Source organism: Muntiacus reevesi, chromosome 3, assembly GCF_963930625.1.
Source record: "Muntiacus reevesi chromosome 3, mMunRee1.1, whole genome shotgun sequence".
Lineage (NCBI taxonomy): Eukaryota > Metazoa > Chordata > Mammalia > Artiodactyla > Cervidae > Muntiacus > Muntiacus reevesi.
The window spans coordinates 7,559,409-7,627,585 of record NC_089251.1 but is presented as its reverse complement, the minus strand read 5'-3'; the positions used below and the strand labels follow the sequence as shown (position 1 = coordinate 7,627,585).

Here is a 68,177-nt window from a genome sequence, read left to right as displayed (position 1 = left end):
GGCATATTGAGTGCAGCACTTTCCCAGCATCATCTTTTAGGATTTGAAATAGCTCAGCTGGAATTCCATCACCTCCACTAGCTTTGTTCATAGTGATGCTTCTTAAGGCCCACTTGACTTTGCATTCTAGGATGCCTGGCTCTAGGTGAGTGATCATACCATGGTAGTTATCTGGGTCATTAAGATTTTTTTGTGTAGTTCTTCTGTGTATTCTTGCCACCTCTTCTTGATATCATCTACTTCTTTTAGTTCCATATGGTTTCTGTCCTGTATTATGCCCATCTTTGCATGAAATGTTCCCTTGGTATCTCTGATTTTCTTGACGAGATCTCTAGTTTTTCTCATTGTATTATTTTCCTCTATTCCTTTGCATTGTTCACTTAGGAAGGATTTCTTATCTCCTTGCTGTTCTCTGGAACTCTGCATTCAGATGGGTATATCTTTCCTTTTCCCGTTTGCCTTTCGAGTCTCTTTTTTTCTCAGCTGTTTGTAAGCCCTCCTCAGATAACTATTTTGCCTTTTTGCATTTCTTTTCCTTAGGGATGGTTTTGATCACTGCCCCCTGTACTATGTCACGAACCTGCGTCCATAGTTCTTCAGGCACTCTATCAGATCTTGAGCAGAGAATTCAGCATAGAATTGGAGCAAAGGTCGACAGGGTCCAAGTCTTAGTTGATTGATGTCAGGAGAGTCAGGTCAACATCATCATTTCTTAACTAGTCTGGGATCTTAGCATATAGATACCACTCTCCACCTGGATGGGGGCCTTAGTTCCTATAGAAAAGTGTAAAGATACATATCAGATTGTTAATGTATATTCTTTGAGGAGGAGCTAGGACTCTTATATTTGAACTATTATTTCTTGATGGCTCAGACGGTAAGGAGTCTTCCTGCAGTGCTGAAGACCTAGATTCGATCCCTGGGTTGGGAAGATCCCCTGGAGAAGGAAATGGCAACCCACTCCAGTGTTCTTGCCTGGAGAATCCCATGGACAGAGGAGCCTGGCGGGCTGCAGTCCACGGGGTCACAAAGGGTCAGACATGACTGAGCAACTAACACTTTCACCTCTCTTTCATTGTTTCTTAACTGCTTTTCCTCAGTTCCTGCATCCCTTTATTCCTTTAAGATCATTAATTACTGAGACATGTTGGAGGGCAAGCACTGTGTCCAGGCTTAGATCACAAGTTGACTTAGGCTTTATAATGGCTTCTCTAATCTCAAGAATGTCATGCCTGGTTCTCTTTCTCCATGGGCCCCTCCCCTATCTGCTTAGAGACAAAGTCTGTGTTTTGTAATAGAAGCAATAGGAAGCCATTGAGGTTTCGAACCAGATAGTAACATGTTCTGCTTTATAAAAGGACCTTAGGCTATAGCGGAGCAGTCTCTGCTCCTACCCTTCCCTGCCCCCCCAGCACACACACATCCCGTTAGAGCACCTCTGTCAAGTTGCCATCCTGCCATCCTGCTATCCTGCCATCCTGCCAGCTGCAGGAGCCAACCAGCCTGGAGGAGGTGAAAGAGTGAGCCAAGGCTGCTCTTGAGCAGGGTTTCTCAGCCTTGCCACTGTTGACTTTTGGGGCTGGAGAGTTCTCTGTTGTAGGGCAGCGCTGTGCATTGTAGGAAACATCCCTGGCTTCTACATACTAGATTCCAGTAGCACTTGCCCCAGTAAGTTGTGACAACCTTAAATGTCTCCAGACACTGCAGCTATCCTCAGGTAGACGGTTGAGAACATCTGCTTTAGATTATTGTCCTTGAGAAAATAATCATCTTCCTATCCTCTCCTGTACTGCTCCCTATTGCCCGTGCCCCATCTTATACCATCACCCAGAAATTTCACCAAGATGCAAGTTTATTTCATCAATGGGAAGTTGGCTCCAGGTACCACCCAGAAAAGGATATTCTCCTTCTGAAGTCCCCCAGAGCCTTTTGTCCTATTGTTGTAGACAGGACGGGACTGCCAAGGCCTCCCTGGGCACCTTGCTTAGCCACAGCCTTAAATAACAGCCCTGGAGATTGTGACACTTCTAGAGTATAGAAACCCGGCAGCCCACAAAACATAAGGGAACACCTTTGTCCCATTGGAGGTTTAGCTCAAAGGTCAAGGTGAGGCCACCTCCCCTGAGACTGACTGCTAGCCTTTCTTTCCATCTTTAAAGCCCTGGGCAAATCACTTGACCTCTGAGCCTCAGACTCTTTATCTGAGGTTAGGAAACCTCATGTTTATCTTCCAAGGCACTTATATGGCTGATTAATAATGGATGTTAAGGCTTTGGAATCCAGCAGGCTGTGTTCGGAATCCTGACTCAGCCACTTGATTAGCTGTGTGATCTCTGACAAAGTTACTTTATCTCTCCTTTTTTTCTTATCTGTATCTGAGGCTGATAGCAATATCTACCCCCAGGTGTTCTCAGGACATGGCATGACAATATGTATGGAGGACTTCATACAGTGCTGGCACATAGTAGGTGTCGGCCTTCACTGACCACCTTCAGCTTCACTCGGCAGATAGAACTCTATAGAAGAAATTAGAACCAGGGACCCAATGAAGTCACAAACACAGACCATGGCACTGGGCTAGCAGCCCCCAAAATAAAGGCACCAAATCCCTTGACCTCTGGACAGGCTGAGCTCATGCTCTGAAACTAGGAAGACCTACTCCGCATGGTGCCGCTGAGAACTCAGAGAGGCAGTGGGCGGGTGTAGAAGGACAGTTGCCATCTCTGCTGGTGGGCAGGTAAGGAAGGACAGTTGCTATCCCTGCCTGGGTTCAGAAAGTGCCTGGGGCTGGCCTTTTACTCCTGCATTTACAAGAAGTTGATTCCCAGGCCTTGGAGACAGAACAGAGAGCCCGGTCTTGGGCTGATGACAGGCTACTGCAGCACTGTTCACGGCGATAGCAGGCTTACCATGAAGGGAATTTAGAATCTGCTGCTATCAGATAAACAAAAACAAAACAGAAACAGGTAGTATTACTTTTAATAACATATCTTGTTTTCATGTGCTAAAATACCATTTCAGTATGTAATCGATACTATAAAATTATTGAGATTTCACATTATTCTTGTCATGCCAAGTCTTGGAACTCCAGTGTGTATTTCGCACATACAGCACAATCTCAGTTGGCACTTGTTTCATTTCAAGGCTTGGTGGCTGCCACAATTGGCTTCTGTACCCAACAGTGCTGGTGTGAACAAGAGACATTGACGATCACGTGCACCAGACATCACGATACAGTCATGTCAGATGCCACAAAAAAGTACCGGGTGCTATAAAAGACCATAACGTGGACCTGATCTGTCCGAAGGTCAGGGGTAACCTCCTGCAGAAGGAACACTTAAGCCAGCATGTAAGGGACAGGTAGGAATTGTCAAAGGGAAAGAGCACCCTAGGCTGGGAGCAGCTCCTCTGAAGAAGGGGGGGCCTTGGGTGCATCTTTTCTTCCCCCCCTCATTTTATTTCCAATGGTGGTTCAAAAAAAAGAAAACCATAAGATTTATATCTTAGTCATCTCTAAATGGGCAGTTCAGTAGTGTGTTAAATATAGTCACATTGTTGTGGAACCAATCACCGGAGCTCTTTCATCTTGTAAAAACTGAAACTCAGTATTAGTAAACACCTCTGTTTCCCCCTCCCCGCCAGGGGTTTCCGAGATTCCAGCAGGGGGTGTACATCCTGTGTGAGTTGGGTAGGCCACGGGGGCGCCCCCTATATTCCCTGCCTGCAGACTCCCCTGTCAGCAGCAGGTGCGGACAGACCTAAAGTCCTGAGACAGTTCTGGTGCGGTGTGAATTTGGTGGCATGGTTGAGAGTCGAGGGGAGGCTGGGAAATTGGACCCCGGGAACCACGAGGAAGGGTTCTAGGGAGGGCTTGTGGTTGTCAGGGGGCTTCCCCAGTGGCTCAGACAGTAAAGAATCTGCCTGCAATGCAGGTGACCCAGGTTCAATTCCTAGGTCTGAAAAATTCCCCTGGAGAAGGAAATGGCAAGTACTCTTGGCCTGGAAAATCCCATGGATGGAGAATCCTGGCAGGCTACAGGCCATGGGGTCGCAGAGTCGGACACGACTGATTTCACTTTCATGATCCTCAGAGGGTCTCCCCAGACACCCGCGCACCCACCCGCTTCGTGGACGACGAGGAGCTGGCATACGTGATCCAGCGGTACCGGGAGATCCACGACATGCTCCACACCCTGCTGGGCATGCCCACCAACATCCTGGGTGAGTGCTGGCCAGCCAGCAGCCCCTGGATGCTTCCAGAGTGGGGGTGGGGTGGAGCATACCCCGTGAGGGGCCTGGCCGGGGCCGGGCCCTCCATTCAGCCTGTCTCCCGATCTATCTGCAGGGCCAGGTCAGGGCACACCTGTTTCAGCCACTCACCAGTTAGCTGACCCAGTGCCTCATTTTTCGCTTTCCCCGAACATCGTGGTGTATCTGGGCCACACATCCCCATCCTCCACCCCCAGTGCCACTGACGTGGCAGCGTCCGGACACCTGGGCTCCCCACGCTCTGAAATGCTCAGTGGTTCCCGGGGGCCTGGACTTCTCAGCCCAGCTTTTGGAGTCCCCCACCCTGACCCCAAGCTTCCTTTCCAGCCCTTACCTCCTTCTGCTCTTTCTTGGACCCTCTTCCCCCACCCCAAGCCAAGTGCCCCAAGGCCCAGCACAGGCCAGGACTGGGCATTGCCGACCCCTGGTAGAGATCGGAGTGGAGCAGACGCCTCGCCGTGTCCTGCCCTGAGCATCACTGGCCTCTCCTCCCCCGGCCCGTCCTCACTTCTCACCCACTTCCTCACCCTACCTGCCAGGAGAGATCGTGGTGAAATGGTTTGAGGCTGTCCAGACCGGCCTGCCCATGTGCATCCTGAGTGCACTCTTCGGACCGATCCAACTCAGCGCCCAGTAAGTTCTCAAGGGCTGAGGGGTCAGGGAAAGGTTCAGGGCTCCAGGAAATGGGAAGAGCCCACAGCCTTTCTGAGCAGCCCCAGTGGATCTCAGGAAGCCAGGATGGGAAGGCTGGGGCAGAGCGTGAACCTGGCCTAGCTCAGGGGCTCCGGGATGAGGTGTGAAGCTTGGACGCTTCATAAGACTTGAGGGTTTCATGGGCCAGGCCCCAGTATTGAGTGAGAACAGTTGGGTCAGGAAACCTGGGGCTGGTGGAGTGGGGGTGCGGGTCCCTGGGGATGCAGTCTGGCATTAGTTTCTGGAGGTGGGGCGAGCCCTCGATTAAAACTGGGCTTTGGTGTGTCCAAAATGTGTGGCTTTGAGCATAGGGCTTTTACCTCACTGAGCTTTTGTTTCCTCATCTGAAGTGGGGCTGGGAACTGCCTCCTCTTGGGTCTGTGTGTGGATTAACTGAGGACACACACCTTGGCTCCAGGCAGGTGGCGTGCCCGGCGCTTAGGACCCCGGGTCCTCTGTCTTCTCTCTCCTCTGCGGCCCCACAGGAGCCTGCGATTGCTGATCTCGGAGCTGATCCCATGGGCAGTTGAGAATGGCCGCAGAGCCCCATGTGTCCTCAACGTGTACTACGAGCGGCGCTGGGAACAGCCCCTGCAGGCCCTGCGGCAGGAGCTGGGCATCACGGAGCCACCCCTGCGTGTGGAGGGCCTGGTGTAGACCCTGAGCGCCTGAGGCCCCACCCCACCCCGCCCCACCCCGCCTCTTCTGCCGGGAGTGGAGCCCGCCTCTGCCAGCACCTGGGTTCCTCCTGTGTGAACTCTGACCCTTGGACGTCACTCATTATAATTTATCATAACTGCCGCAGAGGCTTCGAAGGCCACCCTGGGAGGGAGCAGCCAGTGGAGCTCCTAGGGGAGCCAGGAGCGAACCCCGTGTGCTCAGGGATTGCTCAGGTCCACAACGCATATGCCCGAGCCCTCCCTGCCTGCCAGTGTTCTCTGGGTGCCAGGCTGGGGGGTCTTCACAGGGGGAAGGGCTGCCCTTGATTCCCAAGGCCTGACGAAGGGGGAGGCAGAGGGGCAGGCGGGTCTCTGCTGTCTGAATAAAGACTCCCATCAGGTCCCGAGTCTGCTTCTCCTGTCTCTGCCCAGTGCTGCCCATGACCCTGGCAGGCTTGGACCATCAAGCACTGAGGTCAGACACTCCCCGCAGCCAGAGCTTCTGCTGCTTTTCCCTGCTGCTCTGGGATTCAAATTCCCCACTCCTCCTCCGCCTTCTAGCAGAGGGACTTAGGGCAAATCTCTTCCACTCTGTGGACCTGTTGCATCATCAGTAGAAGGGATTAAAGTGGCCCCCACCTCCCAGGGTTGCTCTGGGGGTTCGTGAGGCGATGCCCAGAGAAGGGGCCCAAGTAGGAGCTGTTCTATTCTTGCTGTGTTCTCAGTGGGAGGAGGCGACTGTGAGGCTGCAGGCTCCCTTTGGAGTAGCAGCCAGGCATTTTCCTCGAGTCAGAGCCAAGAATTGTGGACAGGCAGGGTGAAGAGCGTTGTCAGAAGGGTGGGCGGCCTTGTCTTGGGATTTACAGCTAGAAAGACTCCCAAGGTGGCAGAGCCTTTAGAAGTTTTGGAGGCTAGCTCCTCATTGTGTGGGCAGGGTGATGGAAGGCCCAGACGTAAGCAAGGAGGTGTCTGGAGAAAGAACACAGGCCAAACAGCCTGGCTGGTTGTGCCGCAGCCTCCCTGTGGATAATAAGGGCTGCAGTTTATGGCTGTACCCCAGGTGCATTACCACATCAACACCTCCAACAGTGCAAGGACAGAGGTGGTACCATCACCTGTATTTCATCGAGGCAGTAGGAGTGGAGATAGGGCTGGAATCAGGGACTGTCCGAAGACCTGGCTGGCACAGCCACCCCGGCGCCTCAGCCTTCCTCACACCCACCATGTACCCAGTCCAGCACTCCCAGTGGCAGAGGGAGAGTGGGAGGCTGGAGGCCTATGTTGAAACCATGGCCTTTTCAAGAGGGAAGCCTCGTCCTAAGCACTTTGAATTTCTGCAGGACGAGGAGCAGGTCGGGGTGAGCTCCCTGTACTTCATTCATCCTCGCAGTACAGGCCACCTTTCCAGACCTGCCAGCTGCTTCCCCGGACCCCGAGCACCTCCACCCTGAGGTCTGGAAAAGTTGACAGTTGTGGGGGAAGGTCAGACCCTCAGGTGGTCTTCTCTGCCCAGCTGGCAAGCTCACCTGCTCCAGCCGCTCTGTGCCTGATGACCCTGGGCCTTTATGACCCTCAAGAGATGGGCCCCGGGCGTCAGGATGAGCTGGCGAGGGGGCCTGGTCTCCAGCTCATGGTGGGAAAAATATGACAGTGGCAATAGCTACCACTTACTGAGCACTTAGCGCAGCCTCGGAGGCCCAGAATCTTCCCTCCGTGTGAATAAACCATGGTGGCCTTCTTCCTACCTTTGAGAACACCACGTCCTAGGTCCTAACGTGGTCAGCTCCTTGTCATTCACACTTGTACTCAAACATCACCTCCAAGGGTACTTCCCAGACCACCCTGTCTGAAGCCGTCTCATCAGGGGTTTTCTTTATAGTGCTCACCACACCCTGGGATGACCGAGTTTGTTAGGAGCTGGGTGCTCCCGGAGGGCAGTGACCTTTCCCTTCACTGTTGGGAACCACTGCCTGGCTGGCAGTCGGGGCTTGCTGCTTCGTGGTTGAAGTAATGGTGCTGAGCACCCCGCCAGCAAGATCTCATTCAGTCCCCACAACAACTGCATTTTGCAGTGAGGGTCTCAGGTCTGGAGAGCACCCTAGGGTCACACACAACAGACTTTCCATGATTATGGGTGTTTTATTTTTCTGGGAGATTTGAAGATTTTCTGGTGAGTGGTTTATTTGTATGTTTCTATTAGTAACCAATGTGAAAAATGTTCTCAGTTGCCTATAATGTAAATAATGGAATATTTACAGTTGCCTATAATGTAAAATAATGGAAACTTCTTAGAAATATAATCAGTGTTATCTTTTTGAGCAGCAGTTTGGCAGTAACTATCAAAATTTTGAGTGTGTAAAGCTTTTGAAATGATATAGCTTGCCAATGGGATTTTACCTCTTCTTGTTGTTCAGTCGCTAAGTTGTGTCCAACACTTTGGGACTCCATGGACTGCAGCACGCCAGGCTTCCCTGTCCTTCACTGTCTCCCGGAGTTTGCTCAAATTCATGTCTATTGAGTCAGTGATGCTATCTAACCATTTCATCCTCTGCTTCCCTCTTCTTTTGCCATTAGTCTTTCCCAGCATCAGGGTCTTTTTCTAATGAGTTGGCTCTTCGCATCAGGCAGCCAAAGTATTGGAGCTTCAGCTTTAGCACCAGTCCTTCCAATGAGTATTCAGGGTTGATTTCCCTTAGGATTGACTGGTTTGATCTCCTTGCTGTCTAAGGGACTCTCAACAGTCTTTGCCAGCACCATAATTCAAAAGCATCTGCTCTTTGGTGCTCAGCCTTCTTTATGGTCCAACTCTCACATCCATACATGACTACTGGAAAAACCATAGTTTTGACTATAAGGACTTCGATCGGCAAAGTGATATCTTTGCTTTTTAATATGATGTCTAGGTTTGTCACAGACAAACCTTCCAAGGAGCAAGTGTCTTTTAATTTCATGGCTGCAGTCACTGTCCACAGTGGTTTTTGAGCTCCAGAAAGTAAAATCTCATTGCTTCCACTTTTCCCCCATCTGTTTGCTAAGAAGTGATGGAACCAGATGCCATGATCTTAGTTTTTAGAATGTTGAGTTTTAAGCCAGCTTTTTCACTTTCCTCTTTGACCCTCATCAAGAGGCTCTAGTTCCTCTTCGCTTTCTGCCATAAGGGTGGTGTCATCTGCATATCTGAGGTTCTTTATATTTCTCCCAGCAATCTTGATTCCAGCTTGTGATTCATCCAGCCCAGAATTTTTTTTTTTAACTTTCAAGATGTTAGTTTTTTTTTTTTCTTTCATTTATTTTTATTAGTCGGAGGCTAATTACTTTACAATATTGTAGTGGTTTTCGCATACACTGACATGAATCAGCTATGGATTTACATGTGTTCCCCATCCTGAACCCCCCTCCCACCTCTCTCCCCATCCCATCCCTCTGGGTCATCCCAGTGCACCAGCCCTGAGCACTTATCTCATGTATCCAACCTGACTGGTGATCTGTTTCACACTTGATAATATACATGTTTCAATGTTATTCTCTCAGATCATCCCACCCTCAACTTCTCCCATAGAGTCGAAAAGTCTGTTCTTTACATGTGTCTCTTTTTCTGTCTTGCATATAGGTTTATTATTACCATCTTTCTAAATTCCATATATATGTGTTAGTATACTGTATTGGTGTTTGTCTTTCTGGCTTACTTCACTCTGTATAATGGGTTTCAGGTTCATCCATCTCATTAGAACTGATTCAAATGTATTTTTACTTTTTTCAGATGTATTCTTTTTAATGGCTGAGTAATATTCCATTATGTATATGTACCATAGCTTCCTTATCCATTCATCTGCTGATGGGCATCTAGATTGCTTCCATGTCCTGGCTATTATAAACAGTGCTGCAATGAACATTGGGGTGCACGTGTCTCTTTCAGATCTGGTTTCCTCGGTGTATATGCCCAGGAGTGGGATTGCTGGGTCATATGGCAGTTCTAGTTCCAGTTTTTTAAGGAATCTCCACACTGTTCTCCATAGTGGCTGTACTAGTTTGCATTCCCACCAACAGTGTAAGAGGGTTCCCTTTTCTTCACACCCTCTCCAACATTTATTGCTTGTAGACTTTTGGATAGCAGCCATCCTGACTGGTGTGTAATGGTACCTCATTGTGGTTGTGATTTGCATTTCTCTGATGATAAGTGATGTTGAGCATCTTTTCATGTGTTTGTTAGCCATCTGTATGTCTTCTTTGGAGAAATGTCTGTTTAGTTCTTTGGCACATTTTTTGATTGGGTCATTTATTTTTCTGGAATTGAGCTGCAGGAGTTGCTTGTATATTTTTGAGATTAATCCTTTGTTGCTTCGTTTGCTATTATTTTCTCCCATTCTGAAGGCTGTCTTTTCACCTTGCTTATAGTTTCCTTTGTTGTGCAAAAGCTTTTAAGTTTCATTAGGTCCCATTTGTTTATTTTTGCTTTTATTTCCAATATTCTGGGAGGTGGGTCATACAGGATCTTGCTGTGATTTATGTCGGAGAGTGTTTTGCCTATATTCTCCTCTAGGAGTTTTATAGTTTCTGGTCTTACCTTTAGATCTTTAGTCCATTTTGAGTTTATTTTTGTGTATGGTGTTAGAAAGTATTCTAGTTTCATTCTTTTACAAGTGGTTGACCAGTTTTCCCAGCACCACTTGTTAAAGAGGTTGTCTTTTTTCCATTGTATATTCTTGCCTCCTTTGTCGAAGATAAGGTGTCCATAGGTACGTGGATTTATCTCTGGGCTTTCTATTCTGTTCCATTGATCTATATTTCTGTCTTTGTGCCAGTACCATACTGTCTTGATGACTGTGGCTTTGTAGTAGAGTCTGAAGTCAGGCAGGTTGATTCCTCCAGTTCCATTCTTCTTTCTCAAGATTACTTTGGCTATTTGAGGTTTTTTTGTATTTCCATACAAATTGTGAAATTATTTATTCTAGTTCTGTGAAAAATACCGTTGGTAGCTTGATAGGGATTGCATTGAATCTATAGATTGCTTTGGGTAGTATAGTCATTTTCACAATATTGATTCTTCCAATTCATAAACATGGTATATTTATCCATCTATTTGTGTCCTCTTTGATTTCTTTCATCAGTGTTTTATAGTTTTCTATATATAGGTCTTTTGTTTCTTTAGGTAGATATACTCCTAAGTATTTTATTCTTTTTGTTGCAATGGTGGATGGTATTGTTTCCTTAATTTCTCTTTCTGTTTTCTCATTGTTAGTGTATAGGAATGCAAGGGATTTCTGTGTGTTTATTTTATATCCTGCAACTTTACTATATTCATTGATTAGCTCTAGTAATTTTCTGGTAGAATCTTTAGGGTTTTCTATGTAGAGGATCATGTCATCTGCAAACAGTGAAAGTTTTACTTCTTTTCCTATCTGGATTTCTTTTATTTCTCTTTCTGCTCTGATTGTTGTGGTCAAAACTTCCAAAACTATGTTGAATAGTAGTGGTGAGAGTGCAGCCCAGCATTTTGAATGATGTACTCTGCATATAAGTTAAATAAACAGGAGGACAATATACAGCCTTGTTGTACTCCTTTCCCAATTTTGAACCAGTGTATTGTTCCATGTAAGGTTCTAACTGTTGCTTCTTGACCAGCATACAGGTTTCTCAAGAGATAGGTAAGGTAGTCTGGTATTCTCATCTCTTTAAGAATTTTCCATAATTTGTTGTGATCCACACAAAGGCTTTTTACATAGTAAATGAAGCAGAAGTATATGTTTTACTGTTCTCAAATTCGAGGCTTCCTAGATGGCACAGTGGTAAAGAATCCATTTGCCAATGCAGGAGACTTAAGAAACACGGGTTTGCTCCGTGGGTTGGGAAGATCTCCTGGAGGAAGAAATGGCAACCCACTCCACTATTCTTGCCTGGAAAAATCCCATGGACATAGGAGCCTGGCAGGCTACAGAGTTGCACTAGGGTCACATGGCTGGGGTGTGATGGAGCCTGTCCTGGGATGTGCAGGCCCTGTGTCTTCTCCCAATAGCCAAGGGGAAGCTCCCTTTCCCTCCATCTGTGTTTGGGGGGCATGGGCTCTTAAGACAGATCTGGCCCTGGCACCAACCAGCCCTGCATCCTTGTAGTAATCACAAGGCCTCTGTTTTTCTCATCTGTAAAATGGGGAGAATACAGACCTATCCCACAACAGGACCATCGTGCAAGTGTAATATTTTAGCACAGAGTAAGAATTTAACATGTGGAAGCTGTTATTTCCCATGAAGGCCCTTCAAGGCCTCCTCTGAAGTCACTGTGTCCACAGTCCAGCCACAGTTATTTTGCACACACTCCAAGTAGGAGGACTTAACACAGCTCCGAGGTCCTAATGCCAATACAGCTGAACATCTATGGGGTAAGCACCTATGCTGTGCAGAGGCCAAACCACTCCAGCCCCCAGGGGAGGTTTCATTCCTTCACATGAGTTCTTATGTCCATCTCTGTTAAGTCTGGAGATTTAAGTGCTGATGTTAGTTCCCCAACGCAGGGCAGATAGGGGGTCACGTCAGTGAAAAGGAGCCCGCTGTGAGATCAGCCTCAGTTCAGCAGGTCTTGCAAACCACAGCATCCAGCTTGCCCTTCTTAAGAAACCCCCAGAACTTCCCTGGTGGTCCATTGGTTAAAACTTTGAGCTCCCAATGCAGGGGACCTGGGTTCGATCCCCAGTCAGGGAACGAGATCCCACATGCTACAACTAAGCGATCGCATGCCACAACTAAAGATTCTGTGTGTTGCCACTAAGTCCTGGCACAGCCTAAATAGATAAATATTTTAAAAAATATATAAAAACCTTCAGTGGCTCTTCACTGCCCCAGTATAACCACCTCAGCCTAGCACACCAGGTTTTTTCCAGTTACTTTTCCCACTACATGGTCCTCTTCTCCTCATGTAGCCTGGTGTACAATCCCCACTAGTCTTCAATCATGTCATCAAGGCCTTCTATGTGTTTGCTGAATGCCAGTGTTAGGTAGTTAGAATAGGAAAAAGGAGTCCAGAATGGTGGTGGCTAAAAGACAAGGAAGGGAAAAGCCTGCGAAAATGGAACAAAGGAAGGTCTGAGGACCAGGGTGAGGACCTCAGTACTTCTGGCTAGCCCAATTTACATAGGGCAGGCCCAGAGAGAGGAAAAAACATATAAAAAGAGGAGCCAAAGGGCCTGGGGTCTCTCGCCCGCTCGTGCTCTCTCTCTCTCTCTTCGGGTCTTTTGGGTCAGCAGGCCCTCACACCTCGAAGATGTATTTTCATTTTCTAAATAAAACTGAGCTGTAACACTGTCTGAGAGCTGTGATGCACCGAGGGCTTTCACGTCCGTTGCTTCCAATTTTTGTTGTGATGAGACAGAACCGAGGAAATTACACTCCCCTAACACCAGGGCTCCCTAGTCACTGAGAAAGCCACACTCCAGCCTCGTGGAGTTGAGCAGTGGTGGCAGCTGAGGGCCTTGGACGTGCCAGACCTATGCTGAGAGTTTGGCCTGCATCATCTCACTGGATCCACACTCAGCCCGAGGCAGGAAGCAGGCAGAGACTGTGACGACTCTAATGCCATCCTACTGACGAGGACACATGGGAGGCTCCAGGGGGAGAAAAGACTTATCCACAACCTTATCCACACCCAGATCCACAGGTGTAAACATGATCATTGCCACATCAACCCCTGGGGCCCTATGCAAAGTGGGCAAGTGAGAATTTGGAGGAAGAGGTGGTGGTGGTGACCAACACCCTTGCTCTCCTCCACTCTGGACACATTGGTGAAGCCAGAGCTGTACCTGGCCTGAGGGGGGCAATGCCAGGGGACCTAGAAGAACAAGACAGTCTGCCCTAAAGTGGCATATAGCCTAGCTGGACACACCGAGGTGGGTAGGCAGAGATTATTTCTTCTCTGAATAGGTTGTCCCTCACCACGTGCAGAACAGCTGGTCCGGAGGGCAACTCAGGTGTGTCTGACCAGAAAGCAAAGAAGCTAAATCACAGTAACGTGTGTGTGGTGGGTGTTGACTGAAGTACAGTGAGCACATGTGAGGGACAACCTTGTCCCTTACATCTACCTGCACTGGAAGACTTCTTCTTTACTACCAGTGCCCCTGGGTCAAGGCCTCCAATTCACTCTCTGTGTCATTCATTCAACAAGCATTTATTTGAGCTTCTGTTATTCGCTAAGACCTGTGAATACAATTAAAGGTAATCTTCAGGTCCAGGTTTTGTATGTGCTTTGTGGTCAACAAGCCTGTAAGTTACAATAATAAAAATGTCAACTGCTAATTCAGACGCTCCCTGTGACTCTCCAAACCAACCCTCTGAGGTGAACACTATTAACATGTCTTTATTTTTACATATAAGAAAAGGAAACTTTGAACTTTCAACTGAGAGGTTGACCCAGGTCTGTTGGATGCCAAAGCCTAGGCCCCTAACCATTGCACCACACTGCCTCCCGAATGTCATACCCAAGGGAGACGTGGTGCTTTTATATACCTTGGTCCCCCAAAAGGATGCATCCTGTTCTCTGAAAGAAATAGATCCAAGTACTTCTCACACCAAAATTTCATTTACAAACAAACAAACAAACAAACTTGGCTACGTTAGGTCTTAGTTTCAGCATGCAGGATCTTCTTTGCAACACGCGAGATCTTTTCAGAATGCAGGTTTTAGTTCCCTGACAAGTAATCGAAGTCAGGCCCTCTGCATCAGGAGCTTGGAGTCTTAGCCATTAACCCACCAGGGAAGTCCCCCAAATTTTCACTTTTGTTTCTATAAACAGGCTCTGAAAATTGTCCCTCCTCACTTTTAAGGACTTGGACTGAACTAAGGGATTAAGGAGGAATCTATCTTTTTTAAATTAAAAAAGAAAAACTTTTTAGTTATTTTTAATTGAAGGATAATTGTTTTACAGTATTGTGTTGGTTTCTGCCAAACATCAACATGAGTCAGCCATAGGTGTACATGTGTCCCCTTCCTCTGGAACCTCTCTCCGGATTAAGGGGTCTATTTAAGGACAAGCGGCAGCTGTGGATGCCGAACAGGTTTCATTATCAAGGAGCCCAGTTTTGAGAGGTCCAGAGTGACACAGGGTGGGGAAGTTGACAGGGGGCCCAGGGCTGGGCAGGTGCCACGACAAATGTGGTCATACTCTTCAGGGGCCAAAGATTTATAGCGGTCTCCAGGTCCATGCCCTTTGTACTTACTGCCAGGTTGCTTTCAAGGTAGCAAGGATAGCAAAGGGTTCCTAAGCAGCACTCCGGATGTCAAGTTTATTGCCGTCCCAGAACCACTGGTGCTAGCCTGACGGCTACAGGAGCGTGGGGGTCTTCTGAACCTTACGGCACTCAGTTCAGTCCAGTTCAGTCCCTCAGTCGTGTCCGACTCTTTGCGACCCCAAGGACGGCAGCACGCCAGGCCTCCCTGTCCATCACCACCTCCCGGAGTTTACTCAGACTCACGTCCATCGAGTCGGTGATGCCATCCAACCATCTCATCCTCTGTCGTCCCCTTCTCCTCCCGCCTTCAACCTTTCCCAGCATCAGGGTCTTTTCAAATGAGTCATTTCTTCGCATCAGGTGGCCAAAGTATTGGAGTTATCTAGCTTCAGCATCAGTCCTTCCTGCTTTTATGGCACTGGAGGCCATAAAATATCCGAATGGAAGTGAAGAAGGAGCCGTCAAAATTCGACTCTGGTGGGACTCGAACCCACAACCTTTGAATAACCACACCCAGGCCGGCTAGAAGTCCAATGCGCTATCCATTGCGCCACAGAGCCGGTTGCTCACCCTCCCCCGCGCCGGCATACCTCTGCCTGAAAACTCGCCCTTCTAGCGCCCTTCTAGGTGTGGCGCGGGGCCTTTGCCGAACTCTTTGCCAGTGTCTAGCGCGGATTCCCGGAATCCTCGCCAGTGGTGCAGTGGAGGGGGGGTGCCCTCCCCCACGTCCGGGCGCCCACGGGTTGGGGGCAGTGGGGGTCCAGGAAGAGCCCGCCTGCCTCCTCCCGGCCTGGCGGGGGCGCACGGCGCGCGGACTACAATCCCCAGCGTGCGGCGCGGCGCCCCTCCCGAGGCCGTGGCGCGCGTAGGGGGCGGGCTGAATCCGGCGGCGCCCGGCGCTCAGAGGCTGCGCTGCACCGGGCGGCTCTGCGGCTCGCTCGCCCGTGGGCAAGGCGCCGGAGGAGGTGTTGCCGGCCGGCGCAGCCGGTTTGGATGGCGGGAGGCGGGCGGGGGGAGGAGCGCCGCGGGCGGGCGGGGCCGGCCGAGTGGCCTGGGCCAGGCGAGGCGCAAAGCCGGCAAAGCGCTGCTGAGAACCTGACCCGCGCGCCCGGGAGCGGCTGATTCGCGCCGCGTTCCCTACTCTGCTACAGCCGGCGGGCCGCATCTGGACAGGGTGCCCCGCGGCGGGGGCGGACGCCAGGTGAGCACAGGCCAGAACAGTGGGTCTCCGGGCGAGAGAATGTGCCCGGTCGAGTCCGGGGGAGGTGGCAGTACCGGCTTGGGCTGGGGGCGGAGGGGAAGGGGAAACGGGGCGCGCCCTGCTGCTCTGTCTCCTTGCCGGGCGCCTGTTACCCCGGCTTTTTAGGGGCCGGTGCGATTCATAGTGACCCGGGATCCGGCCCCCGGGAGATCTGGGCATCCCATTCCTTCCTCGTCCACAACCCTCAGGCTTTCGGGACGGGTTTTTGCCTTCTGCCCTGACGGACTCTGGGAGACCACAGTTCTGGGGACCTTGGAGTCCTTTGGCATTGAAGTTGCAGGCGCTGGTGCAGTCCTCCTCCTGGCTTTTGCGTTTCGTGTGGAGGAGGGGGAGATGGTTTAAGGGTCCGGACCATGTCTTCATCCTGGCTTGGAGAATCTAAGGCTACCTCATAGCCGTGACCTTCAGCCCCTCCCCAGGATTAGGAGAGCCTGAAGGCAAACAGCCCCTTCTGCTGTCCCTTGAGCAAGTCTGTAAAGTGCTAGGAATAGAGTCCGAGAGCCCTAATCTCAGCCCTGCCAGCTGTTCCTCCTCCCTTAAGCCCCAGTCCCCGAAGAGTCATCAGAGTGGCTTGCTGAGTGTGTTTGTGGGGTGCCGTCAATGCCTTCTTCCTCTCAATACCTTTCTCCTCTAGGAGATCACCTCTCTGGCACCTCCAGGCTTTTGCCTGTTTTCTCCATCGCCCCCTGTGGGCCAGCAGAGGCATGGTGCTCCCAGGCCTAAGGGCAGGGACTGACCAAGGCCCCTTCCCTAGAAGCTGCGCCTCTGGGTGCTGTGACTTTACCTTATCATCCACAGAAACTCCCTAGGTCTCCGAGTGGGGAGTCGAGCCAGAGGCATTTAAGTCAATACCAAGCCATTTTGGTTGGGATCCTAGATGTCAGGCGAGTAGACAGTCCTCAGAGACCATGCTCATTATACCCATTGCACAGAGGAGAAGACTAAGGACTAAAGTGGGAAAGGGACTTGTCCAAGATCATTCAGAGAGTCCTAGGCATAAATGGGACTGGGAGGCTAGAACCAGCCTCTGACCCGCAACCCAGCTCCTCACCTCAAGTCCAGGCCTCTAGCCTGACCCTTCCAGACTGTCCTGGGGTGGGACCCAGTCCTCAGCTACCCTGCTCCATCTGACCCCACTGCACATTGACCATCTGAGATGATAGTGGCCTGGCTTCCCGGGCCAGGAGGTAGGGGACCTAGGCACTCGGGTCCACTGACCGCCCTGTGCCCACAGGCCACAATGCTGCTTGGGGCATCTCTGTTGGGGGTGCTGCTGTTCTCCTGGCTGGTGCTGAAACTGCCCTGGACACAAGTGGGGTGCTCCCTGTTCTTCCTCTACCTGGGGTCTGGCGGCTGGCGCTTCATCCGAATCTTTATCAAGACTGTCAGGCGTGATATCTTGTGAGTACCTGGTACAACCCTTCCTGGGTCTCCTACACTCTTCTGGGTTTAATCTCCCCAAACCAGACTACATGACCTCTCCCAGCACAGAGCACCTGGGCCCCAAAAGAGCAGTCTTTGCTCTGCATCCTTCCCCTTGCAATAGTACGTGATACCTCCATTGCCACGGTCAAAGTCTCTTCCCAGGGAATCTCCCTAACCTGGTGCCCCTTAGCCTGGAGCAGACTTGGGGGTCTGGTCCATACACTGAACACCAGGCATGTTGAGGAGACCTCAGTAAGGGGTCCCAAGAAAATGGTGTAGCTTGTGAGAGGGTGAAGAGGAACCCTGTGGGGAGGTCCCTGTCCTCCGGCTGGCGTGGGTTCTCAAGCAGACCCTGAATCATGCCCACAAAGAAGCTGCTCCACAAAGAAGGGCAGGTATGGCCCACAAGGAGGATATCCTGTACCAGGAACCCTGGCTGCCACCTGCTCTGCGCCAGACGCTGGGCTGACTCTGGGTGTGGGGTTGAGTGGACAGTGCAGTCCTGGGCCTGGAACAGGCTCAGACTGGTCAGGGAGACTGGCAGAGGACACAGAAAACCCGCAGGCTGGCAGGGCCCTGCAAGCAGAGACGCTGGCAGTCTTGTCTTGCTCATGGTAGTGTCCCAGCAGTGTGACCCGCACCCGGAACAGGCAGCTCAGCATTTGTCAATCTGAGCTGATTGCAAAAGGAGGTGTTGAATGGCTACCGCGGGAAGGATGGTAGCAGCCCAGAGCTGTGGGGGCGTGAAGCAGAGAGAGACAGCTTCCGGCCTGGGCCCTGGGAAATCAGAGGAGGCCTCCCAGAGGAGAAGCAGGTGTGCTTGAGAGTCACCTCCAGGAGGTGGAAGCAGGGGGCGCCAGTCAGAGGGCAGGGGGCGCCAGTCAGAGGGCATGGCAGCAGCAAAGGCAGAGAGGCTGGGGAGCCAGGAGAGTTCAGGGGTCCGAGGTGGCAGGGCAAGGCATGGGGATGTTGCCAAAGGCTTGTTGCACAAACATCTGTTGAATGTCAGTGCCCTGCCTGGCACCGAGCAGGGTCTGGGAGCAAGATGGTGAGGCAGAACAGAGCCCCACCCTTGTCGGGCCCACAGCGAGGGAAACCGGACAAATTGCAAACTTGTCCTTTTTTACTGGAGTGGTGAGGGGGAGATGGATGATCCGGGGTGTGCCAGGTTCAGGATGAGGAGTTTGGACTTTGGCTTGGTCCCTGGAGTCGTGGAAGGCCCTGACAGAGCTGCAGACTCGGAGCAGAGCTTAGAGGGCAAAAGGGGTTGAACTCTGGAGTCGGAGGGGACTGAAGTTCAAATGTCAGCACTGCCACGTCGTCCCACCTTGAAGCCCGGGGCAAGTGCCGAGCACCAGTGTCTTCCTCTGTACCGGGCAGGGAGGGAGTCATCACCTGGGTGCCTGGTGTTAGCATGCAGCTTCAGTGAGCCGCTACAGGTAATGCTGCCCCGCACACGGGTGCTAGGAAGGGGGTGTCGCAAGCAATCAGACCATGGTCTCTGGACCCCCTACTCCTAAGCCCGGCAGTCACAGCTTCCTTGCTCCTCCTCCCCTCCCCCAGCGGCGGCATCGTGCTCCTGAGGGTGAAAGCCAAGGTCCGACGGTACCTACGGGAGCGGCGCACGGTCCCCATGCTGTTCGCCGCCACAGTCCAGCGCTACCCGGACAAGACAGCCCTGATCTTCGAGGGCACAGACACGCACTGGACCTTCCGGCAGCTGGATGACTATTCGAACAGCGTGGCCAACTTCCTGCAGGCGCAGGGCCTGGCCTCGGGCAACGTGGTCGCCCTCTTCATGGAGAACCGCAATGAGTTTGTGGGCCTGTGGCTGGGCATGGCCAAACTGGGCGTGGAGGCGGCGCTCATCAACACCAACCTCCGGCGGGATGCGCTGCTCCACTGCCTGACCTCCTCCCAGGCCCGGGCCCTCGTCTTTGGCAGCGAGATGGCCCCAGGTGAGCCCTAAAGTGTCAAAGGACAGGCAGGGAGTCCCACGGGACTGCCGCAACCCATCTCCAGCCCCCAGGGGAGGCTGTGTGTGGCTCAGAGGTTAAGGGCATGAGCTCTGGAGTCAGACGATGTGGGCTCTTCCTTCCCTACTCCCTTGGGAGCCGGGAGATCCGGGGAGATGGCAGTCCTCTGCCGCAGTCTCCTCACCACAGCACCGTTTTCAGAGAGGTGCTTAACAGAGTGAAGCATTAACAAAGCGGCTGACGCTAGGTGAGCACTCAGACATGATGGTAACCATTCTTGTGACTCACTTGGCCTCACCTCAGTCAGTTCAGTCACTCAGCCAGTCGCATTCGACTCTTTGCGACCCCATGGACTGCAGCCCGCCAGGCCTCCCTGTCCATCACCAACTCCCAGAACTTACTCAAACTTACATCCATCGAGTCAGTGATGCCATCCAACCATCTCATCCTCTGTCGTCCCCTTCTCCTCCCGCCTTCCATCTTTCCCAGCATCAGGGTCTTTTCCAGTGAGTCAGTTCTTTGCATCAGGTGGCCAAAGTATTGGAGCTTCAGCTTCAGCATCAGTCTTTCCAATGAATATTCAGGATTGATATCCTTTAGGATGGACTGGTTGGATCTCCTTGCAGTCCAAGGGACTCTCAAGAGTCTTCTCGAACACTACAGTTCAAAAGCATCAGTTATTTGGTGCTCAGCTTTCTTTATAGTCCAGCTCTCACATCCATACATGGCCTCACCTACCTGATCTGTAAAACGGGAACAAGAAGCCACTCCCTGCTGTGCCTCGGAGCTTATGTTTATTGGCTGCCGCATCGGCACTGATCACGTGTTGAGCTTGGTGCTTCACAGAAGTGGCTCTAATCTTCACAAAGCCTGGTGAAAGCAAAGTGTCATCTTGGCTTTACAGAGGACGAGACCGAGGTGCAGAGTGGCGCGAGGCACTCACCCAGAGCCACGCAGCTGTTAAGTGGGTGACGGAACCGAGATTTGACCTTGAGCTTGACCCCAGTGTCCCTGTCCTCTCTCCCCACGCTGTTGCAACTAATGGGCTAATGTCGTGGGCTAATGACCAGAAGAGGTTACAGAGATGCTGAAACGAGAGGAAGGAGGCAGCAGGGAGAGAGTGAGAGGGTTGGAAGAAGTTAAGAGGAAGTATGGCTGAGTCGGCCAGGACCGGCCTGTGCTCCAGGCGCTGAGTGTCTGGACATCTGTAGTGCACAGGAGAGCCTGAGAGAAGGCCACCACCCTGTGAAGAGGCTGGAAGGCTGCCAGCCTCTGACCACCCCTCAACTCCTCCCTCCTAACCAGTCCCCCACAGACTAGCATCATACAGTGGATAGAAGCGTAAACCTTGGGGAGAGGTAGAGCTGGCTTTGAGCCCCAAATCTGGCACATTCTAGCTGTAAGTCCCTCCTGTGCTTGGGGCCTCAGTGTTCCCATCTGTAAGATGGGCTGTTACTGGTACCTGTTTCCTGAGGTGTGTGAGCAGGAGCACGCGTGTAAAGAGCCCGCCACGTGATCAGCCAGCCGCTCACGGGAGCCCTTGCTTCTCTCAGCATCTTCCTTATAACAAGTCCCAGGTGCTTCACCCACCTCTCTGCCACACCCAGCCAGCGTCCCCTGACACCATGCTCAGCCCCACACGAGTAGAGGTCCCCAGAACACGGGTTGTGGGGGAGAGCCTGGCCTGCCTGCAGATCTATCTTGTTTCCTCCACAGCTGTCCTTGAGATCCATGCCAACCTGGACCCCTCAATCAACCTCTTCTGCTCCGGTCCCTGGGAGCCCAGCGTGGTGCCCACCGGCACAAATCACCTGGACCCGCTACTGGAAGATGCCCCCAAGCACCAGCCTAGCCGTCCCAACAAGGGCTTCGTAGGTGAGCCCCTCACCCCCACAGAAGGGTTCAAAGATGGCCAAGAGACAGAGCGTGGGCCTCGGGGCCTGGGTTCCTCTGTAAACTTGCTGCGTGACCTGGAATGAGTCACGTCACCTCCCTTTTCCAGTGGGGAAAATGAGCACAGTCCCCAGCTTTTACTGCAAAGACTGCATGAGCTGGCATGTGTGAAAGTGCCAGGCGCTTCTTGAACATGCAGTTCTTGAACAGCCTTCGTTGATGCCCAATGCATGCAGGAGCCCAGGAGCCCAGGAGCCTGCCTCGTCCAAGTGTGGGCTGGGCTCAGGCCCACGGCAAGCCCTTTCATAGTCACCCAGCGCCCGTTCAGGGCAGGCCCCTGTTGTGATCTTCTTCCTGCTCTGGGCTCCCTGCCCCCTACCCCCCTCCTCCAGGCAGCCTTCCAGACCCTCTCACCTCTGTTCCTCTCCGCTCCGCAAGCCTGCCATGTGGAGCCCACTGCTTGCCACATGGCCTGGGGGGGGCGTTCGGATCTTGGGCCAAGTTCATGTCCCAGCTCTACTGCTTCCCTCGTGTGACCCTGAGCACCTGAGCTGCTCTCTGAGCCTTGGTTCCCAGAGCCAGGAAATTGGGGATGACAACCGAACCTATGCTTGATGGCTGGAAAAGGTCCCATGGAGAGCTGAGGTCATTATCATTTGAACTCTGCCATCTGTGGCTCTTGTGTGCTGGGTGCTTTTGTAAGCTCCTTGAGGGCAGGGCCTCTGGCTGGTTGAGTCTGGTGCCCAGCCTTGGGCTGACATGCCGTGTGCACCCTGTAACATGAGAGTTACTGCATAACATTTGGCGTCACCCCGTGGCACGCCTGACCTCCCGGAACCTCAGCCCGGTGGGACTGAGCCTCACACAGAAACCGTGACGTGCCGTCCCTGGTGCTCAGATCTGGGGGGATAAAGACAGGGTTGCTGGTGCAAAAGCTACCTCTGAGCCCCGCTGTCTGCAGCTGGTACCTCCCACGCAGTAGGCATCACCTCCTCTGAGAAAACCCTCCCTGGAGCCCGGGTCCAGTGCTGCCGCCGGGCTTTTGCAGGCCCTGTGCTTGCCAACACGCAGTGCTCACTATTGGAGATGCCCACCTACTCATCCTCCTGTCCCACTGGGCAGGCACCTCCCTCCTAGGCACGGCCTGTGCTCATACTAGTCACTGATGTCATCCTGGCCCTGGTACAGAGGGAGGGCTCAGCAGAGTGTGTTGAAGGGACCAGTGCAGGTCATGGTGGCTGGGGTCATCAGGGTAGGCTTCCTGGAGGAGGTGTGCTGGGAATGGGTGTTAAGTGATACACATCTACCAGTGTCTGACTCTGTGCCCAGCCTTGTGCTGGCCCCTCTCATAGCCGCTCCTACCTGTTTTCCTCAGATAAGCTTTTCTACATCTACACATCCGGCACCACCGGGCTGCCCAAAGCCGCCATCGTGGTGCACAGCCGGTAAGGGGGCGGCGCCCTGGGAGGGGAGACCTGGGGAGGGGGGGCCTGGGCGCCCCTCCTCCTGCCTTTCCAGGGGCCCACGGAGCCCTCGACCCTCTGCCTTCCCAGGTATTACCGGATGGCCGCCCTGGTGTACTACGGCTTCCGCATGCGGCCCGACGACATCATCTATGACTGCCTCCCCCTCTACCACTCTGCAGGTAGCCTGGGCCCGCCCCCTCGGCGCCCCGCCGCCCCTGCGCCTTCAGGGCCCTACCCGTCCTGGCAGGCTCCATGTTGCAGTAGAAACATAACAAGCCTTGGAGTCAAATCTGGGTTCAAATCCAGATTTGGGCATTGACCTAGATGAGAGTGGCCACACCAGCATAATTGGTGGGTGTGGCGGTGCCCCAGAGAGCACCTGGGCTGGTCTGACCATTCAGCCCATTTCCACAGGTGTGGACAGCCTGGCTGCTTGGTCTGGGGGCCCTATAGAAAGACGGAGATGGACTAAATAGAGTTTCTGCCCTTAAAGGTGCTTAGAGTTGGAGTGTGTGTGTTGGGGGCAGGATGAATGATGGGAACCCTGCCCTGCACTCTCAGGCAAGAAAGGGCATTGAGTGTGGGGAGGGGCAGGGAGCAAGGAGTTCAACTCAAAAGAGCCCAGCTCCTCCAGGAGGTGCCCCTACAGGCAGATGTGAAGCCAGGCAGGCTAGCTCAGTTCCGGCTGGCTGAATGGCAGTGTTACAGCTTTGGGAGAAGGAGCTTGGGGCCAGCTCCAGAGGCTTCAGGGGACTGTCTAAGTAGTGTGCACTTGATCCCGTAGGCACTGGGGAGCCATGGAAGGTGTCTGACTGGGGAGAGATGTGACCAGTTAGAGTTGGAGGGGCAGGACAGGGGAAAGGGAGAGTCTTTGAGGGGGTTGGACTGTACAAGAGGAGGCTCTGGAGTATACGATGTTTCTCCTTTGTCTGACTTACTTCACTCAGTACTGTATAGCCCCAGGGAACTCTGCTAGGTGTTATGTGGCAGTCTGGATGGGAGGGGAGTTTGGGGGAGAATGGTTACATGTATATGTATGGCTGAGTCCCTTCGCTCTTCACCTGAAACCGTTAACCATTGTTGGTTAATCAGTTATACCCCAGTGCAAAATAAACAGTTAAAAAAATAAAGTGACATCTTTGGTGGCCAAAATAAACAAAAAGACGAGGCTCTGGAGGGAAAGAGCTCCTGTCTGTCTCCCTGACCCCCGGGTTCCCCCTCTGCCTTCAGGAAACATCGTGGGGATGGGGCAGTGCCTGATCCACGGCATGACCGTGGTGATCCGGAAGAAGTTCTCCGCTTCCCGCTTCTGGGATGACTGTATCAAGTACAACTGCACAGTGAGTGAGAACGGAAGGGATGGAGCGCCCCTGCGCCCCTCCCACCAGCTCTGCGCAGGGACACCCATCTTCGAGCTGAAGGCAACCAGCTGTTTACTCGGGGCAGCATTCCCATTGTTCACATGGGGAGACTGAGGCCCGGAGAAGGAAGGGATCGCACAGCTGGCCCCGGGGATAGTAGGGGTAGGGGCTTGGGAAGGCAGTGAAGTAGAGGCAGCCTCCAGGGCCCAGACTCATGCCAGGTTCACTCACAGATCGTGCAGTACATCGGCGAACTGTGCCGCTACCTCCTGAACCAGCCACCCCGGGAGGCGGAAAACCGGCACCACGTGCGCATGGCGCTCGGCAACGGCCTCCGGCAGTCCATCTGGACCGACTTTTGTAGCCGCTTCCACATCCCCCAGGTGGCTGAGTTCTACGGGGCCACGGAGTGCAACTGCAGCCTGGGCAACTTCGACGGCCAGGTGCGGCCCAGGTTGGGGACACAGAGGGCCCACGGGAGACACGGACGGCGCAGGGGAGGGCGGGCTTCCGGCATGGAGTGTGGTTGCGGGAGCCCCGGCTCTCAGCCCCGCGCAGACTGTCCGGTTTCCGGCCCATGGTGGGAGAGCCCGGGCCCAAGCCTTGGCCTTCGCAGGTGGGGGCCTGTGGCTTCAACAGCCGCATCCTGTCCTTCGTGTACCCCATCCGGCTGGTTCGTGTCAACGAGGACACCATGGAGCTGATCCGGGGCCCTGACGGCCTTTGCATTCCCTGCAAGCCAGGTCTGCCCGAGGGTTGCAACTCGGGGTCAGGGTGGGAGGTCTGGCCTAGGAAGGGGACGGGGCAGGGATGGGTGTGTGGGTGGGTGGGGAGCCCCATTCTGATCAGCGGCCAGAAGTCAGCCCTTCTCTTAGGGCTGCATGGCATTTATTTCTTGATGCGTTCATCCACTCAGTCACCGTCCCTTCCACCCATCAGCCCATTCATGCACATTCGTGCTGTGGACCCTGAGCCCCAGCCGCCAAAGCCCCCCAGCTCTGTGCCTGAGTCCCTCTCCTGCACGTGGTTGTGCTGGGGAGGCCGCGTGGTACAGGATCCAAACCTCTGAGCTGCGTGGGGCCTGGGGAGTGCTGACTGTAGTTAGGCCGTCCACACTGAGCTTGACCACCCTTTCATTTGTTCAGTGACCAAGTGTTACTGAGACGCTCCCAGCCCTTGGGGCTCCTGGGCTGATGGAGGAAGGGGGCATTTCTGGGGGCTGCTGCTGGGGGCATTTTAGTATGAAGGAGACCCCAGGGGGACCTGACCCCGCCTCCTCTGGCCACAGGTGAACCAGGCCAGCTGGTGGGCATCATCATCCAGCGAGACCCCCTGCGGCGCTTTGACGGCTACCTGAACCAGGGCGCCAACAACAAGAAGATCGCCCAGGATGTCTTCAAGAAGGGGGACCAGGCCTACCTCAGCGGTGGGTGGGCACCTCTCCGGAGGCCTTTGCCGCCCCTTGGGGAGGAGGGAGGGGATTGAGGGGCCCCACCCTCAGAGAACACTTCCCCCCAACCAAGCCCCTGGGCCCCCCCTAACCACACGACTCTTCTCTCTAGGTGACGTGCTGGTGATGGACGAGCTGGGCTACCTGTATTTCCGTGACCGCACGGGGGACACGTTCCGCTGGAAAGGCGAGAACGTGTCCACTACTGAGGTGGAGGGCACGCTCAGCCGCCTGCTGGACATGGCCGACGTGGCCGTGTACGGCGTCGAGGTGCCAGGTATCCCGAGAGGCGGGAGGGGCCAGACGTGTGTGTGGAGCAGCCCGCGGCTGCTAGCGGGCTGCTAGCGGGGCCGTGGCTAGCCAGCCGCTCACTGTCCACTCTGCCGCCCCCCCAGGGACTGAGGGCCGGGCCGGCATGGCTGCCGTGGCCAGCTCCTGTGGCAGCTGTGACCTGGAGCACTTAGCCCAGCTCCTGCAGAAGGAGCTGCCGCTGTACGCCCGCCCCATCTTCCTGCGCTTCCTGCCCGAGCTGCACAAAACAGGTCTGTCCCCCTGACCCCCAGCTCCAAATCATGGGTGGGTGCCAGCTGAGGCTCCTTCCCGGGTCGTTCTAGGGAGACCAGCTGGTTGTCATTTGCCCTTCCCCACAGCCTCTCTGGGTGGTCGGCAACATGACCCAACTGTGAGCTGACGCCACCTCCAGAGATGATGTGTCCATTGTCAGTGGAACCAATACTGAGTGGGGTGGTCTGCTCCAGGCACTGTGTTGGGCCCTGGGGAGGGAGGGGACAAATTGCAGCAGGACCTGTGTGCCTTTCTGGAGCTTCCAGAGCAGGAGGCAGCCACAGGGTAAGGAATTGCTAAGATAAAAGAGTGGAATGCTGATAGGAAGCTGATAGGAAAGGGGACGTGACTTGGGGATGACTAAAGGCTCCTCTGAGGATGCTCCGGTTCAGCAGGAGACGTGAGTGAGAGAGAGAGAGAACTCTGTGGGGACAGGAGGCCCTCTGGAACAGCCAGTGCGGAGTCCCTGAGGCAGGGAGGTGCTTGGTTGCTAGGGGACTGAAAGGAGGCCCCCGAAGCTGGGGCCAGTGAGGGGTGGGCAGCGGCATGTGGTGGGATGGGAGGGCCCAGGGGAGCCACAGGAGGGTCTGAGCAGGGTAGTGACCTAGTCAGACTCATATCCTGCAAAGCCCACCAGTGTCTGAGGGGCTGCAGATGGCCCCGGGGAACGGGGAGATGAGAGAAGGGCAGGGTAAGCAGTGAGTCCAGACAGACAGCGAGCACCCCGAGGACTGGATGGCCACTGTGACTTCTGTATCCCTGAGGGATAGGGAGGCTGTCGGACCTTAGGCCTCAGACAGGCTTTGCTGTAGGACAAACAGCCCCCAAGCTTACTTAGGGCTCCGAACAGGTGTCTTATTTGCTCACAATTTGTGGGTCAGTAATTTGGGGTGACATTCAACTGAGCGTTCTTCTGTTGGCCACACCTAGGGTCAAATAGTGCCATCAACAGCTTCCCTGGCTGTCCAGTGGTTAAGACTTCATCTTGCAATGCAGGGGGTGTGTGGGTTTGATCCCTGATCAGGGAACTAGGGCCCCACATGCCTTGGGGTGTGGCCCCCAAATTTTTTTTTAAGTTTTTAAAGAAATAGTGCCATTGGGTGTGAGGTAGCCTCTCTCACGTGGGGCTCCCAGCTGGTCTGCCCCGCAGCAGTGTCCACAGACCTGTCTGCGGTGATGGAGGCGTTCTCTGACCGCGCTCTGCAGCACAGCAACTGTCAGCTCCCAGCAGCTGTTGAGCACTTGAAGTGCGACTAGTGTGAAGGGGAAACTGAATTTTAAATTTTGTTTAATTAAATTTACATAGCCACACATGGCCAGTGACTACCCACTTCGGTTCGGTTCAGTCGGTCAGTCGTGTCTGACTCTGCGACCCCATGAATCGCAGCACACCAGGCCTTCCTGTCCATCCCCAACTCCTGGAGTTTACTCAGACTCATGTCCGTTGAGTCAGTGATGCCATCCAACCATCTCATCCTCTGTCATCCCCTTCTCCTCCTGCCCTCAATCTTTCCCAGTATCAGGGTCTTTTCTAATGAGTCGGCTCTTTACATCAGGTGGACAAAGTATTGGAGTTTCAGCTTCAACATCAGCCGTTCCAATGAACACCCAGGACTGATCTCCTTTAGGATGAACTGGTTGGATCTCCTTGCAGTCCAAGGGATTCTCAAGAGTCTTCTCCAAAACCACAGTTCAAAAGCATCAGTTCTTCGGTGCTCAGCTTTCTTTATAGCCCAACTCTCACATCCATACATGACTACTAGAAAAACCATAGCTTTGACTAGATGGACCTTGTCTAAGTGGCCTTTGCTGGGACGGTTCCCCTTTGTTCCACATGGCTTTCCATCCTTCAGAGGTCAGTCTGGTCTCAGGGCACCCCCAAGCGGGTGAGGATGGAAGCTTCAACACCCCTTGAGGCCTAGACTCACCCAGACCGCCCACAGTGTGGCTTCTGCCACATTCTCTTGAGTCAAAGTAAGTTGTAAAACCAGTCTAAATTCAAGTAGGCGTTGAGAAAGACTCCAGCTCTTGCTGGGAGAATTGGCTGATGCACATGACAGAGAAGCCAGGGCAGGAAGCTGTAGGCATTTCTGGTATCCACTGTACCTGAGTTCAAATTCTTACTAGCTGTGTAACGTTGGCCCAGAGCTGTGCTTCTCTGAGCCTCAGTCTTCTCATCTGTCTAGTGGGGCCAATACCATTGAGTGAAAGATATGGAATTTATTAAGGGGGAAAATGGTAACTGAACTATTTCAGCGATGCTGAAATCTGAAATCTTGTGCATCTCAGAATCCATAGGATGCGGTTATGTCCCCGCCCCCGGGTTAGAGGTACAGATTACCTGAGGTCACTTCTGTACCTCGGAGGAGCTCAGGTTAAGCGAGCCCTCAGGGAAGGCCCGTGTCCTGCCCTCAGTCTGATGTCACTGAGCACGTGGCCCTGGACAAATAGCTTCCCTTCTGTGGGCCTCAGTTTCCTTGTCTACAAAGAGGGGTAGGTAACTCCGCCCCCTCCCCTTTGCCAGGGCTGCTGAGGAGCGGTGCATTCCGTAATGGATGAAGCCTTTGCAAACTGTAAAGGGCTGTGTCCCTCCTCCCACGATTCCCCTCGCCTATGTTCCCTCCAGCCCTCCTCCCTGCCCCTCCTCAGCCCAGGTGGGCGCGTTCCTGCAGCTCGGACCCCTGCCCCGCACCCTCTGACCCTTCTCCCACTTGTCTTCTCTCTCCCTCAGGGACCTTCAAGCTACAGAAGACAGAACTGCGGAAGGAGGGCTTTGACCCAACAGTTGTAAAAGACCAGCTGTTCTATCTGGATGCCCGGAAGGGCCGCTACGTCCCACTGGACCAAGAGGCCTACACTCGCATCCAGGCAGGCCAGGAGAAGCTGTGATTGGCCCCGAGTCCCTCTTGAGGGCCAGCGGATACTGCATCTAGAGCCCCAGCTCCCACCCCAGAGGGGTCCTGGGCGAAGCCAGACCAAAGCAAGCAGGGCCTGGCACCACCCCCTGAGATACCAACCCGCACCCCTCAAAACTGCCAAGGGACTCACTGCCACCTCTCCGCTCCGCCCTGAGGCTTTCTGTGAAAGCTTCAGATCCACTTTATGTCTTCGAGGCCATGTGGGGGTCTCTGGGCCTCAAGCTGAGAGTGAGACTAGGCCCCGCGGGGTGATGTCTTGGGTCAGGACAATGGGAAATAGAGGGTCTCCAAGCACTTGGCAAAGAACAGGCAGCTTGTAAATGGGACCAGGGCAGAAGCCCCCAGACTCAGGAAGCCAGCACAGTGGGCAGGGAGGGCCGGCGATCAGGCATCCAAAGAGGATCCAGGCCCTGGGGCCACGCAAGTGTCCCTCAGCCCTGCCGGGCAGGAGAGGATCACCCTGCAGCAGGCAGCCTGGACGGGGCACCCCTCTCATCCTCTGGGCGGCTGCCTGGTTGTCCCTCAGGTGGAGCCTTTCTGTCTTTGCTGGTCTGTCCACATCTCCTCCTGGCCCGGCTGTGAGGGGAGAAGGGGCATGGGGCACTCAGGGGCCAATAAACTCCGCCTTGCCTCCCCGAGCCTGTGTGCACACTCACCCCAGCCTGCTGGGACCCCAGCCCATGCCCCATTCATCCCTCCCCCACTGCTTCGTTCATTTAGACAGAGGGATGTGGCAGGTAAGATGCTGCGGTCCCTGCATCTCAGGTGAGGGGCGGTTCTCACCTGAGCCCGGCCAGGTGTCACTTAGGAGCCTGTGGCCTTGGGCAAGTAACTGTCTCCTCTGAATCGGGAGGATTCAGAGAGCCGAAGGGAGCCAGGCTGACAGGAACGGGCCGGGCCGTTCAGAGCCACGGAGGGAGGAAGCCCTAGGCCAGCACAGGGTCACAGCTCTACACTCTTGCTCATGCTGTTCCTTCTGCCAGGGCTGCACTTTCCCAAGGGGTTGGGGGCTCTCGGGGCACAGAGCAGGCCGGCCTAGCCAGCCGGGTGGAGTCTGAGGCTTCCTGGAGCCATCTTCCCAGAGCTGGTGAGTCTGCAATGCCAGTGGAGGGCCAGCTGTCCCCTGGAGCCCATCCCTGGTGTCACACCCAGGCCAGCGGGAAGTGGGGGTGAGGGGTGGGGAGGGGGGAGACCATTCGGCCCAAGCCAGGGCCACAGGCAGGGCACGTACCCCAGGGCTTCATCTTCACTATTTAATCCTCACCACCGTCCATCATTTGCTGGAGTCAGAGAGTGAGTACTGGGACTGCAATGCCAGCCCCATGCCCTTCCCGCCACTCCACCGCCACCTCCTTGGTGGCAGAAGGCAGCTTCCATGCCATGCATGCTTGTAGAGCCAGCTGTGAGCCACACCCCAGGCCAGCAGCTGACTGGGTGATAGGTGGCCAGGATAAGTCTGGGGTACCTCCTGGGGTGGGGGGTGACCTTTGAAAGATAGTGGATTTCCGATGCCCCTCTTGGGGGAAGCGAGGGGGTGGCAGAGCTGGAGTTGGCCCTTGGAGGGCGATGATACCTGGTGGGATTTGGGAGTGGCAGGCAAGGGCGCAGTGCCTGAGTATGACCAGCAGAGGGCGCGTGGGTCCTGCAGAATCAGATCCAGACCTTAATGCTCAGCCGAGGGAAGGAGGGAGAGAGTCCCCACGTGACCCCCAGGCAAGGGACCCAGCCCAGAGCACTCTGTGGTGGGCCTTTGATCGGGCTTTCAGTGGGGCTGGGTGTGACTGATGGTGAAGCCTTGTGTCTTTAACCTTCAGCAATGGGAGGGCTCTCCAATGGGAAGGAGCCCCCAGGGGTGCCTGTTCCTTCCCTTTGGTTGAACACAGTCACTAAGATGCAATACTGAGGAGTGGTGGTCAAAAGCTCCTGCTCAGGCCTGCTCTCAAGTCCATTGGCCAGGCTGAGCCTCAGTGTCCTCCCCTGTAAGTGGTGGTCTAGGTGGCTCTGTGGTTTAAGAACCCGCCTGCCAATGCAGGAGACACGGGTGCAATCCCTGGGTCAGGAAGAGCCCCTGGAAAAAGAAATGGCAACCCACTCCAGTATTCTTGCCTGGGAAATCCCACGGATGGAGGAGCCTGGCGGGCGACAGTCCTAGAAGCTGCAAACAGTCGGACACGACTGAGTGACTAAACACAACAGGAATCCCTGCCCCAGGACAGTTGTGGACATGTAATGAGACTGTGCTTGGAAATCTAGCCCAGGAACTGGTGCTGATACCTGTGAAGTACATGGTAGTTAAAAGGAAAAAAGGATGTGTTTTCGGTGTTAAGATCCCAGCCTAGGCCTACGTTTCCCACTTCCATACCAGCCCCCTCTCCCGAGCGCCTCCAAGAGGGGTGGGGCTGGTGGGCCCCTGGGCCTTGCAGCTCCCCTGTCTGCCTCTGCTCATCCCAAACCAAGGCTGTGAGTCATCTCCCGTGCCTGCAGCAGGTGCTCAATACATGTTTGTGAAGTTAATTCACAAGAGCTACTGTTCACTGGGCATTTCCTGACATTTACATAGTGCTTCAACTTCCCAGTTGGTGACAGTTGGTAAAGAATCCACCTGCTCATGCAGGAGACACGAGAGACACAGGCTCGATCCCTGGATCGGGAAGGTCCCCTGGAGAAGGAAATGGCAACCCACTTGTCTTCTTTCCTGGAGAATCCCATGGACAGAGGAGACAGTTTACAAAGTACTGTGTCCATTCATCTGCAGAGCAGATTCAAAAGGCCTCTATGCAGGGAGCGGGCTTGGGGGGACACGGTGAGATCTGCCCTCAGGGAGCCCACTGGCTGGGGGTCGGGGAGAGGGGGCAACCAGTCAGGAAGCAAAGGGTCTGTACTAAGCTGCACCCTAACCCCATGTCTTGGCTGGGGTAGGAGGTGAGGAAGTTGTGTTTCATGGTCACAGGCTTTTCAAGGTAGAGTCATTCAAGAAGAGGAAGGGGAAGAATGGCCCAGATAGAAGGGGCAGTGAAAGGTCAGGTCAAGCAGGGCAGGTGAAAGAAGGGCTTGTAGGGCTGCAGGGGTGGGGCTGGGGAAGAGTCCAGGCAGGGTATGCAAAGTGAATCCGTTGCGGGCACTCCTTGCACACCTGGAGGACTGGGAGCTCTGCTAGGAAATCCTTCAATAAGCCCAAACACACTCCTTTGACCTGCTAACAGCCACCAGGAGTGGAGCGCTTCCTATGTGCTGGATGCAATGCCAGGCACTTGATCATCATCATTAAATACGTAACACAAAGCAGCTACTATTTTATCCCCATTCCACAGAGGAGGAATCAGAGGCTGAGAGGCTTGTGTCTCCAGACCAGAGGGCCTGTGAATAACAGCGCTGGGAGGCACCGCCCTGCCCAGTCTCAGTATTCCCATCTGCAATCTGAGCCCAGGGAGGCTGCCAGAGGCCTGCCTTGAGCATCCCCGGAGGTCCTACCGCCCTTGGACAGGCAAGTGGCTGCCTAGGCCAGCGCTTGGCGTATCACTTTCAATTCCTGGGAAGAAGGTTAAATACCGCCGAGGGGCCTATTGAGGCACTGGCGGTAGTGGAAGGGGCGACCAAGCGACTTTCAAAGGAGCCTGAAAGTGTGGCCAGCCCCTCTGCTGGAGGAGGGGGCCCCGCTTCCTCCCAGCCTAATGATATTCTGGGCTCAGCCCTCATCTTTGGCGGCAGTTTAACCCGAGTCGGGGCAGATTCCTTTCTCACTGATCTCAGCTTGACACCCAATTAGCACAAGAATGGGAGGAGGAAGCCTGCGAGAGGCGCCTCCCAGCCTCCGGGGCGCACGAGGGGAGCAGGCGGGGAGACAAAGGGCAGCGGGCAGGGGGGCGCCCGTGCCCTCATCTCCCCCCCAGACCCCGCCTTTGTCTCCCTTCGGAGCTTCGGAAGGGATAGAGCCCAATGCCCGGCTGGCCGGCCTACTGGAGGGACAGGAGTTGGGGTCCACGCCCCTCTTCTGCGTGGGTCCCAGGGGAAGGCATTTGAGTGAGCTGAGCCCAACAGAATGCGGTGAGGGTCAGGGGTCCTGAAAGCAGGACAGCCTGGGGTTAAGGCCTGACAAGTGGGGGTCCGTGAACAAGTCACAGGTTCTGAGCCTCAGTTTTTACATTTGAAAACAGAGGCTAATAGCCCCTGCGCGAGGAATCAAGCAGATCATGCATGTGAAGCACCTGGCAGGTGCAGAGTAGGGGGTCATTACTCATTGAATGAATAAGTTGTTGCTAATGATTAGGAGGTTGAGAAGGGCTTCCCTGGTAATTCAGCTGGTGAAGAATCCGCCTGCAGTGCAGGAGACCCCAGTTCGATTCCTGGGTCGGGAAGACCCCCTGCAGAAGAATGCTCCAGTATTTTAACCTGGAGAATCCCCATGGACAGAGGAGGAGCCTGGTGGGCTCCATTCCATGGGGTTGCATAGACACGACTGAGCGACTTTCACTTCACTTCTCTTCACAGGAGATTGAGGCTTCCCCAGTAGCTCAGCGGTAAAGAATCCTCCTGCAATGCGGGAGATGCAGGTTCGATCCCTGGGTTGGAAAGATCCCCTGGAGGGAGGAAATGGCACCCCACTCCAGTAAAATCCCATGGACACAGGAGCCTGGCAGGTTACAGTCCACGGGGTCAGAAAGCATAGGACGTGACTGAAGTGACAGCACAGGAGGTTGAGGGCTTCCCAGGTGGCACAAGAATCCTCCCAGGTGGTAAAGAATTTACCTCCCAGGTGGTAAAGAATCCTCCTGCCAATTTAGGAGACCCAAGAGATGGGGGGGTTCAATCTCTGGGTTGGTTAGATCCCCTGGAGGAGAAAATGGCAAACCACTCCAGTATTCTTGCCCGGGAAATCCCATGGACAGAGGAGCCTGGCAGGGGTCTATGGTGTCGCAAAGAGAGCACACAACAGGTTGAGTTAGGTAGGCTGGAGTCGGAGGAAGCACTTTCTAAGTGTGAGAGCCAGGCAGTCAGAGTGGGCTGACTTACCCAGAAGTGATGTGGGAAGGGTTCCCACTTCTCTGGGAAGTCTCCTGCCACCTCCACCTCCACAATTTCCTGGGACTCGGGCTTAGATGTGACTTCCTTTGGGAAGCCTTGCCTGATCCCGGGGCTGAACTGGATCTTCTTTCATCTCCCACAGGTCCCCACGTTCCCCCTTCGTAACAACTGATTGGACTGTGCAGTCTATTTTCACATCTGTGTCTTTTCCAAAATAGCAGCCCCAGGAAGACCCCTTGGTTTTTTTTAAAAGTCCACCCTTGTGTTCCCAGCACCAGCCCTGAGCCTGGCACTTATTAGGTGTTCAATGAATGTTTGTCAAATGGATGAAGTTTTTCAAAAGCTCCTTAGCTCTCCCATTCCAGCTCAGCAGGCAGCAGTCTGCAGTTAGAGAATATTCAACTCTACGTGGCCTAACCAAAGATGGCTTCAAATCAGAGGCTTTTACCTTGTTGGGAAAGAGAAGCCAGTGAATGACTGAGAGGGAATTGATATGTGTTTGCTCATTCATTCATTCATTCATTCGGCAAGCACTCACCAAACCCCTACCATGTATAAAGCTCCTTACTATGAGCTAAGGCTCTAAGATGAATCAGGCAAGCTTTCTAGACATCAGCCCTTGGAGGAGCCAGTGGAAATATCTTAGACTATATGTGTGTGTGTGTGTGTGTGTGTGAGGTGGCTCAGTGGTAAAGAATCTGCCTGCAATGCAGGAGACCAGGGTTCAGTCCCTTGGGTAGGGAAGATCCCCTGGAGAAGGGAATGGCAACCCACTTCAGTATTCTTACCTGGAGAATTCCATGGATAGAGGAGCCTGGTGGGTTACATTCCATGGGGTCGCAACTGAGACACAACTGAGCTACTAACACTTACTCTACACATATATTTGTACAACCTTAGTTCCCCAACCAGGAACTGAACCCCAGGCCCTTGGCAGCAAAAGTACTGAGTCCTAACCACTGGACCATCAGTGAATTCCCTAGAACATTTTTGCTGAAAGGACCTTTTAAGAGATCATTTGGTCCCAAAGCCTTCTTTACAGACTGAAAAAACTTGAGTTTCACACAGCACAGTGAAGGTGGGTTCTTTCCACTAGCCATGGGGTTTTCTTTTTTTGATGCTTTCCTCATTTTGCCAGCGCTTTGGAACACTGCCCGATATACTGAAGGCACTCACAGCTGTCTGTGGAGTTGAACTATATAAGAAAGTCAGGTCAGAGGCAGGGAGGTGGGAAGCAGGCAGGCCAGAGAAGCAGGTGCAGGGGAGAGGTGGTGGTGGTAGAACATGTGGCTGCAAAATCAGGTAGCATGGAGACAAACCCAAACGTGGTGACTGTCTGGATATGGGACAGGTTTCTTGCTCTTGTCCAAGGTTTCTTGCTTAGGTGCTTCCGTGGATGGCAGTGGTATCCTTGAGATGGGGAACACAGGGGAGCCTGTTTTAGGAAACGAGGCACTGTGTCAAGAACTCATTTAGTTCTGATGACAACCCTATGGGGGCTGCTATTATCTTAATTTGCACAGACGAGGAAACTGAGGCACAGATGTTAAACGACTTAATCAAAGACACAGATGAGAAATGGTGGGACATGGATGTAAAGCTGGCAGTTGAACTCTGAGCCCTTAGCAGTGACCACATCCTTACATCCACTCTTAACCACCAGGGTACACTACCTTAAGCTACCAACGATGAGTTCAATTTTGGAAGTGTGGTTTAGCGCTTTTGTAACAGGTTCCAGTAGTCTCCCTATCTCCTTCCCTATTCCTTCCAGTTCTCACTGCAGCCAGGAAGAATGTTTTACTTATTTATTTATCTATTTAGGCTGCCCCCACGTAGTATGGGGGATCTTCGTTCTCTGAACAAGGATGAAACTTGCACCTCATGCAGTGGTAGCACAGAATCTTAACCACTGGACCACCAGGGAAGTCCCAGGAAGGATATTTTAAAACACAGTTCTAATAATGTCACAAGCACACACACACCCCAAAACCCTTCCAAGGCCTACCTACCACTGCTCTTGGGATAAGAGACTGAAATTTTTACCTGGCTCACAAGTCACGATTTGGCCCCTGCCTACACGTCTAACCTCGTGTCTTATCAGGCCCCCTGCTCCCCAAATTCTACCTTCCCTTGGTGCTCCAGCATGTCCTCCTACCCAGGGTCTTTGCACTTTCCGTTCTCGCTGAAATGCTCCCAGCGGCTTTTCTCTCCTCATATCCACCTACTTAGCTCGACTCAGGCTTTAGAGCTCAGCCCAAGTCCAGTGCAGCCCATTTTCTTTCTGAAGTCCTTATGATGCCAGATCATTTATCAGTTTGAGATTTTACACTTATTAGCATGACTCGTATGTTTATTTGATTCGTTTCCCCCACGAGACTGTGAGTGCCCTAAAGACAGGAAACTTGACTATCCGATTCACCACCGGCATCTTTTAGCACCGACCAAAATGCCAGGTACACGGAGGACGTGCAATAAATATCTGCTGAATGCATGAAATCCAAGTCGATGGCGAAAGGGAGGTTGGACTGCGAGTCGATGGCTCAAGAGAGAGATTTCTGGGCTGGAAGTAAATATTTGGATGCCACTGATAATTCAAGACAAGTGGACGGGTTCGTCCAAGCGGTGTGCTGACAGAAGGCAATTTGGTAACTAATGCAAGATAAACAGTAACGTGGCTCACGGTCACAACGCAAAGATGCCAGGTCTCTCCTCCGCCGAGTTGTGGCTGATATCAGTCGCTTCCCGCCCTGGCAGTTTGAGCGCCGTCCCGAAAAGAAACAGGACGACCAACCAAAACGCCCCTTAACAAGGACCAAGGTCCTCCGGCCTCAGCTTCCTGCTCCAAACCTTCCTCCAATAGCTGAAGAGGAGAGTTTCCCCGGCCCCGCCTCTTCCGTCCGCGGCAACCGGAAACGGGGGCCAGTAGAGCCGGAAGTTGTGGGGAGTTTCCTGTGCCCTCGGCTTCCTCAACATGGCAGCGCCCTTGTCAGTGGAGGTGGAGTTCGGGTGAGTCACAGAGCTGGGGCGCCGTGGGGATGGATTGAAGTTGTCGGGCCCGTAACTCCCCTCCCTCTGCCTTGAGGCCTGTCACCACCGAATCGCCGAGGCACCCGGCAACTTCCCTGAGCTTGGCCACCCGCCTGGGAGAGTTTGAGAGGTTCGGTCTCCCTGGACGACGAGGCCGTATGTCCGGGAATAGATGCGCATACCCAGGAGTTGGAGGTATGCTCTTGGCACTTCTCCATGCCCTGCGCCCTACGGGACTCAAAAGGCGTGACGGTTAGCAGGCCTCCCGGCCCTGTTTGCCAGCTCCATTTTGGAGCAGGCCCGTGTGTCTGGCATCTGAGCTTCCAGGAACGAATAGGACTAACCTTTCCGAAGATTTGAAGGTGTTAAACAAACCTGAACCCTTTCCGGTACATTTAGTAAACTTACGGAGTGCCTTCTGCAGGCCTTAAGTCAGGTGGGGATATGGGACTAGGTAGTACAGTAGTAGAGTCTAACCCTGACAGTACAGGGTTAGTGCGTGTCCATGTGCGTGTACTTAGTCACTCAGTCGTGTCCTACCCTTTGCGACCACATACACTGCACCCCACCAGACACCTCTGTCCAGGGATTTTCCAGGCAAGAATACTGGACTGGGTTGCCATGTCCTTCTCCAGGCGATCTTCCCGACCCACAGATCGAACCTGACTCTTGGGTCTCCTGCATTGGCAGGTAGATTCTTTACCTCTGTGCCACTGTAGTATGCTCAAGATAAAAAGTGTAGGATGGGGGCATACACGCTAATAACCAAAGAAACACAGACCAAAGAGGAAGTCTTATTCTCTTCTACCTCTTACGGACAGAAGGTTTTTAATGTGATTTCAGAGCTGGGAAAAAAAAGTGCAAAGCTTAGAGAAAAGGCAGAGACACAGATGTTCAGAGATGGACGGTATAATTTCTAGAGTCATGTTGAAAAGCTGGGACTAGATTTGTTTCTGTGTGTGAAGATAAACAAGCCAAGGCTTATGTGAAAGGGAAAGTCTAGGATGGGAATCGGAAACTTCTGCCTATAAATGCCTTTCCTTCTATTGGATGCCTCCAGTTTCTTTCATGGATTCCCTTCATTGCATAGTCCATTCACCAGTCATTTATTGAGTGCTTACCATGTGCCAGGCAGCAAGCCAGGCACAGAGGATACAAAGATAAATAGAACTTTGTCCATGCCCTCCAGTGTTCAGCATTGCTGTCCCTTACGAGGGGGTAGTCTCATGAATGTTAACTGCATTTTAATTGATGATGTTGTCTGGCCCCATGGTTCCAGTTAGAACTGTGTTAGTCTGGCCACCTGACTATTTTGCTTTATTGACCCATTGCCCAGCTATGTCCCCCATGGCCTGCAGGTTCCAGGAGGTCCCTGCTGTTTTGACAGGCCTCAGCAGAACGGAAGACAGACAAGCTACAGATTACCAGCGTTGAGGCTTATCTACAGTCGGCTTGGCTTGGTCTTCCCAGGTGGCTCAGTGGTAAAGAATCCACCTATGAAATTTTGATCCCTGGGTCAGGAAGACCCCTTGGAGAAGGAAATGGCAACCCTCTCCAGTATTTCTTGCCTGGGAAATCCCATGGACAGAGGAGCCGGGTGGGCTACAGTCTATAGGGTCGGAAAGTGTCGGACACAACTTAGCGACTAAACCACCACCACCACGGCCACAGCCAATTTACCTTTCATGTTCACTGAGTCAGATGTGGCATTTGTCTTCAGAAATGTCTTCTGTCTGCCAGGTCCTGTGCTGGCAGCAGTGGGGAAGTCATATGAGGAAAACGTGGTCCTTGCCCTCCAGGGCTTACAGACTTTCTGGAGTTCCTGTTTTCTGGCACCACCATCTCGGTCTCCCTTACCCCAAGAGCACTAGTGAACACCAGCAAGGCAAGACAGTGTTCCCACCACCCACCGCCACAGGGTCCCATGAGAACTGCAGCTTCTTGGGAAGCAGGAATGCCCAATATGTAGGCTAAACCCAGAGACCTTCTCTTTTTGTCTCTGTCAGTGCCTGTTTCTCCCCTTGGCCTTTCTTTAATTTTCTGTGTCTCAGCCCACTTCCTTCACCCTTTACTCTGAATTTAGTAGATTTGCAGAGAAACCGGTTTGCGCATCAGGCTCTCCCTTCTGTCTCTGAGTGCCACCTTGATCCTTGAAGATTGCAAAGGGCTGGGACTTTGCCTCTTTCCCGTGAGCGGCTGTGTCCCCGCAGCCCCACCAGTTCTCATAGACGCTCCGGAAGGCTGCTGTTTCCTTTCTCCCGCCTATCACTGGCCAGGTCTACCATCCTCGTCCTGCCAGAGCAATTTCTCAAGTCACAGAGGATGCAGTGTAGGTAATACAGATGTGTGTAGTGTCATTGCAGCCCAGATGTGAGAGTCCCACTTCCTTTTCCCTTTTCCTCCTCCTTGAGTCCAGGAGGTATTGGCAAAGGAAGGGAATGCCATTAGGGTCAGAGAAGAAGTGGGGAAATGGGCATTTTCACTCATTTAAGCAAATATTTCTTGAATGCCTGCTGTGTACCAGGCCCTGTTTTAGGCAGAACTTGCATCGCCGCAGGTAGAGGAGAAATGAACAAAAGTAAAATATTTCAGATAAAAAGATGAAGGTAAACTTGAAAAAGTGAAGACCATTTGAAGAGTGTCTGTACCAGTCACTGGTACCAACAGACACCTCCCACCAAGAGCTGGGAAGTGGAAAAAAGACGAGGTATCTTGGGTTGTGATGCCTTGATTGCATTTGAGTCATAAATCCTGTAGGAACTACGAGAGTTTGACTTTGGTTTTCTTCTGGGACCAAATTGGGCCCGCTCTTGCCTCCCTGAATCACTTCAGAGGCTGGGCGTGCACCTTCATACCCTCCAGATGTTCTGACCACAGAAATGCCAACCCCTCCCTCGGGCACTGGCAAAGCCAGCAGTGACAGGTCAATCGCTGAGCCAGACTGGTTCTTTATCTGCTTGTGAAGGGAAAACGGCGCTGGCCTCTGCGCCTGGCACCACCAGGTTTGGCCAATCTGGGTTGTTTGCTTGGGTGCCAGCGCTTCCAGTTCCCACTCCTCTGACCCCCCAACTCCTGTCGCCCCTTGCTTGTCACCCTCCCCCACCCCAGCTGCTGCATGTGCCAGCCCCTACCCAAGAGAGAGCGGGGCTCTTGGAAGGGGATAAATGGAGGCTCTGTATGAGCTTGCAGCTGAAATGGCCCTGCGCGCGGCCACAGATGGGCCTCCTCTCCCCCTCCACATTTCTGCATCAACAAAGCGTGACCTTGTTTGGATGACAGTCGCCCCATGTTTCCCTCATGACAATGCGTGCCTTGCCTTTGCCTCCCAGTGGACCGTCTCAGGACACCTCTGTTCTCCGGCACTGGGGAAGGGTGGTGGGGTGGGCGTCATCACACCCATCCCAAGTCTGTTAAGGCCTTCTCAGTTAAGATCCACGTGAAGTCTGAGACGAGACTCCGGGGGAGGAGCAGCGTGGAGCGCTGAAAGAGCCCGAGTGTCCGCACCATGAGTTCTGGCATCTGCACTTGGCCTGGAGCCTCTCTGCTGGCCCAGGCTTCCCTTAGCCAGGTGTTGGCACCGAGAAGTGAGCCAGATTCTGCCCTCAAGGGGCTTCCTGACCTTCTGGGGAGTCTTAGTTGTTTCTGCCAGAAACCAGTTAGAGTTCAAATCCTAGTTCAGCCACTGCCTATCTGGCCTTGGACAAGTCACTTAACTTCTCCTGGCCCCAACTTGCTTCTCTGTTGGTCAGCGTTAATAACATCTGCCTCCCTCTTTCCTTCCCCGGGATCCCATGAAGGTGAAATGAGACGACAAATGTCCTTGTAAAGGGCAAGCTTACTGCTAAGTCCAGGGGGGTCCTCTCGCTCTCTAGCACTTTGGCTTGCCCACCAGGCCAGCAGCAGGGGTGGGGACAGGGCACAGGCGGGGGGGTTTCAGAGTGTCACCTGGCCCTGGGAGACCTTGTACCTAGGAGCTCCAGTGTGCCACGAGGTAGCTGCTCAACATTTCTGCAGATGGAGATATTGAGGCTTGAGAAGATGTCGTTCCGTGCCTAGGGTCTCACCAGTTAGGCCCGGGTGGGGCCTGGTCTCCACCTCAGGGCCTGTGCTCTGCCCCTGTGTGCTAAGCTACCTCTTGAGGAAGCAGAGGAGTCAAAACCAGAGTCTGAAAGTTTGGGTACTTAAATGTTAATAAACATTATTTCTGTCCTGCTTTACCACATCAAGAAGCCACATTGGAGAATTGGTGGCTGGTACCCAAGGTGTTCCTGAACCTTGGTCTCTGAATCTCTTGGGCATCTGGTGCCAGCCTCCTCAGTTTTCAGTCTCTGAGGCTCTTTCTCTGGCCCTCCTTTGCAGAGGTGGTGCGGAGCTCCTGTTTGACGGTGTGAAGAAGCATCAGGTCACCTTGCCTGGACAGGAGGAACCCTGTGAGTACGGGCTCTTTGAGCACCATTGAGCAGGAGCTGCTCCGCAGGGTCACCCAGCCCCAGTCCAGTGAGAGTGGGTAGGATTTCCCGGCCCGTGGGCAGGAAGGGAGAGAGATCACCAGGCTGTCTCCTCCATCCTCTCCAGAGTCAACCAGCTTTGTAGGGAGGAGATGGCATCGCTGCAACCTTCCAAGTGTAGGTTCTGTATTCAGGCTTGAGTTTGAATCCCCTTAGCACCTTAGGCTGGTCACCTCACCTTTCTGAGCTTCCGTGTTCTTATCTGTGAAAGGTGGAGATGGTAATCCGTATCTCTCAGGGTTGCTAAAAGGTGTCAGCCAACTGTACCAGGCATCTCTGCCATCACTGGATGGCTGCAGAGGGATGTCCTCACAAAGGAGATAACCTTTGTCAAGAATGGAACAATGCAGATGGACTTAAATGAATTTCAATGAGAAGAAAAGTGTCCAGTCAAGGAGGTTGGAGGGGGGAGGTTAACTAAGGGAGACAGAGGGTTTTTTCCATTTGTTCATTCAAATACTTGTTCATCTTTTCTTTAGCAAACACACCCTGAGCACCTCCCATGCCACAGACCATGTACCAGGCACTGGGAGACAGACCCTGCCTTCAGATCGGGGGAAGCAGGGAGGAGGATTTCCAGAGGTCCAGCTGGGTAAATAGCAGCGTAGCCTAGAGGCGGGGGCTGGACACTGCCACTGTGGAGGGGCTTTGCAGCCCTAGCAGTGGATCTTTGCAAGAGCAGAATATTCAGGAATGGGAGCCCATCTCACCTTGGGCGGAGATACTTCTGGGAAGAAGAGGAAGTCAGTTGTACAAGGAGCCAGGGGAATGAGGTTCCTGGAGGTGGGCAGTAGAGAAAGTCAAGTGAGGTTTGACAGAATTCTTCTGGGACTGGACGTGCACCTGCCCAGTGTCAGTTACTGCCCAGATTCACCCACTACCAAGGCTGTCTGTGGCCCTCCTTTGGGGTTGGAGGGCAGTGGCATAGGGCGGGTCTCTGTGCCACATTCAGAGGCCAGGGTACGGGGCACTGCTCCCTGGAGCTGGGTGTGGGCATGAGGCTGAGGTTAAACGTCAGGACTGTGGGATTGTGTCCCTGGTGGGGGAAGGTCCGAGATGATATAGGTGATGGTTTCTTAGTTTGACAGATGGCTCTGCAGCCTTGGGAGGAAACAAGGGGCTGTCAGAAGCCTCTCAAAGATGGAGCCTTAAAGACTTATCCAGGACATTTTTAAAACATCACAAGTTAGGGTTTGTTTCCCCCTGCTTTTGCTCCACATGAAAGTGCCCAAGTTTAATAATTCCAGTCCTTTTCATTCATTTATTGACTGAATGCTCACCAAGTACCAGTCGTAGAAGAAAGTACTTTATTCTTTCCTGTGGTTGGCACACATGTTTTTGAATATGCACACGTGTTTTCCTTTATGCCAGGCTTCCCAGGTGGTGCAGGGGTAAAGAATCTGCCTGTCAGTGCAGGAGATGCAAGATATATGGGTTCAATCCCTGGGTCGGGGGTACCCTTGGAGTAGGAAATGACAACCCACTCCAGTATTCTTGCCTGGAAAATTCCATAGACAGAGGAGCCTGGACAGCCCAGGGGTTTGCAAAGAGTTGGACACTACTGAGCACGCGCACACACTCTCACATGCATGCGCGTGCACGCACGCACACACACACACACATGTTTTCCTTTGTGCCAGTTTGATCTTAAGCAAAACTGATACGGTTCTTGCCCTAATGGAGCTAACAGAGTAATGGAAGTGGAGACAGGCAGTGAAGAAGTAAACACGCAGATGTGCAACAGCACAGGTGGTCATCACTGGCATCAGAACAAAAGGGTGCTTTGAATGAGACAACAGGGTGGTAAGGGAAGGCCTCTTTAGAGAAGTGTCTTTGAGGGAATTCCCTGGTGCCCTAGTGGTTAGGAATCCGAACATTCAGTGCCATGGCCCAGGTTTAGTCCTTGGTCCAGGAACTGAGATCCTGCATGCTGCACAGCACAGAAAATGAGAGAGAAGACTTTGAGGCTAAATCCCTGAGGAATGGAAGGAAGCCAGCCTAACACATTGGAGGGAGAGCAGAGGTGCCTGGGGCCCATTCCAAGTAGAGAGGACGGCACTTGTGAAGCGCCCAGGCAGAAGGCCTTGTGGTCGAGGACCCGAGGGAAGGCCAGTGTCCTCGGGCACGGGCTGAGTTTGGCAGGGTAGGCAGAACCCAGAGGGTGGTACAAGTAATTGTCACAGATTCCTAGGTGGTAACTATCATTACTTCCACTTTAAAAAGTGGAACTGCCCCCAAAAAAACAGTGGAAACCCAAACCCAGAGATGTCCAAGGTCTTACCCCCGACCATGCGCTTATGCCATGGCAGAGTTGGGGTTCAGAAGCAGATGTCAGGGTCGCCCCATCCTGCAGGGTACCACTATCCCATCGCCATTTATCCCAAGAACTTCCCCAAATCACATCATGTCTCAGACCTGCAGGATGTTCTCCAGTTTTCACACTTTCATGGCTCCAGCAGTTACTGATCTCACTTTTCATGATGACCCCAGTATATACTATCTATCGACAAGGAAACCAAACCTCACAGAGAGAGAGAGAGAGTGACCTGTCCAGAGTTACTCAAGTAGGGAAGCTGGCTAAGACCTAGGTTTGTCTTGTTTTTATTTTTATCTTTTGGCCATACTACATGGCATGTGGAATCCTAGTTCTTCAACCAAGGATCAAACCCAAGCCCCCTCCATTGGAAACGTGGAGTCTTAAACCATTGGGCCACCAGGGAAGTCCCTAAGACCCAGGTTTTGGATCCCTCATCTATGCCTCGGGGGCAGGTAGGGGGCTGTCCTCCCCTCTCTGGGGTGAAATAGAAGGAAGGAGGGGAGGCTAGCGGAGGTGGCCCACGTGCTTAGTTCTGGGCCCTTGGCTGTGGGTCTTTACCTCTGGCTCCCACTTGTGCCCTGCTGTGCCCAGAGGCGTGGGTCACATCACAGCGGCAGAGCTGGTTGGCAGCCACCAGGTCTCACCCTGGCACGCGGAGCCCAACAGGAGCCTCACTGCTCCCCAAGCCCATGCCCAGATCTGCCGTCTGGCAGCCTTCCCAGCCCAGGGGCTGCCACTTGGCCAAGCAGGTCTTGGAGACTCCAGCAGAGAAAACAGCGGCCGTAAGATTATGGATTGTGACAAGTCTCGCAAAGAAGGGGACTCCAGGGCCCTGGGTCCTGGGCCAGCAGAGAGCTTCCAACCCGGCCCACTTGGAATGAGAGGCTGGGAAAGGCCAAAGAGGGTGAGATGGCGAGAGAGGCAACCTGGCAGCATGTGCTGGCAAATAAGTTATTTCTGCAGGCCTCTTATCCCACCTGTAACGCGGGAGGTTGGACTTGATTTAGTCTGTCTTGAGCTGATTATTGGGCTTCCCAGGTGGTTCATTGATAAAAAATCTGCCCGCCAGTGCAGGAGATGGGGGTTCAGTCCCTGGCTCGGGAATATCCTCTTGAGAAGGAAATAGCACCCCACTCCAGTATTCTTACCGGGGAAGTCCCATGGACAGAGGAGCCTGGCGGGCTGCTGTCCATGGGGTCGCAAAGAATCGGACACGACCAAGTACGAGCACGCGCGAGTTGGTTATCAGTTTGACACCTGGAGTTTGGAGAAGTTGCTTCCAGATCTGAGCGCATGGTTCTGGGAGGCAGGGTGCATTGATCCGGTGAGCGGCTGCCTGTGCAGGGAGGTGGGGATTCTTAACAGCCACCTCCACGGAACAGGCTTTGAGTGGCCGAGTTTGGGAGGCACCCACCGGCTTTGGGCCCTGGCCACTAAGAGCTGGTTTTTAACGCATCAAGGATCGTTTCAACTCAAGGCTTGCAGACCAGGGTTGGTCAGGGGCCTGGAGCAAAGCCCAAACCTCAATGGTCCTGGCGTGGGCCTTACCTGCCCCTGTCCCAGGAAGAGACTGTGCCTCACCTTCCCCTGCTCCTCAGCCCTGCCTTTGTATTGAAGGGAGGCTGGCGCGGGAGGCAGGGGCAGCTAGGGAGCTCCCAGGCGCTTTAAACTGCTTAGCATGCATTTCACAGCCTCTCTGGGGCCAGCTGTTCCTTTCTCCGCTCTGGGGCCTGTTTGCTGATCCCCTCCCCACCACCCTCCTCTCCCCCTCACCCCTCCCAGTCCCTGTGCAAAATTGCTTTTGAAAAGATCCACTTTCTGCTTAATTAAACAATGAGGAGCGTCCCCTCGCACATCTGTAAACCTCCTTCTGAGGCCAGTTTAGCCCACAAACTGTTCCATTCTTACCCCCATTCACTTGTAAATGGACCCTCTGATGTTCCCTCTACTCTCTTTTCTCTTCTCCCCCCATCCCAGCTCTTTCTTCGCTTTCAGCTGAGGTCTGGGGTGGACTCCCAGAGGATCCTATCCTGGAGCCTGGTGGACTCAGTGGGGACCAGAGCCGCTTAACCTGGGGGAGAGAAGCCATAGGGGACTGGCTCTCCCGAGTCTGCATCGTTGGCGTGGTGGTCCCCAGGCCCAGCTAGGCTCTGTGGGTGGGAGGTACCGGAAGCCAGATTTCAGGCTGGGAGAAAAGCTCTCCCTGGAAGCCTTGCAAGAAGAGGTTGGATGAGGGTCGGCTGTGCGAGATCAGATGAGACCGGAAGTTCAGTTGACACCACTGGGAGGCGCCACAGTAGGTGGTGGTCGCCCCCAGACAAGGACAGATCCACTGGGACATGGGATTCTGGTGGGAGCCTTTGTTGGTCTAAGAGGGGTACACATGGTGCCCTTTCCCAGCGGCCTTTAGGGGAAGGTTCTGGCAGCCCCCGGGATAAGGAATCCTGAATCACCGCAGGAACAGGGACATTTGTCTTGTCTGACACCGTGCTAGGCCTGCCACTGGCTTCAAGAGCTGGGTTATTATCCCCACCTTGTCCAAGGATGGCCCTGAGACTTAGGTGAAGTGACTTCTACCCAGGGCCATCTAGCGCACACCCCAGGGCCTTCCAGCTCCAGAACCCAAACTCATAACCGCTCCACCACGAGAGTAGCAGCCCCATCACTTGCTCTTCCCACAGTGGGCAGGCCAGGTCCCGAGGCCTCCTGCACAGGAAGCCTGACATGGGGTTGGGGTGTTCATCTCCCTGCCCTGGTGCCGTGTGCCCTCAGCATGAGTCCTTCCACCAGGACTGTCCAGGGAGCCTCTGAGGAGTCTAAACATCTAAAGGGGGCAGCAAGAGAAACTGAAGGGTTCTTTCTCTGGCTCATGGAAGAATTAACAGCATCGCTATGCCAGGCATAGTGCCAAGAGCTTTCCATGGATCATCTTATTTGAGCCTCACAACACCCCTCAGAGGCATTTTTACCATTCCCATTTTACAAAGAAGGAAGCTACAGAGAGTTCCTTACCCAAGGTCATTTAACTAGGAAATGATGCAGCCAAACTCAGACCCATGTACTCAGTAAACATGTCCAGGGCGTTTTGTGTGCGAGGTTCTGTGCTGTGTGCTAGGGCTCAGGCTCCCGAGGAGGGGGCCCTCTTCCCCAGCAGCCCCTTCTCAAGGACCCCGCAGCCAAGGCTGCCTCCCTGGCCGCATCTCGTGCTGACCTTCTGGTCTTCTCAGATCTGTCACCTTGAACCTGCCAATTCCAGCCTGCCTCAGGTCTTCCCATATGTTCTTCCTTCTGCCTGGCATGCTCCCCCCATCCCACCCGACTCAACCCTGGGGCCTCAGCTTCAATGTGAACACCCTCAGAAAAACTCATCCTGCTCCCACACAAAGGAGAACGCATTTGTCACGACTAATGAAGTACCGTCCACCTCCCCTGCTGGCGTGTGGTTCCACACAGGCAGGCTCTGTGTCCATCTTGTTCTCCGCCGTCTCCGCGGCACCTGGCACATAGTAGCTGCTCAGTAAATATTTGTCTCCTGAGCAATTTCCTGGGATCCCTGGAGGGCAGCCACCATGGGAAGCCACAGAAAGCAGGAGGACGCAGAGAGGGAAGGTGACAGTGAGGTTCCCGGAGCCATCCCCAAGCCACCACCAGCCCCTGACTCTGCTTAACCCTTCCTCCTCCCCTGGGCGCCTTTGGAAGCCGACCATCTGGCTTGGAGGCTATTTGCATATTGTCTGGGCCTCAGCAAGCCTAGCAAGATGTCCCTGGGGGTGTGTTTCAGGCCAGGCCAAGTGGCCCTTGCAGCCTGCGAAGGGAGTCGGGAGTTCCACCTCTCCCCACCCCCAAATCCAGGCATGGGGGAACAATACGGGTGGTGATGCGGTGGCCTCACCATGGTAACAGGCTATCAAGAATGTGAGCAGGCCTGGGGGGGCGCAGAGGAGGGAGGGAATGACCTCAGCAAAGAGGAGCATCATGATAAATGAGCCAGCACCCGCAGCAGACGCCCCTCGGCCCAGCCCTTGGGGACGCCATGATGCTGCCGTCACTGGGATGACCCCGACATGACCATTAGTTCTCCCCACCGCCCCCAGCCCATGAGAGCAGAGCACAGGTCCCTGCTTAGAGGGAGCCGGGGCGGTGACCCAGGGAGTCCTGGTTCGGAACAGGCCAGCGGGGGCTGTGGAGGTGCAGCTGGTGGCCCTCAGGCCAGGCCCTGCCCAGGCCCTCCGAGCCCCGCACACACAGGCAGAGCCCCGCCCGCGGGGGCTGGCTGACGGATGTGTCAGACCCCGGCAGCTCTATCGAGCGGCCACAAGATGTATGGGCTGGCGGCCCACCAGACAGTGCCAAGATGGAGGCCACGGGGAAACCTCTGAAACCCAGGCCTCAGGGAGGAACCCAGCCAGGAGTCGAAATGGACTACAGCTACTTGGAGGCAGTATGCCCCATCCCTGCCCGCTCCAGGGACCCTGAGGACTCCAGTCGGCTTTGTTTAAAAGCAGGAATTAAAATGGAAAGGCGCAGTCTCAGCCCGTGGCCACTGCCTGTGGCCCTGTGCTCTGCTGGCAGACGATCCAGGGGAGCTGGCACAGAGCAGAGTGAACCAGGCCATCCAGGGTGTAGCCTGCCTGCCTCCTGAGGGGGTGGCAGGCAGGCTCGTGAGAGCGCCTTGAAACCCTTCCCGAGGCTGGTGCTGTGGGTAACATGTACTGGGCCTAGCCTGGGGAGAGCTGGGCCCCTTCCTGACCTGCAGCCTTTTCCTGGCCTGTGTGCTGGGAGTCCGCCTTCAGCCAGGGAAACCAAGGCACTGCGTGGGCGCTTCTCCAGCTGAGCCCCTGGCCTTTGCCTTGACACAGGCCCAGGACAGCAGCCCCCTCTGAGACTGACTCAGGAGGGGCATGGCTAACCTCCAGCCCCCTGCTGGCTTCCCAGAGACTAGCTGTCCTCTCAGGGAGAGAAAACTCCTGCAGCCTCGGGGATGCTCTGCTTGAGGAGTGGATCATTGAGAGCCATAGCCTTCGAGTGGGTGATAGTGTGCGTGGCCTGGGACCTGGCCCCCAGAAAAGGAGAGGTGGCCCTGGGGACATGTGGCCTCTAGCCTCCAGATGAGGTGCAGAGCTTGGTGGCTGCCCCAGAACCACACAGAGGCAGGTCTCAGTGTCCAGCCAAGCAGGAGAGGCCCTGTCGACCCTCAGCCTCTTGCTTCCTCAGGGTAGCTGCCCCTGACCTGGAGGGCTCTGCAAAGGGGGAGTGGAGGGACTGTGATTTGTCAGCATCTCTTTCTGGTGAAGGATCCTTCTCTCCTTCTGCCAGAGGAAATTAACTGATGTTATCGGCTCAGCAATTGTTTTTCTTCCCTCACAAAGGGAAATATATGCAGACCTTCCAAGAGCAAAGCCAAATGCTCCCCATCTGGGACTGGCTGGGGAGATAGAGGTGGAGGGGCTCTCTGAGAAGCCTGCAGACCATCTCCTAGGCCTCGTGAGTGTGTCTACCCTTTCGGACATTGACTGTTCCTCCCACTCTCCACCTTGAGTCCCCGTTACCTCTTCTTCCAGCTTTCAGCAATGCCAGGTGCCACTGTCTCTGAGAAGACCTGTCTGGTCTCTCCAAGTCCATTTCCTCACCTTGGAAACCACAGATCCAGGCACCCTGACAGCCAGGTCTAAAAGAGGCCCTCTGAGCCCCAGGTTCACTTCCTCCTGCTCCAGGCAAGGCCCTCAGGGCCAGAAAGCACTTGAATTTGACATTAGTTTTGTTCTGTGCCTTCCTCTCCAGGGGACATCCGCAGCCTCCTTGTCTGGATCAAGAAGAATTTGCTAAAAGAGCGGCCAGAGCTGTTCATCCAAGGAGATAGCGTGTGAGTCCCTTTCTTCCCTTCCCCAAGGAGGGCGGGCTGAGGGAAGGAGGTTTGAACCCCTGGCCTTGGTTCAGACTCTGCCTCCTCCAGGTCCTCCTCTCCCCTTTATCCTCCTCTTAGCCCTCCAAGGAAGGACTGCTTCTGCCCAACTCTGTTGAAGTTTATTTCAGTTTTCTTGTTACTACATCGGACTATTGGGGTTTTTTTTTTTTCCCCCCAAAGTCCGGGTCAGGAGATTGGTAAATTTACCCAAAAAAACCCCAAAAACTTAGGTCCTGCCTTCTGGATGCCACAAACTTGCCAAAGAACCTTGCTCAAGTGACTTCCCTTCTCTGGGCTCAACTGCACTCTCTCTGCAGGCAGCACTGAGAAAAGATGCTCCCCAAAGTCTCTCTCATTCTTTGACAACCTGGGACAGACAGTGCCCTCCCATAGAACTTCCCGCAATGATGGAAATGTTCTCTGTCTACTATCCAATGTGGTAGCTGCTAGGCGTTGAGGATACTGAACCCTCGAAATGTTGCTAGTGTGACTGAGGAACCAAGTGTTCAGTTTTCTCTGAATGGAAATTAAACTGAAGTGTGCCTCAGATACTGAGCTGTACAATGCAGGTCTCAGGTTACAGGGGGTCACTGCATGCATGCGCACACACGTGTGCATTTGTGCTCACTTGAGGACACCCCTCGCCTGGCCCAAAGCTTCTGTGTCTGTCTCAGGCCCAGCTCAGCCTCCTGGGAAAGGATCCAGGTTCTGTGTGCCAAGAAGTCACTTTACCCCTACAACAAGGCCATCCTCATACGTCACAGAAGTGGGCAGGGCACCTGTGGGACTTGTTCCTCTGCCTGGAAGCAGAGGTTCACCAGCAGGCCCTGGGCGCTTGGGCTGCCCTCCGGCCTGGAGCCCAGGTCGTGGTCCAGCTGCTGGGGCGGTCACCCCCCAAGGACAGCAGTGCTCTTTGGGTCCTTGCCCGCAGGAACGAGGTTAAGGTGCCTGTCCGGATAGCAGCCTTCCCTGCTTTACTCCAGGCAGGGCAGCTCTCAGGTGGTCAGAGACTCGGGGGCCACTGGCAGCCTTCCCTGACTCATAGCAGCCAAGATGGCCCCCTCCCCAGGATGCACATGCGGGAGGTCTGGGACAGTGAGGTTAGACCCCTGGAAGGGTAGGCTGCTGCCAGTGGGTCCATGGCAGCTCCCATGTGACATCCCACTTCATCCTTCCCAGGGAGCTTGTGAGGAAGACACTTATGATTTACCCTGTTTTCAGATGAAGAAACTGATGCTCAGGGAAACAAAAGAATCTGCCCCAGATCTGGGAGGTGGCAGTGGAATTTGCATGTGTGTTCTATCCGGCCCTCAGACTTGCCTATCGCCTTCTCTCCCTGGGTGTTCTCTGCCGGAACCCTCCAGAGAAAAGGCTCCCCCCTACCCCTTAGACTCTGCAGCCCAAACATCTAAGCTTCTGCCCCTGCTCTCGCCAGCTCCTGCCATTCATGCCCTGCTACTCACCACCGTCTTTCCCACAGGCGACCAGGGATTCTGGTGCTGGTTAACGATGCCGACTGGGAACTGCTGGTCAGTACCTCAGGGAGCAGCCCTCCCTCGACCCGTCCCCAACCCACCACTGTGGTAGGAAAGCCTTGGAACTTTCATCAGGCCCAAACAGAGTGGCAGGTTCACCCTCTTTCCAAACCTGGAGTCCAGATGCTGGCTTCTCAAGCCTCCCACCCTGAATGAGGAAGGTGTGGGTCTCTGGGGAAGTCGTGAGCTGCCCTCCATCCTGGAGGTTTGCTAGTTAACAGATAGGGTACCCACTTCTTTCTGGTAGATTCTGTCTTCCCCTCTCAAAGCAGCTAGCCCCCGCCCCCCACTTCCCCTCTCAACACCCAGGGGAGAAACTGGAAAAGTGCCCTTGACAGTCTTCTTATTTCTCTCTTGGACCAGGGTGAGCTGGACTACCAGCTTCAGGACCAAGACAGCGTCCTCTTCATCTCCACGCTGCACGGCGGCTAAGGGCCCCTCTCTGTGCCGGACCCCCTTGGGGTGGGGAGAGCAGAAGAATCAGACAGTCCCTTGGGGCCCTACTTCCAGATCTTCCTGTCCCCCTTGGCTGCTTTCTTCCCTACTTTGTCCCTTGAGCTCCCTCCAGGCAGGGAAAAGAGGCCAGGTGCTAAAAATGAGCCTTTCTCGGGCACGTGAGCAGGGGAAGGCAGGCGCCCGAGCCGGGCACTCCTCCTCCCAGCAGCTGAGATGGGGGAGGGTGCCCCTCCGCATGGCCGGTGCCACTCTGTGCGGCCAGGTGACCAGCTGCTGTCCCTCCTTGTGTCTCCCTGAGTGACTGCTGACGAGGCACTGCCGCTCCTGGGCTGCGGTGCCTTCCCGGGGAAGAGGAATGAACCTCACTAGCTGACGGCAGGCCCCTCCCCTCTCAAAGCAGGGAGGAGCCTCCGCCTCAGTTTCCCCATCTGGACAGCAGAGGGCTCTGCCTGTCCCCCATTGATATCATTATGGAACCCCAGCTGGGGTCCCCTATTCAGCACCGACCGCCCCCCCCCCAACACACACACACAGCAGCTGCTCCTCCAACCACACCCCTCCTCCTGCTCCCCCACCCACAGCCCTTGACCCTGGCCAGCCTCCCCCCACACAGGCCACCAGATGGGCTCCTGAGACCCTCCCCACCCCCAAGGCAAAGGGCTGCCTGTGTGCAGCTCATTCCGCGGGGGGGTGGAGAGCGGGAGGGTGTAGCTAGGCCTTGGACTGGCAAATAGAGGCCTGGTGTGGGGGGGAATCTATGTGCCTCAGTTTCCTCCCCAACGTCAACAGAATTTTTATATCTGAAAACTGAGGGGACTTCCCTGGTGGCTCAGACAGTAAAGAATCCACCTGCAATGCAAAAAATGTGGGTTCGATCCCTGGGTTGGGAAGATCCCCTGAAGAAAGAAATGGCAGCCCTCTCCAGTATTCTTGCCTGGAGAATCCCTTGGACAGAGGAGCCTGGTGGGCTACAGTCCATGGGGTCGAAAGAGTCGGATACAACTGAGTGACTGACACACATACAAAATTGAGATACTTGATGATGCAAGGGCACACTTTATCTACTCTCCCATCTCCTGCAAGAAGCAGGATGGGGCAGGCAGCACCTGGGAGGCAGGGTGACTCCCCCCACCCCCATCCCTTCTGGAAGTCTTGGGGCCTCAGTGCCTGCAACAGCTGGCCTTGGGCAAATAAAAGACTAACTTGTTTACTGGCCTTGCCTGGAACTTCATCCTTAGAAACCGAAACTGGTGGGACCCCATGTTCCCCCAGCTGGCAGTCTCTTCTCTGGTCCCACCCTCCCTGTCCTCACCCCAGGGCTTTCAGAACTGCCCTTCACCCAAAAAAGAGCAGGACTTGAAACCCAGACTATCCAGACACTGAGAAGGGATGATATGGTTGGGCCATCTGAAGAAGGGGTGGCAGGGCCTGTCTGTGCTGACCAGTCTGGGTCCCAGGACACTTCCCTACCCGTCTGTCCGAGGCCAGGCTTTGTTCCACAAGCCACAGCCAGCAGCCTTAGAACGGAGGAGGCATAGTTAAGACTGCTGAGCCCCACTTCCCATGACCTGGAGAAAAAGCTTTGTTTGCTGGAGGGAGACTTGGGGGGGGGGGGGGGGAATAGGGCATTAACATCATCCCGCCCCAAACATTGCTCTTCACTAAATGTTAATAATTTAAGGTGGAACTGCTCTCACTCTGCAGTGGGACAGAAGTGCCGAACAGTTGCCCTAGCAGTGCTAGGGGCTGTGCTGTCTCAAGGCCTTGGGGACAGATGACCCCCTGGCTGGTGAGCTGCTCCCCGGCACTGCTGCAGGTGGAGGAAGGCCCTCTGGGTGTGTGGGTGGGTGGGGGGTAGCCATGTTGAGGTTACGGGTGCAAGGGAAGGCCAGCATGGGTGCAGGTGCCTGTCAAGGGAGAGGCTGTGTGACCAGCCGCTCTAGGTGCTGAGGTCAGGGTCTTCCATGTTAAGCAGCAGGGCAAGGGACAGCCTCACTTTAAGGATCAGCCTGTCTGGCTTCTTGTAACCTGGAAGTTCCTTCCTCCAGGGAAGGGAGGACTTCAGCCCCGTTGGGCTTTACGGTGCCCCCGTTACCCACTCCCTACCCCACCCTCCACAGTATTCCAAGTCCTGGAAACTGGGTGAGAGGACTCCTTTCCTGCTTGCACTGGGGAGAGGGGTAGAAACGGGCTAGCTGTTCCTCCCCAGCACCCCAATTAGTGCATTACTGCTGAGGAGTAGGGCAGGAAGACGCGCTGCTGGGGAAAGCAGGTTCTCCACGCAAGGAGGGGTGCCCTGAAGCTGGCCAGGGCCACACTCCACAGCATTTGGGGTCATTTTCCAGCTTGAGCACATTAAGGGTCAGGGATGGATGACCCGGGCTTAGACCCAACACCACCCAGTTGCCCCCCTGCCAAGGTAACTCCTGAACCCACTTTTGAGGAAATAAACAAATAAACCTCACTATCTCAGAAGATTTGTCTTTAATGAAAAGGATTCGTTTTCCAAGTTCTGTTTCCCAAGCCGAGGCGATTGCCCGGCTGGAGCGCATCTTTCTGGACGCTTCTCCGACTCCAGCATCAGCCGGAGGAAGCTCAGCCCATCGGTCGGTCTGGAGGAGCTGGCGGGAAGGGTCGGTTTATTGGGGATTTAGGGGTCGGTTTAGGCTTGTTTTGGGGGTATTGGCAGGGGAGGCTAGGTTAGAATCAATTCAAAACGAGTTAGCAAGCGCAGTACGCCGGCATCTCCTTTCGCCCCCGACTTCCTGCGGCTCTGGCCGAGGACGAGCTCTCCGGACCACAATTGGGCCCCGCCGCAGCGTGCCAGCTTCGTTCCCGGCCGAAATTTGAAAAAGGGGGAAACGACGCGATCGGCTGGAGGACCCCGCCAGCCAGGACTGGTCACCCGCAGAGGAGGAGGAGAACGAGGACGACGACGAAGAGAGGAGGATGGCGGCGCTGGTGACAGGGACCGGCGTCCCTCCTTTGCGCGCCCGGCCGGGGCCGCGATCCTCGCGTTGGGGCCAGCAAGCCGCCACCCGAGGGGTCTCGCCCGCGCCGAGCTTGGTTCCCTGCGGCTCCCGCCCCTGTCGCTCCCAGAGCTCAGCCACAGATGTCCAGCCACAATTCTCGGTTGGCCGCAGACTCGTACAAGAATTGCGTTTGGACAATCAGTGGCGAAGCCCCTGAGTTCAGGGCCCCGGTCTCCTGCGGGGTTCCGCTTCGCTCCTGTAAAGCACCGGACCAGATCTCCGGAGCTGCGCGGACCTCGCAGACGCTCGGCAGTCGCGGCCCATCCCGCGGTAAGGTGGACGAGCAAGCACGCGGATCCCGACCCTGCGTGGGGATCCCCGTCGCCCCCGGCGTGCGTCTCCTTCGATCGCGGCCCGGGGTCCCTAGAGTAGCCCGCGCTGGGTCTCTGCGCCGCCCCAGGTCGGGGGAGCCTTCTGTGTCAGGCCTGGGGAACCCCGACTCCCCTCTCCCCGCCCCCAGCCTGGGCTCCCCGGGTTCGCTGGGAATCCGAAAAACGGGGGACCGAGGCGGGGTCGCGTTTCCGAACCCGGGGTCCGGGCTGCTGCACCGGTGGGTCTCCCGCCCCCGCCCAGCCCCGCGCACGCACCGGCTCGGGCGCTCTCCCTCCCTGTGGCTGAGTCGCGGCCGGGGCGCCGGCGGTGGCAGCGGCGGCGGTGGCTGGGACGGCGGGGAGCTCTGGAATGCGCCGCCGGGTCACCTGCAGCGCCCGGGGAGCCGGGCTGGGAGCCGGCGGGCTGGCGAGGCGCAGGGCTGAGCCCGAGCGGGCGCCTCTGGCGGCTCGGGGCCGGGGCGGGCTTTTAGTGGGCCGCTCCAACAATACGGGCCTGGCGCGGAGAAAGGGGCTCGGCTGCAATTGGTACTGGATTTGAATAACGCCACGGGGCCATCAATGGTCATTGTGTCGGCGGGTAATGAATCTCCGCTGTCTCTCGGGCTGGCCAGGCAGCTGCAACCTGCGCTCAGGCAGCTCTTAAAGACATAGCGTGCCCCTCCCCGGGGGCCACCCCCCGCCCCTGCACCGGCAGGACCCCTCGCCCTCCCACCCCCATCCTGCATCCTACACTCCCAGTGCCCCGCCTGCTCCCTCGCCTAAACCCTTTGCCCATCGCCCCCTCCCTCTCCTGGGCCGGGCACCCGCATCTCGGCCCTGCACTCCCATGGACCTAACTTAGGCCCCTGACCTTGACTGAGCTCCCCAAGACTGCCCAGGGGACCCCAGAATTTGAAGACTCAATCCTGCGCCACCCCCACACACACACATCTGCATTAAACCTAAGGCCTCCGGAGCCCTCCTGCCTTAAGCTCCTGCCCCAGGGACTTGGAGCTGGAGGGTGAGGGGAAACAGTATAGAGGTCAGCGGGTCACCCCCTTAAAAGGCTGTGCTGCCGGATAAGAGAGGGGAGATGCAGTCTCAAGCCCCCCTGGCTGAAGATACCATCTCCAGAGACCACACCCCCGCTAGGGGTCCTGAGACTCAGGCCAAGGACAAGAGCTTACTCCCAGGATACCTCCTGGCGGGCTCCTGGATATCTCAGCTCTGCCAGGGATGTGGGGGTGGGGTGGGGGAGCAGGAGGGTGTGAGAGGGGCGTGGAATCTATTCATTCTTGTCTGGTCATTGTCTCTTCCACTGGACAGCCACTCTGGTCCAGGAGGGCAGGGGCTCTGTCTAGGTCTGATATAAGCCTACCCCAGCCCAGCCCAGCCAGGTCTGGTGCAGAGAAGGCTCTCAGTCTACAGGTCTATAGAGCCAGTTCCTGGCCATTCTCCCCTTTCCGCTCTCCATGTACCCCAGGGTTCCCCAGGCACCAAAGCAGCCTCGCTCCTGCCGCTGAAATCCCCTCCTCTGCTCACTCTGTGGGCCACCACTCAACTGCGAGTCTCCGTGGGTCTGTGTTCCTCACTGGAACAGGAAGTAGGGCTTCCTGATTCTTTTGCGTTGAGAGCCTAGTACAGCGCCCTGTCCACAGCCAATCACTGAATAGCCATTGCTGACTTCAACACGAACCCCATGAACTTCTTGGAATTTCTTAAGGAAGCTGAGGAAAAAGGCTTCCAATGAGTAATACTTGAAATTGAGTTTTTATAGAGAGGGAGCCCTGCTTATCAGGTCCTAACTCCCTGGGAATGCTCCATCTGATAATCATAACTATGACAAGTGCCTTAAGTACCAAGCATTAAGCGCCTTAAAGGTAGGAACCTGTTGACTCCTCACAACGACCCTGGGAAGTAGGCACTGTTAGCAGCCCCATTTTACAGATGAAGAAACTGAGGTTGGTGGCTAGCTAAGTCCCTTGTCCCCAGTGGCAGGTGACAGAGCCAGAACTGGAAGCCGACTGCCACCATAGATTCCCACCCTTGATGTGAGATATGGATGCCCCAGAAGATATGGAGAGGACTTGTGTAAGTGCACACTCAGAACTGAAACCCAGGAGGCACCCTGCGTCTGTTCATAAATTATAATCCAGGCCCAGCCCCAGACCAGCCTGGCAAAACACAGGACGGAGAGGATGAGAGGGGTCTCTGCACGGGTGTCTGTCAGAACTACTTAAAGCTGTCCTGGAAAGAGGAGGATCAGTTCCCCTCACCCTCAGGGAAATGAAGGAGCCTTGAAGGGTCCTCCCGCCAGTCACTGAAGAGGTATTTATAGCCTGCCTACTGTGTGCTAGGCGGGGACTCAGCCGTGGGCAGACGTCCCTGGAGGAGATGCCCAGCGGAGGAGAACGCCAGGAAAGGAGAGCACCCGAAGGAGAGGAGAGGCCAGCGAGGTGAAGGCGGGCGGGCGCCGAGGAGGAGGGAGGGGCACCTCCAAAGCCAACAGGCAAAAAAGAACTTGGGGAGTTCTGGGAGGGAAAAAGCTCTGGCAAGGCTGGAGCGTGAAGGGGAAGTAGCGTTAGAGCCGGGATTGACCCCGCAGGGCCCTGAAGGATGCTGGAAGGCTCTGTGATTTTACCCTAAACGCAGTGGGGATCCTGGAAGGTCTGAGAAGTTCAGATTTACATATTTAAAGGTTTGCTGACTCTGGAGTGTAGCAAGTCAGGGGGAGGGGGGCGGAATATAGAGGCAAGCTGGCCTACAACGGAGACCAGTTAGGCTACTGACGGTTTGCAGGTGAGAGGGGCGTTGGGCTTAGGCGATGGTAGAGCAAAGCACCCGCCCCCACCCCTGCCCCTGCCCCCTGGTTCTTAACGGTCCGGGGGACCTCAGGGCACTTGGCAATGAGTCACATTTAGGGAGCACCTGTACTATGTGTATGCCAGTGCCTGGGAGGAGGGGGAAGGGGAAGATGAACAGAGTTTGACATTGCCTGTCCAGAAGTATCTCCATCCAGTGGACAGACAGACAGGCACACAGAAAGGAACCAGCCCCAGTGAAAGGATGAGGGCCACAGGAAAACCCTTTAACTGAAGTTATAGCAAAATCCTCTGTGACCGTACAGGACTAACTGATTCTCCCAATAGGGAGGATGTGAGCCAATGTCTGGGAGAGGCAGCATCGCCTTGCACCTCCAGGCAAGTGAATTCCGACAGACTGGACCTTAGCTGTTGCCTCTGTGAAATGGGGCCATCACTCCTGTTCTGCTTCCCTAGAGATGGTTAGATGGTCACAGTGTTGGGAAAGTCCATATATGCCTTGCATTTGCTTGCAATCAGGTTTTATCGTTATCTTTTAACACACACACATACATGCACATTCACACTCAGGCTCAAGTGTGTACGCAAGTCTTCCCAGTCTCTGCTCTCTCCCTTCTCCCTTATTAAGAAAGACCAACTCTCAGGAAGAAGGTGGCAGAGTCACCCACACTGTCAGCTCGGCATGCCCTTCCTACCAGGATTGGACTGGCATCTGACCAAGGACTAAACCAGACAATGTGCACAAAGGATATGCTCAAGTAATCGAATCGTTGAATGAATGGGTGAATGCTTTATAGGAGTTGTACTTCAGTGAATGGGTGGATGGACAGACAGATAGATGGACGAGAAAACAGACATTGGGACAGCTGAATGGAAGATAAAGTGAATAAGGAATTGACTGTGGGTGCATAATATAGCCACTCAGCTGAGGTTCTAAGTGTGGAGCTGGAGGCACTGCCGCGGGGGTTCACTCAAGGGGGAAGGGGGCTTCCTTCACGCTGCAGCCGCGATTCTGTGCTCCGAGGCCGGCTCAGGATCAGAACTTGGCAGGCAGGTGCACTGGAAGCAGCTGTAGCCACAGGTCAGTCAGGCTGCATCCCTGCTCCAGATATGTACACCCCCGGAGTCCTGTCCCCGGATGCTCCCATCAGTCCAGGTTTCACTGTGGCCTGGGAGAGAGGAAAGAGCCCAGCGATGACTCAGTGAGTCTCCCCAGGCCAGGCCCTTGCCGGCTTGGGGCTCCTACTGCCCCATCCGTGCAGAGTTCTCTAAGAGCAGCCAGTGTTCTTACGTGGTGACAGTCTGAGTGGCCTGCCCTGGAAATGAATTGACAGCCTGATACATCCCCAGTCTCAGAAGAGGACACAGCCCGGTCACTGCCCCCACTCAGAGGGGATCCTCAAGACCCCTCCACCCTGCATGATAGATTTCAGTTTACAAAAGACATTCTTCTCCATGAAACGAGTAAAGGCAGGAGAGAGAAGCCTTCCAAACTGAAGTAGCTACCTCCCCCCAGCTGCTTCATCCCCTCATGCTGTGCTGTTGTCTTTATCACACGTTGTCCTTGTTGTTCAGTCATTCACTCAACTCTTTGGCGACCCCATGGAGCCCGCCAGGCTCCTCTGTCCATGGGATTTCTCAGGCAAGAATACTCGAGTGGGTTTCCATTTCCTTCTCCACGGGACATTCCCAGATCAGGGATCGAACCCACATCTCCTGCAATGGCAGGCGGACTCTTTACCACTGAGCCACCAGGGAAGCCCTTTATTACACGTAGCCCTCCCCGAAAGTCTGCTCTTTACCCACTGTCAAGTTTGTCTCTCCCCTAGAATGTAAACCCTATGTGGACAGGGATCATGTCCTGTTCATTGCTCTATCTCCAACTCCTAGAAGAATACCTGACTCTTAGAAGGTGCTAACTTTTATTAATAAAGGGATAAATATTAATAGAGGTCTGGATGTATGGTTATTATAATCTAGTGCAAAACAACCATATATTAAGTTCTAAGTGCTAGCCTAAACACTTTTTAAAATATCTATTTTTATTTATTTATTTGGGTGCACCAGGTCTTAGCTGCCACCTGCGGGATCTAGTTCCCTGACCAAGGATTGAACCTAGGCACCCTGCATTGGGAGTGCACTCTTAGCCATTGGACCACCAGGGAAGTCCCCTGGGGCTAAGCACTTCTCAAGGCTCATGGCTTTGTGAGGAACACTGTTAGTGTTCCCATTGTACACGCTAGGAACCGGAGGCCCAGACAGAGGAAGTGACTGCCGCCAGGTGCAGAGCCCAGGTTTAGACCCAAGTCTGCCTGCCAGCACAGGCCATGTTCTTAGCCAAGCCACCATCTGACATCTCTGTTTCCCCAGCACCCAGTGATGTTGGACCCATTGGAAGTTAAAAGTTGGGACTCAGACATATTGTCTGATTCCATTTAGGGAAATATTCAGAATAGGCAGATCCATAGAGACAGAAAACAAAATGTGGTCGCCTAGGGATGTAGAGAAGTTTGGGGGGAATAGGGAGTGAAAACTAATGGGTACGGGGTTTCTTTTGGGGTGATGTATAGGTTTGAAAGTTGATTGTGGTGATGGTCACACAACTCTGAATACACTAAAAGCCATTAAACTGTACATTTTATGTTTTAAAAATATGTATTTGAAAAAATATATGTATTTATTTGGCTGCATCTGGTCTTAGTTGTGGCACGTGGCATCTTTCATTGGAGCACGCCCAGGCTTCTTTAGTTGGGGTGTTTGGGCTTCTCTCTAGCTGCGGTGAAGGCTTAGTTGCCCCATGACATGTGGGATCTTAGCTCCCCGACCAGGGATTGAACCTGCATGCCCTGCACTGGAAGACAGATTCTTAGTCTCTGGACCACCAGGGAAGTCCCCAAATTGTACATTTTTAAATGAGCAAATTGTATGGTATGTGGGTTACATCACAATAAAGCTGGTGTTAAGAAAATGATTGGGGCTCAAAAATCTTCACTTTCTGTCATTTCCCTGGGAAACACATCCCATTCTCTCTGAGCCTCAGGTTACTAAGCCATTAAAAGGGGGAGGGGAATGAATGTTCATGAGGTTAATGTGAGCATTAAATGAGATAATACACGTTATTATTCTCATTTTATCAAAGGGTAGAATTAGGCCCAGAGAAGGGAAGTGACTTAGCCCAGGACGCACAGTCGGTGGGTGGCAGGTGGCCCAGCAGCCCTGGGCCACTGGGCTCCGCCGCTTCCTCCAGCGTTCTGTGGACTGGGTCCCCATTTGTGCACCCGTCTGCCTAGTCACCACCACTCGCTTCCACCTTCCCCTTTCTCTTGGGCTCTGAGGCCCTGTCTCCCCACTGCCCACGCCCAGGAGCAGACCGAGGTAGCGAGGTCCCCCCAGAGCACAGCCCCCAGCCTACTCCCCTCCTGGGGCCATGATGCTGTCTTGCTTTTGCTTGTAATAAAGAAAATATCTCAGCTACCCTTCCACGGTTGCTTGGCAACCCCAAAGGGGGGGTGGTGGTGGGGGGGAGCAAAGGGGAGGAGGGAAGGGGGAGGACTCTGGAGCCAATCTGGAGACAAAGAGTAGGATTTGGGTGACATGGAGCCTGTTCTTAGTGCTAACCTGGCCTGGCCGGGGCGACGGGTGGGGGCGGCGGGCTTCCTCCCACCCCAGTGTCTCACACCAATAAATATGGATTAGGGAAATGGGAAGAGTTTTTCCCACGGGCCTGAAAGGCCGCATCTGACCTTTCTACCCCCTTTATGTACCAACGTGACAGTCAGAGGGAGCAAAGAGCGGGACCCCCCTGAGAAGCATCCCCCGTGGCCTTCTGACTTGGGGAAACTTTTCACCCTCCTCCCTCCCCCGGGGCCCCAGACCAGGTCACAGCACCCCCCCACCCCCCGCCTGGGGCCCTGGGCCGAGGGATGAGGAAGAGGCTACTCTTCAGGTGGGAGTCGGGAGCTCCCAGCCTTGAGGGCCCAGAGCCAGGCATACGGCCCTGCGTCAGCCGTCAGCCGGTCAAGGTGCCGGTCCCCTATCCCCCTATCCCGTCGCTCCGGCTCTGTGCCCCCTCCCCACCCACGCTGCCCGGGCCTCCTGCGAGGAGCCCTGCTCCCTGCCAGGCCCTCACACAGCCCTGTCCCTCTTCTCTCCTTTCCTGACCTCACATCACAGCCTCTTCCCCACCGCCTCGTCTCCATTTGGTTTCCCTCTTTTACTCTTCTCTGGGGTGGGCCCCCCCCCCGCCCCAGTCCCCCCCAGGTTCTGCAGTACCCCCCCAAACCAGGAAGCCCTCGAGGACGCTGCCATTCCTGAGGGGAAGATGGCAGGAGGGGGTTGCAAACAGCAGGGCAGTGATCTCTCTCCCTGGTGCCCTGGCTCCCTGGCCACTGGCCGGGGGTGGAGAAAGTCCTCTCTGAATGGAGTCAGTGTGAAGACAGGAAAAACAAACACCTCAGCCTGAGCCCTGCTGGCCGGCTGGGGCGGGGGTATGGAGGGGTGCAGGGGGCAGGATGGGGCAGAGGCCTGGGGCTCCTCTCAGCCTTCCTCCAACCACCCTCTCGGGTTCCCAAGGGCCCAGGCGTCCTGGACCCCCAGCCCACAGTGTCCAGGGAGGAGTGGGTTCAGGGACTGCAGACAAGCCCCCTAGGAAACACCTTTGCCTCAGTCCTGCCCAGTCCCATGGCCCAGCCCTCAGCCAGCGCCCTCCCTGCCCAGCAGATGCCAGGAAAATCTGTGCCCAGGAAGGGCGGGCTGGCACCTGAAGGCCTGCCTGACCGGCCCTTCTCAGCAGCAGGAACTGGGTAGGGAAGTCACCTTGTGCCAGAGACAGCGGCTCCAGCAGCGCCACCCGCCTCCCGGGCCGAGGGGACCCCAAGACAGACTCTCTGCCCCACAGGTGAGTGTTCCTCCAGCCTCACAAGCAGGCAGTGAGGGAGCAGGAGGCTGTCCTTGTTGGGGCTCCCGGGAGCCCCACGCATCCCCAGAAGTCCGCGCCAGTTTCTGTCGGGCTGTCTCGCCCTCTGTCTGAGTGTGCGTGGCACTGATAGTTTGGTGAGAGGAGCCAGAGGGTGATTAGGAGCTGGAGCCGAAGTCCGTGGATGAAGGGAGGCAGAAGGGGCTGGAGTCTGCCAACTTTTTGATTAGACCTGTGGAATCACAGAGGCTCCTGGGATGGTCTCCTCTGAACACTCTGGATCCTAAACGACCTTTGGGATGAGCTCAGAGAGGGATAGAAACTCACCCTGGTGGCGGAGTCGGAACTCAAACCCACCAGGCCCCCTGAGGACACCAGGGGCAGTACCGTTTGTGCTCTGGATGCCGTGTGGATGCCGTGCACAGGTCCCTGACCGTGCCTTCCCACACAGTTTGGTCCCTCTGGATTTTTCAGGGACAGCAGTGGGAGGGCAGACTGCAGAGAGCACCTCCCAGGGCGTCCTTCGCTTTCCGTCCTCTCTCCAGGCACTGTGCCCAGGGCCCAAGAGCCCCTGCCCAGGCATCAGAGGAGCCACAGGCTCGTCTGGTGGCCCCTCGGACGCCATGGTTGGCCTCGGCCTCTCAGATCCCAGAGCACAGGGCCCCCTTAGAGCTCAGGGGGTAACCATAGTGCCTCATGCTGTAATCAGAGCCCAACCACTCCCTGGAAAGCGAGGCCAACAGCTGCCTGCCTGCCACAGGGTCCCCAAAGTGCCCACCTTAAGGTGTCCTGCCCTGTGGAGCAGACAGCCCTCACTGAGTCAGGTGCCATTCCAAGGCCTTGCATGTACTTCCCTGAATGGTCTCCTAGAAGGTGGGTGTAGTTTTGCTGACTGGAAAACAGAGTCACAGAAAGCGGAAGTCACTTGTCTGTGGACACATTGCTAGGAAAAGTCAGAGCTGGGATTCGAACTCACAGGCTGGCTCCAGCATCCTAAGCCTTCAAATGTTCCCTTATCCTGCCTCTAATTACTCAGAGGTCTCCACTAGAGGTCATTGTGTCCAATCCCCTGCATCTGGGTGTCTGGCCAGGCCAACCTCTGCTCACAGACGAGAATCAATCTAGTTTTTAAAGGCACCTGCTCCAAGGGTGGAATTCCCCCTGGGAGTAATCAGACATTTATTTATTCATAGCCTTCTGGCTGGGAGGAGAGACCCTCCCACCCAGGACTCAGCAGGGTCCAGCTGCCTCGTTGCCCTTCTCTCCTTCCCTCCGCAGTAGAATCTATAATCAGAGGGGAACCAGCCTCGCCTCGTCTCTGTAACCTCCAAGCTGTGTGGCCTTGGACAAGCGACTCAGCTTCTCTGAACCTCAGTTATCAACTGCAAACTAGGGTTAACGGTACACCTGCTTTGTGAGGTTGGTGAGGATTAAATGATCAAAGGGGATGAAAAACTCTCCTTTCAGGAATCCCGTCTATAGTTCATTACTAGAGAAGTTTCTCTGACCCTGTCGAACACCAGAAACCCCGAGGAAGAGGCTCACCGTTCTCTCTCGAGTGTGAAACCTGCTCTGAGGGTTGTTTCTGCAACTGCCACTGGCTGTTGATAATTCTTCTCTTCCTTTGGGAGAGTAACAGGCAGAGGATGCTGCTGCGTGGTCTCCATCATTTAAAAAAGAAAAAGAAGTGGTGACTTAAGGTAGCAAGGGGTCAGTCAGTGATCTCAGTGCCTGGCTTCTGTGAAGCGCCCAGAATGAAGTGAGAAATCCTTTTCATGATCATCATCAAAGAGACCTCCCATGTCTGCAGGATCAGAGCCTCTTGCTTTCAGCCTTATAGTTTAGCCACCTGGTTACGGAGAGAGAAACTGAGGCCCAGAGAGGAGAGGGACTCTCAGGAAAGCTCTCAGGCTCCCTCATTCCCAGTTGGATCCCCCATCCCTTCTCCTTCACTCCTGAGTCCTGCTCTGGCTTTCTATGCCCAGGGTCAGGCCCTGGTACCCAGTCCTGCCCAGGCAGAGCCCGGGAGAGGAGTGAACAGAGGTTGGAGGAGTAGGCGCAGAGGCCCGGCGCATTCTCAGACCAGGCTCTTTGTCTGCCGCTTTGTGATGGTAAGCGCTGCTCCTAAATCAGGTCTGTGACACTGTTATTGTTGCCCAGGGCGCAGAGAGTCTAAACTTTTCCCCTGAGGTCAAGAATGTGGCCGGTCCCCAAGCCGCCCAGAGCAGGGGCCTGGGTGACTGGGGGTGGGGCTGGGGCCTCACCCTGAGCTGGGGCGAGATACTGGGGGGGAGGGGGTCATCGGGAACAAAACGCTTTGAAATGCCTCCTCTCCATCACTGCCAACATTGTCCGCTGCCCGCGGGGGGCCTGGCACCGCCTTGCCGGGGCTCCGGCCCCCAGCCCTGGCCAGGCCCGGCCCGGCATCTGAAAATGGACAGAAGGTTATTGTCCCTCCTCGCGGCCCTTTGTCTGTCCCAGTTCCAGATGTCTAGGCTGGGACCAGGGAGCTGACCCATGGTGGGCAGGGGGGAGGGGACAAAGGGGAAGAGCACGGGTCACTGCATCCTGAGGGGTCGTTCCCAGACCCTGAGATCCCACCCAACCACGGCCCAGTCACCCTCTGGGCTGTCTCAGCCCTGGGATTGTCCCTGTTCCCTTGTCTCTCCTGCCCTTCCCCACAGGCCAGTTTCCGGCCTCAGGATGGGTTCAGAGTCGGGCACCTGGGCATTCCCACTGCTCTACCCCCGTAACTGTGTGATAGGGACAACGGTGCCCCCTCTCAAAGCCTGCTGTGCCCGGGTGGGTATGGGTATCACTGGACCAGGGTGCATGCAATCACAAAAAATGACAGGGCCCTCAAACATGCCAGCTCCGTGCTGGGCATGGGGGTGCACTATGGTGGGTGGGCCATTCAGATCCTTCCAGATTGTGTTTATTTATTCATTTTTCATATTTATTTTTATTTATTTATTTGACTGTGCTGGGTTTTAGTTGCAGTATGTGGGATCTATTTCCCTGACCAGGGATCAAACCTGGGTCCCCTGCATTGGGAGCATGGACTCTTAGCCACCGGACCACCAGAGAAGTCCCCTATTTTATTTTTTTTAATATTTATTTATTGACTTTTTAAAAATTAATCTATTTTTGGCTGTGCTGGGTCTTCGTTGCTGTGCGGGCTTTTGTCTAGTTGCAGAAAGCAGGGGCTACTCTCTAGCTGTGGTGCACGGACTTCTCATTGCAGTGGCTTTTCTTATTGTGGAGCTCCTTCGGGCTCCAGGGTGCGCAGGCTCACTAGCTGTGATGCACAGGCTTCGTTGCTTGCTCCAAGGCATGTGGGATCTTCATGGATCAGAGATTGAACCCATGTCTCCTGTATTGGCAGGCAGATCCTTTACCACTGAGCCACCAGGAAAGTCTCTGGGTTGTGGTTTATAGTCACAATAGGAAGAAGTAACATTTCCCACCCACTCTGGTTGTGTCAGGTACAGATCAACTGCTTTACCTGCTTTATCTCATCCTTTTCACAAATAATCGACAGTAGATACTGTTCTTATATCCAGTTTTCAGCTTTGGATACGGAGATTCTGAGAGGTAAACTCCCTTGCCCAAACCCAGTCTGCCGGGAAGCAGGAAAGCTGGGATCTCAGCCCAGGCTGACCGCTGCCACCGAGAGGAATGATCCGCTAATAACACTTGGAAGGTGCTGAGCACAGAGCCTGGCACTGCTCCCGACTCAGCCCACGGAGCCGGTGGTGGTGTGATTCCACCCGTCAGCTTCCCATTTCACAGACGGCGCTACTGAGGTTTAGACCAGAGAAAGAAAGCCTGGGGTGAGACGCTCAGGGAAGCTGAAACAGCAACCCACCAGGGCCAGCCAGAGAGGCCGGCAACCTGGTTGGAGTTTCAAAGCCCGGTTCTGTGTGGGCTTGAGCTAGTGACTTAGTTTCACCATGCCCTGGTGTTCTCATCTATAAAATGAAGGTGTTCCCTACTTCACAGGGTTGTTGTGAAAATTCAATTAGATGATGCATTTCAAGCACTTAGCACAATGCCTGGCACACAGCACACAGTTAATGAGAGCTATTCCTCTTATTATTCTGAACGGGGTATCGTTTATCCTTTTGAACCTTCCTCTCACCTGGGGTCACCTGAGGACAAGGCCCTGTTGAGGGGAGGGGCTGCGGGTTGGGTTCGCAGTTGTTGAGTGGGGGTGGGGACAGTAACGCTTGGCTTGCTTGGGGGTCTCTAGAAGTGTGGCAACGGGCTACTGCTGCAGGTTGCTGGTTGGAGGAAGGCCAAAGGGATCAGGCTGGGAGGGGCAGGGGCTGCCTGGGCCCAGAGGAGTTAACAGCTCCCAGGCCCTGGCCCAGCGGGGCTGCCACGCTGCAGTCCAGCCGCAGCAACACAGCAGGCAATGATCTTAGCAGAGGAGCCAGGGCGGCTTTGTGATGGGCAAAACAGCTGGCCGCCCGGGGAAAACAGCTGGCCGGGCCCCAGCCTCCTGAAGACCAGGGCAGAGCCTCAGAGGACAGCTCCACATCTGGGCTCCTGGGAGAGGAGGGCCTGGCCAAGAGCAAGAGGGTGGTCCTTTGGGGTGGGGTGGGCTGGGCGTTGGGTGGGACCCTTGGAGATGAGGGGCAGATTCCTGGAGCGAAGGCCGGAGCTATGCTAGGTCTAAGCTGAGTGGTGACTGCAGCTGGGATTTGGGGGGAGGGTCTCAGTCTCCCCTCAGATAGGAAGGATGAGGGGCAGCAGAGCAGATGGGGGGCAAGACTGCACTCGGCCCTGGGTCATCTGGGACCCCGGCTTGGAACCGGAGGTGGGAGGGAGCCCAGTGGGGGCTCCTGGACCCCCACCTGCCAAGCGGCATACCAGGACCAGGATCCGTGTGTGGGGTCCTCCTCCGGCTTGGAACCTGGGCTACCTTGGCCACAAAGCAGGACAGGGGCCCAGAGAGCCCCCAACCCAGGAGACGTGAAGCTAGCAGCTGGTAAGAGCTCCATCCGTGCATCCCCTCTGCTGTGGGCTTCCCCTCCGCATCTACTTGGCTGCCAGGCTGTGAAGACCTCCAGCCCTGGGGCTCTGTCTGCGTCTTGGGGTACCTCTAGGCTGCCCCCACCCAGTGGAAGGGAAGTGGCACCTGAGACCTTGCGGTAGGTTGGGCAAGGAAGGCAA

The 68,177-nt window shown here is 54.6% G+C and overlaps 3 protein-coding genes, 1 long non-coding RNA gene and 2 other non-coding genes across 8 annotated transcripts in view; 4 read left to right on the top strand and 2 right to left on the bottom strand.

Annotated features, from left to right (window-relative positions):
- COQ4 (coenzyme Q4) overlaps nt 1-6,418 on the top strand; it is a 12,559-nt gene extending 6,141 nt beyond the window's left edge. For both annotated transcript variants that reach the window (XM_065928348.1, XM_065928347.1), the window contains 3 exons: nt 4,092-4,221; nt 4,809-4,902; nt 5,448-6,418. In XM_065928348.1, the coding sequence (XP_065784420.1) occupies nt 4,092-4,221; nt 4,809-4,902; nt 5,448-5,619 (396 nt within the window). In that variant the 3' untranslated portion in view covers nt 5,620-6,418. The remainder of the gene's footprint in view (nt 1-4,091; nt 4,222-4,808; nt 4,903-5,447) is intronic.
- An 8,886-nt stretch (nt 6,419-15,304) lies between these two features.
- TRNAR-UCU (transfer RNA arginine (anticodon UCU)) lies at nt 15,305-15,395 on the bottom strand. The gene is given in 2 exon segments: nt 15,305-15,340; nt 15,359-15,395. It is a non-coding gene; the product is annotated as a tRNA-Arg (tRNA).
- A 381-nt stretch (nt 15,396-15,776) lies between these two features.
- On the top strand, nt 15,777-29,771 carry SLC27A4 (solute carrier family 27 member 4). The gene is made up of 13 exons (XM_065927114.1): nt 15,777-16,036; nt 17,331-17,497; nt 19,085-19,479; nt 21,214-21,372; nt 22,766-22,835; nt 22,944-23,035; nt 24,087-24,196; nt 24,451-24,660; nt 24,834-24,960; nt 25,506-25,643; nt 25,780-25,944; nt 26,063-26,209; nt 28,963-29,771. Exons 2-13 carry the CDS (start codon nt 17,337-17,339, stop codon nt 29,118-29,120), a joined length of 1,932 nt encoding a protein of 643 aa, XP_065783186.1. The 5' UTR covers nt 15,777-16,036; nt 17,331-17,336; the 3' UTR covers nt 29,121-29,771.
- A 5,375-nt stretch (nt 29,772-35,146) lies between these two features.
- Nucleotides 35,147-37,002, bottom strand: LOC136162652 (uncharacterized). The gene is made up of 2 exons (XR_010662162.1): nt 36,852-37,002; nt 35,147-35,606 (listed from the first exon to the last, which is right to left on the bottom strand). It is a non-coding gene; the product is annotated as an uncharacterized lncRNA (long non-coding RNA).
- A 100-nt stretch (nt 37,003-37,102) lies between these two features.
- URM1 (ubiquitin related modifier 1) lies at nt 37,103-53,134 on the top strand. 2 transcript variants are annotated; one of them, XM_065928343.1, is made up of 5 exons: nt 37,103-37,177; nt 41,558-41,628; nt 49,805-49,886; nt 51,409-51,457; nt 51,827-53,134. In XM_065928343.1, the coding sequence occupies exons 1-5, from the start codon at nt 37,143-37,145 to the stop codon at nt 51,893-51,895; spliced, it is 306 nt and encodes a 101-aa protein (XP_065784415.1). In that variant the 5' UTR covers nt 37,103-37,142; the 3' UTR covers nt 51,896-53,134. The 2 variants fall into 2 exon arrangements, with proteins under 2 accessions (XP_065784415.1, XP_065784416.1); XM_065928344.1 differs by lacking the exon at nt 37,103-37,177 and adding an exon at nt 37,204-37,393.
- An 11,316-nt stretch (nt 53,135-64,450) lies between these two features.
- LOC136165556 (small nucleolar RNA U3) lies at nt 64,451-64,660 on the top strand. Its single transcript, XR_010662579.1, has one exon. It is a non-coding gene; the product is annotated as a small nucleolar RNA U3 (small nucleolar RNA).
- Nucleotides 64,661-68,177: the final 3,517 nt, after the last annotated feature.

What these genes read in the sequence shown, in the direction of transcription:
- SLC27A4 (XM_065927114.1), top strand. Translation starts at nt 17,337, where the DNA reads ATGCTGCTTGGGGCATCTCTGTTGGGGGTGCTGCTGTTCTCCTGGCTG. An exon ending in ACTGTCAGGCGTGATATCTT is followed by an intron (nt 17,498 to 19,084) that starts GTGAGTACCTGG and finishes CCCCTCCCCCAG; the next exon opens with CGGCGGCATCGTGCTCCTGA. An exon ending in GTACGGCGTCGAGGTGCCAG is followed by an intron (nt 25,945 to 26,062) that starts GTATCCCGAGAG and finishes CCGCCCCCCCAG; the next exon opens with GGACTGAGGGCCGGGCCGGC.
- URM1 (XM_065928343.1), top strand. Translation starts at nt 37,143, where the DNA reads ATGGCAGCGCCCTTGTCAGTGGAGGTGGAGTTCGG. An exon ending in TCAGTGGAGGTGGAGTTCGG is followed by an intron (nt 37,178 to 41,557) that starts GTGAGTCACAGA and finishes CCTCCTTTGCAG; the next exon opens with AGGTGGTGCGGAGCTCCTGT. An exon ending in ATGCCGACTGGGAACTGCTG is followed by an intron (nt 51,458 to 51,826) that starts GTCAGTACCTCA and finishes CTCTTGGACCAG; the next exon opens with GGTGAGCTGGACTACCAGCT.